This window comes from Schistocerca piceifrons, chromosome 6 (genome assembly GCF_021461385.2).
Source record: "Schistocerca piceifrons isolate TAMUIC-IGC-003096 chromosome 6, iqSchPice1.1, whole genome shotgun sequence".
In the NCBI taxonomy this organism is placed as follows: domain Eukaryota; kingdom Metazoa; phylum Arthropoda; class Insecta; order Orthoptera; family Acrididae; genus Schistocerca; species Schistocerca piceifrons.
This window is the reverse complement of record NC_060143.1, coordinates 5,928,080-6,000,168: the sequence shown is the minus strand read 5'-3', so window position 1 is coordinate 6,000,168 and position 72,089 is coordinate 5,928,080.

Sequence of the window (72,089 nt, the reverse complement as noted above, 5' to 3'; positions counted from 1 at the left end):
TTTGGATCTCACAAGAAAGCGTTACCTCCTTTGACAACTGTACTTTCTAGTAGTATCATCAGTATGCACCCAGAACCTATTTGATAATTTCCGTTCATGTTCTCTTCTTCTATTCCTCCCAGGTATTCGTACGGTACATCTGATAAGCGAAGTATCCCGTTGTGAAGTAACAGTTCATTTCAACTATCTACGAAATTAGTTTTCCTATCCTCAGATCCAAGTACTAAATATTTCATGAGTGAGCAGCTTTCCGGTTAGGAAAGGTAAGCACGACATCAGCATGAATGGGTTTCTACCTGTTAGAGTACTCGCCTGACAAGCACTTGACATGTGACGCAGTGATCAGTAGACCCCCATGAAACTACGAGCACGTGTCACTGAAAAAAGAAAAGGAGATTCGTACTCAACGTCTCATCGACAACGAAACACTGTACCATTAAGAATGGGGCAAGGGTGGTGAAGAATGAGGAAACGGTTTCGTAATTATTTTAAAACATATGTAAGAAAAATGGGTGAGGTTGCGTTACTTCTCTGACAATAATTGAAATCTGATTCAGAACAAAAGGAAAACAGAAATCTGAACAGAAAATTAATTACTCCTCCCTCGAAATATAAAGAATCCATTCTCAACCATTTGACTGCAAGCTGTAAATACCTTATGACGTCTCCCAACAACTGTTGTGCAACGCTCCTGTATGCAGCAGACAACTTAGCTCGTCTTGCTGCTACAACTGTGTGATCAGCAACATGCTAAAATATTTCAAAGAAGCAATCCTGCGATACATGCAAAGTGCAATGCACGGACTAATTGCAAAAATTATTTCCATACTTTTATACATAGATAATGAATGATAAAGATGGATTTGGTCAACTAACCTTAAACAACTAAAGAAAAAATGAAAGAATCCAATAAAAACTTTAAATTTACTATATTCATAAAATTGATGATTCGAACGCTGACAAACTTTACAAGACTTTTAATTATTTCACATTGTCCATACTCAATAAACACGTTCCTGGCCACAACAAAGATACGAATATGACTCGGAATGTATGCATACATATATCTGACAAAATCCCTCCAGTGCGCAAGCAACCAACAACTTCGTGCAGCGAAGAAGGTCAACTACTAAAAAATTCTCAATTAATACCAAAATCTCCGGCGCTACCAGCACGTTCACGGCAGGCAGCGACCTCCCATGTCGCGCGACTTCTCCCCACCGCACCCAGCGTACGACCACTTCTGAATCCCCTCGACAAATACTTATTCGCTAATACTCACGATTATAATATCTCAGACTCAGAGTTTGTGTATGCACACAGCAGAATCATAGACGTCCAACTTTCAATGTGTGCTGTGTCCTTTCCCTAAGTAAGCATCCGGTCATCCCCCTCAAATGGTTGACAGGAACCATGTAAAACTTCAATGCCCTTGTTTAAAGGAAATCACTGATACGAAGCCTTCACTAAACGAACGGTCAAGCACCTACACCAGAAACGAAGAATATAATGATGCATGGACACTGTGCTTAAAAATTTTGCTTACGAGTACCATATTACTGTAAAAGTATGTATAAGCCTATCTGAATATTTATTTACGGAATGAAGTTCCGTAAATACTGGATCGATACTGGAATCATATTCATATTCGTCAAAGCATATTCATATTCGTCAAAGCATACTTGTCACAATGATAGATGATGCAAGTTATCGACAGAAGAGACTAAGACGCAGAAGAAATATGCATGGTAAACAGTAACCTTTGAATAGTCATAATTTGAAATTTCTTGTAAGGTTAAAATTGTGCTCTTGATCGGAACTCGAACGCTGGATACTTTGGAATTCGTGGGAAAATGCTGTGACGACTGAGGCACCCTCACGCCTTTACTTCCAACAGCACCTGTGAAAGTCGGAAGTAGGAAGGTGGAAGACAGTTGCACGAAGGGAAAAGTATCCTCGCTCTAGTTCTGATCCGGCGCACAGTTTTAATCTGTCAGACAGGCTGAAATCGGCGCACACTCCACTGCCGGGTAAAAATTGGATCTGGGGGTATGTTTCGCTTTTTAACTGAACTGTGTCCTTCTTACCGGTAATCGGCAGTAGTTGAAATGACAGTTTCAATTACATGGTAATTGACAAACTCTGCAAACTTTGCAGAAAAGGAACTTGAAAATTCTTAGGGATGTAGATCACCACTAATGGCGAAGTATTTCGCCTCCATTTCGAATTAAACCTCGGGAAAGCGTGAGGCCTTGCAAAGTGTTGGCACTCACTAGGTATCATCGCCTGGAAGGGATTTGATTTAATACTTAATGCAGAATGCAGCACGCGAGCTCAAATACAATTCCGCTGTATGGACAAAGATTGGACCCTTGCGGCGGTGTTTCATGAATGATAAATTCCTCGCTTCTCTCCAAATGAAAACACGTCTTTTGTCACTTCTAAAATAACCTATAATTCATCCAACAGAGAAAAGTCATCTGTTCTTAGCGTTATACGGTAAACGTTATAAATTAAATTGTAAACGAGTCCTGGTATACTCAACGGCAGATAAACATGTTGGTAGCTGCCTCTTGAAATAGCCATCTTCAGCAAGTTACGAGACACAAAATGAACATTCTTTTGACTTTCGCCGTTCTACGACGAAACCTGGGCTGTTTCTGAGCGTACTGTATAACTTATTTGAATAACGAACGACGAACATTTAAATACATTGAAAGGGTATTACTTTTCCCCTTTCACTTTCGCCCCCAACAGGTCGTGATTTGAGCACATAATTTCATTGTATCTCGATACTGTGTTACCAAAGTACCACAGAAAAGGAATGGACGAACTATGTTCTTTTATTTCTCAGTGCACATCGCTGGCTAATCCTCAAGTGATCTCGTTGTCTCAGAAATTATATTTCTCAGTTTTGTTTTCTTTTGGTGGTTGATTTCGTTGTTGAGTGGCTTGGGATGGGTGATCTGCTCAGGTGATGGAGGAAGCTTTCATAGGTGCTGCCTGTACAGTGCCAAGTTTTATCCCAAGGATAGCAAGTTTAGATTGAGGGGTCAAGGATGTGTACGGTTTGCAGGTGTGGTCGGCAATGGTTGGTAGGAAGTGCTCCCCACCCCTCTCCCTATCTATTCCCGCCACTCACCGGAAGCGGGATTGGTCGCTGCTGACGCCATGTTGGCATTAGGACGCTGCGCCGATGACGGCCGTTGACTCTAGTATGTGCTCCGCTGATTTTCCTGATGACAAGGGTATTGCGTGTAGAATATTTAAGCTGAGTTACACACTAGTCCCTTCGTCTTCAGGAAATATTATGAGCAACTGTGAGGACGACTTTTTTCATTTACTTGCGTAGGAGAACTGAGTAGGAACGACTTAATCAACCAGGTGCCTTCGTCTAATAGAAACAGCGTGCTTCGAAGACAGGCTTGCTACTGATTCCTGCGTGTGCTAGTCTTAAGTTGAGATTATTTGCATATGGAACGCAGAATTAGGATGAGCTTGGTTGCGTTTGATCTCTTTTGAACGAGCAAGCACGAATATATGGTGAGTACTTTGAAAATCCATTGTCTCCAGCGGACTTCTTGGTCACTGCTTGAACAGAGAATGTCGACAGTGCATGCTTGATCCGATTTCATATGAAGCTTGAGAGTGTAGATAATAAGTTGAAATAAATGAGTGTAGAATTAAGCTGAGTTTACTCGTGTGTGATATCGTTTGTACGTACAAGTGCGGTATACAGTGACTACTTTGAATTATCAGTTTCTTTGGCGGACCTCGTGGCAACTGAGTGCACAGACAATAATTATGGAGAGAGCATGCTTCATCCGAATCCAGTCGAGTTTCGCGAGTGCGAGTTTAACTGATATTTCACAGCATGTGGCTTGATTAATTAGTCATGAATTTTTATTTAGGAGGGGAAATCTATTGCTAAACAGCTAATTTAATTTTATGTAGATCTTGACCGTGTATGTGAAAGAAATTGACCTGTTAGGGGACTGTGAAAAGTAGCGATATTGTCACAGTTTGATTTACGGCCTGTGTAAACTGCCAAATTAGGGAATAGCGCGCTTGAATATTACGAGTGGCCACAGTCCTGTTCTGCTTTTGCTGTCTACCTTAAACTGTCAGGAGTGTAGAAGACCTATGTGAGGTAATATGTGCAAATGTTTAATTGAGGAAATAACTTTTCTCCGTTCCTAGTACAGAAAAACATCATCTTAGAGGTCGTCTGTTACATGGAGACAGTGAATGAACTCATTGTTTTCCGCCAAGAGCGGTATTTGCTAAAGTAACAATCACCAGTTTACGATGTAAATAGGAGACCAGTAGTTTTAGTAGCCAAAAAAATTAGAGAATCTCTACAACCCTCCAAGAAGGGCTTTCCCGAGTAAATAAATTTTGAAAATGTTCAAAGAACATGGAGGGATTTCCATTTTCCTTTGCAAACATAATTTTGATCGATTTGCAGCATTTTGTACCCCCTTTTTGTACCCCCATGACCACCATTATCTACAAGCCAAGACCGGCACACGGCATGAGGACGAATAAGAGGGACGTGGACAATCCAATAATGCAGTGAGTGGGTCACTTTGCGTAACTTTCGTTGATGTAAGTTCACTTAGTTTTTGAACCTAAATAGTAAATGGTAATGAATTCACTTTGGGGCAGTATGTGTGCAATCTATCCTTGTTTCAAGTTCCGTGTTGGGTACGCACTAGACGTTAATATTCGATGTTGTCTCGGGCATGTCTGCAAACCACGCCGAACTTGTCTACGTCTCCCATCTAAGACAGTTTTTAATACACAAAGGGAAGATATTCGTTGTTAAGATTCATAATAAAACTTTGTCTAGTTAAAATAGAGTCCCAGATGAGGTAAAGGCATTCCAACAGCCCACTGTCATCAGGGCTACATATGTCTAAGTTTTGCTAATACTGAGTGATCTTATAGATAGGCAATTTCATTAAACTCGAGTTCTGCCACATCTTGCAACGTTGTAGTGTTGATTTTCTTGGTGCATGTTATTCTCTTCAGTTTACCAACAACCTGTCGAGAATGGATGAGCCGATCTGTTCATTTATTTTCCTCACACATAGATTTTCCAGTTCCCTAGTAACCATAAGTGAGTGAATGTGTTTGTATCTGGAACTCGAATGTTTCTGCGGCCAACCAGAGTTGGCATGCTTAGTGTTTAACCCTTGCAAACTTAACAATGTGGGAAAGTTTAGCAAAAACGAAGGTTGAGAGCGAAGTCCCAGATTGACCTTAGGAATGGACTTCGTCGTCTTGTACAGACACAACGAGACTCTTCTTCCCTCCATCTGTCTTGAAAGTGGAGATACCTTGTTGCAGGGGCCTCACTCTGTCAGCACCTGGGTACGTGAGCGGTCATGCTCTTGCGAGCTACCTTTTTCGGTGGAGGATACTGAAATGTCGGCAGAAGTGCCAACATCGTGTTGTTTGAGGAAGCCGAAATGCACGCTATAAGCTCACGCAGGATGGCGTGAGGTCTGAAACAGGATACTTAATGAATGCTATAAAGAAAAGTACGTAGCTTCTGGAATACTTAACTTTAATCCACAATTGGTGAACATTGGTCTTGTTACTGTACATGCTTCATTAGATACATAGCAAAGGATAAATGGCGCCTTGCTAGGTCGTAGCAATTGACTTAGCTGAGGGCTATGCTAACTATCGTCACGGCAAATGAGAGCGTAATTCTCAGTGAACCGTTCCTAGCAACGTCGGCTGTACAACTGGGGCGAGTGCTAGTAAGTCTCTCGAGACCTGCCGTGTGGTGGCGCTCGGTCTGCTATCACTGACAGTGGCGACACGCGGGTCCGACATGTACTACTGGACCGCGGTCGATTTAAAGCTACCACCTAGCAAGTGTGGTGTCTGGCGGTGACACCACAGATACCGTCATTTGAATGTAGCAATTTAGTGATAGAAGTGTTTAATCTATTCTAATTCATCCTCATTTATGATCGGAAATGCTTCCTCATTTGATTTCATTCACTAGAGTAGTTTGAATTGCACTGCTTCGTTCAAACTATAAACCACCACACCGTGATTTTAGCACTGTCTTCTGTTAAGTCACGTATCACGTTATCAGTTTTGCGTATGGTTCAATAATATTGTCATGGGTTTATTTTGCCCCGATATCGTGATCTCTGCCAGCTATAATCCCATGTGTTCAGTAGTTCATAGCTGTTGAACAACGTTGCTGTGTGTTTTGTACTGTTTGAAACTCTGTCCCTAACAAATACCTATTGGATCAGGTAATTTCTACCCGATAACGATGTTTCAGATTTTTGACAAAATGTTTTCGACCAGGTGCCTTTGATGCAGCGATATCCACAGCCCATTTCGTTTGTGCTGTGCTTGTCTTAGTCGTGCCGCGTGAGGTGGCGGAATGGTTAGCACATGTTACTCACATTTCGCAAGATCGCGGTTCAAATCCACTTCTGACCGTACTGACTTAGGTTTCCATGGTTTCCCTAAACTGCTTCTGGCAAATGTGAGGATGGTTCCTTTGAAAGTGCGCGGCTGATTTCCCTTACCAGTCCTTGAAGCATTAATTGTGCACTGTGTCTAATGACCTTGTGTCGACAGGTCGTTAAACCTTAGTCTTCTTTCCTCTGTCCTTGCTAGTATGGAGGATAGAGTAAGTCGTTACACATTTCTTTTTTAAAGAACAAATGGGCGAAAATTACGTGATTTCATTCCCTACGATGGAACTCTGACGTCACTGATCAGTGGCTGAGTTCAACCCCGATGTTCCATGCTGTCATATTGCCCAACCATGATATGCTGAGGGACGCGAATTCACTAATCGGCAATGAACCTGTGCCCCTTTTAGTACCACCAGGTATGCTTCATAATTGTACTTCAAGATGTCGTTAGAAGTAAGTCAGTTCTTTCGCTTGAATAAACCGTCACCTTCTACAATAAAAGAACTCCACCAACTTCACGGTTAATTTTTCTACTATCCGTACCATTACCCATCAGTCCACATATTTCTTCTCAGAAAAAAAAAGCATGCTCTATTAAAACAGATTTTAAGAAGACAATAACAAAAATGGTAGAGGTACAATACGATAAAGACTAGTATGATTTCTGTTGCCTTATTTTCTCTGACATGCTTATTTAGACTTACATTATCCATTGTGCAAACTCGTAGATTTATTCATTTGGGCCAAATCCGTTGTACCCCAATATTTTGATGATACAAGAATACAAACTAACGAATGCAGCATAACCGGAGGTGGACGCGTTCGTCAATTTTTATTGAAGAAGTCACAAGTTATTTCATCCTCCCTTTAAGAAGCGATCTTCCAAAGGATTTATTCATTAATTATAATCAATTTCTTGGACCACTTTATATGTGGCGACTCAGTTCAGGTGCTAATCTTCTTTGTTTCCTATACCCTCCTCTTATGTGGCAAGTCGTGCTATTGATCTACTCAAATCCGAGGATATTCCGAGAAAAAGATAATAGTTTATCAACCACAAGTTTTTTCAGCATTTACGCAATTCTGCTTGTGTTGGTCCAGCATAGATTATAATCGTTATCAACGTTTTCATAGAACATTTATTTGTTTTCTTTTCGATGAATTTTATTAGTGTTTGCGCATACAGGCGAACATTTTTATTAGAAAGTTTTCATTAAAAAAAATTAATATTTTGTAACATTATAACTTTGCCCAAAAGATGAATTCGTATACAGTATAAAAACAGATTCCACGAAAGCAATGAGAAAAACGGTAGAGGTACAACATGATAAAGAATAGTACCATTTCCGTTGCTGCTTAACCTTATCTGACATGCTTGTTTAGACTTACTTATCCGTTGTCGAATTCATTCATTTGGCTCATATCCATTGTGCCACAAGCCATTTAATGATACAAGTATGCTATCGAGCAGATGCGACTTAACGGCACGCGCACGTATTTGTTAATATGATAAAAGCAATCACTATTTTTCGCAGCTCCTTATCATGCAGCGACCGTTTCAAGAAATTGTATATTATTTGTAATCAATTTCTCGGACCCTTTCATGTGGCAGCTCAGTAGGTACTAACATTCGTAACTTCCCAAGGCCTCCTTTAAACACCGCCAGCTTTACTTCAATTTTTAACTGAATGTACACGTAATCTGCTGCTTAAGATGAAGATTCCATCGAGCTATGTTCGTATATGTGACGGTAAGCTAAAACTAGGAGTCTTACGAAAATACACTGCCAGAGACAAATTAGTACACCCTCTTAGAGGTTTCCAGCTCACTCACGATGCATTGTTGAAACAGTGCGTGTGGGGTACTCGAAATGATTGCATTTGCAGATCAACAGCACAAGTAGTGTTGTGGTACCAGGTATCACTCCACGCTAAAACACCCGTATTAGTAGATGGTGTAGCCTCCCTGGGCGGCAACGCGCCATCTGACCCTGGCATCCAGTCGATTGTGCAGATGACGAGTACTGTCCTGGGATACGTTATGCCCCGTCTGCTCGACCTGTTCACGTAGTTCTGTAAGACTGTAGGTAGACGAGTCGCATGAGCCTGTTCACACCCCGTAGGTGCTCGACTGGAGACAAGTACGGAGACCGTGCTAGCCAGGGAAGTTGCTGCACGTCTTTCAGAGTACGTTGAGTTTCATGGGCAGTGTGTGGGCGAGCATTAGCCTTTTGGAAGAACACACCACCTTCCTGTTGCAAGAACGGCAAAAGAATGGGTCTAGCAACATTCTGCATTTACCGAGCGCTGGTTAGCGTTCCCTCCAGAAACACCAAAGGAAGTTCACTGAGGGTTTTTGCAGATGATGCTGTGGTGTATCGAGAGGTTGTAACAATGGAAAATTGTACTGAACTGCAGGAAGATCTGCAGCGAATTGACGCATGGTGCAGGGAATGGCAATTGAATCTCAATGTAGACAAGTGTAATGTGCTGCGAATACATAGAAAGATAGATCCTTTATCATTTAGCTACAAAATAGCAGGTCAGCAACTGGAAGCAGTTAATTCCATAAATTACCTGGGAGTACGCATTAGGAGTGATTTAGAATAGAATGATCATATAAAGTTGATCGTCGGTAAAGCAGATGCCAGACTGAGATTCATTGGAAGAATCCTAAGGAAATGCAATCCGAAAACAAAGGAAGAAGGTTAGAGTACGCTTGTTCGCCCACTGCTTGAAAACTGCTCAGCAGTGTGGGATCCGTACCAGATAGGGTTGATAGAAGAGATAGAGAAAATCCAACGGAGAGCAGCGCGCTTCGTTACAGGATCATTTAGCAATCGCGAAAGCGTTACGGAGATGATAGATAAACTCCAGTGGAAGACTCTGCAGGAGAGACGCTCAGTAGCTCGGTCCGGACGTTTGTTAAAGTTTCGAGAACATACCTTCACCGAAGAGTCAAGCAGTATATTGCTCCCTCCTACGTATATCTCGCGAAGAGACCATGAGGATAAAATCAGAGAGATTAGAGCCCACACATAGGCATACCGACAATCCTTCTTTCCATGAACAATACGAGACTGGAATAGAAGGGAGAACCGATAGCAGTACTCTAGGTACCCTCCGCCACACACCATCAGGTGGCTTTCGGAGTATGGATGTAGATGTAGAAAGGTGAACGAGGGTTGCAGCTTATCGCGCCCCAGACTATAAGGCCAGGCAAACGGCCAGTTTTTCTTGGACGAATGCTCTCTACGAGGCAGCGCTCACCGTGTCTATGTTGTACGTGCAGACAACCATCGCTGGTTGCAGGCAGAATCTGCTCCCGTCGCTGAAGACAAAGGCGCGCCATTTCATCTTCCAAATGATCCTCTATGGCACCAGTCGAGTTGTGCACGCCGATGCTGCGGCCTGACTGGAAGATGGACTAGGGGTATGCGCACCGTATTCTCACTGCCAATATCCTGTTTGCCACAATTCGTGTTGGTACGCCTGGGCTCACACGCTCACGTAATTGTGCCGTGGTTAGCTGTATGATCTGCCGCTGCTGACCTTATAATAAGGCGATCAAGGCGGGCGTCTGCGCGGTGTGGAACGTCCAGAAACGAGTATGTGGGTGTGAGAATGCTCACGTGACCTCTGATACCAGCGTCGTTGCACAGTTGACGCCTCACGTCCGAATTGTGTGGCAGTCCTCCGAAAGGACCACCCCGCCACTCGGAAGGCAACAATTTGACCCTCTTCAAAGCTCTTTCAGCTGATTGTAGCGAACATTAGTGCATTTCCGTGGCATGGTTCCCTGCTTGTCTCGCACTTTTGCACCACACTGTGACTTCCGGCAGTGAACATTCGCTATTAAAGGGAAGAAACAAATGCTGTATCTATACCACTACGCTATCTTTTTCCCGAGGACGTTGAAACCATTATGAGAATATATTTTATCCCCTAGGTGATATATGCCGTCAGCGGATCAAAGACGACTCCCGTTCACCATATTCACCAATTTTTTTCCGACAGTATATGTTGAAACGTCCCCTTAGAACAATTATACATGACTGTGTTTAAACTGACACACAATATTTTTTAGCGCAACGCAGTCTGACTTTCAATAATCCCTACAAAAGAATGGCCCTGACTAACATTAACCTATACCTTTCGCAAATCACTTACCTCACAAAAATCTTCGTTACTCGAACTACTGCAATACAGCGAGCGCCACTACTGCCAGCTAAATAAAAGATTCAAACTACGGAAAGCACTAACTACTGATAGACATAGTTAGCAAATGAAAGATTTTAATAGAGAACAAACAATGTATTTACCTTAATAGCGTTGAAAAATCATAATATACTTAGCAGTTCATGAGATCCAGTCTTACAAATTTCAAAACTCCGCCATTTCTCTCCCCACATCCACCACTGCTGGCGGCTCACCTCCAACTGCGCAACGCTACGCGCTGTTAACAGCCGACAGCCCAACACTACAATAGCAAATAATACAACAATGCCACCCAGCCACGGACTGCACACAGCACAGCCTTTGATTTTCATACAGAGCGCTACGTAACGTTGCCAATATAAAAACCTAAACAGCCTACTTACATAGCCCCCATGCTACCCACAAAAAATTTTACAAATTGTTTTGGGCAGTGGCCAATAATGATTTGATAAAATTTTTCATAATTACAATAACAAAGATATCAAATGCACACACTTATTGATACAATGTTGGTCAAAAGATAAAATTTTCTCACAGTCCATAAAGACAGTCCTGATCGTTCATCACAGCCAAATAGCAGTGTTTTTCTCAAAGTCTGAACAGTAAAAGATAATGCACACAGAAGTAGTGGATTTTCATGCAGTCTTGAAGAAGTAGTGTTGTCCTTCCAACGGAAAGACAGTGCTGACTCTGGACACACAGACAGGTAATGGGCCACAACAGAGCAAACCCACAGCAGAGTCATTCGACGTTTTGAAGAATATTGGTAGGTAGGTCATCACAGAGCAGACCCAGTATAGTCTTGGTAGAGAGTATGGTATTGGTGGGCCACCAAAGGTGCAGACCCACTGCAGTCCTTGTAGAAATAATGGTATTGATGGATCATCAATGGTGTAGGCCCACTGTAGTCCTTGTAGAGATGACCAGCAGCCATCTGCTGCGACTGTGCAGGTGCACAATCACCATCAAAGAGTCTTGTGGACAATATAGCAAGTCCATAACCACCACTTGTGCACTCACAAAGTTTTTGGAATTGTCCTTAGAACCAACAATGCTGTTGTCCAGTCCCTTGCTGAATTATTAACACACATGCAAACACTAACAGTCCCTACTTCCACATATTGTCCATATACTATGACCAACAGAAACATGTGCAGTGAAATGTAACTTACAAGTTACTTAATTTGATGAACTGGTGTCAATTACAATTTTATAACATAAGAATACAATAACAAAGGTACAAAATACATCATTAAAGAACATAACAATACAGATAACATTTGTGGTAATGCAGGCTTTACAGAAGAATCGAAATAACATATACATCAGTGATACAGGAATTATGACATAAGTAAATACATAAGAGATCAGAATAACTTTTGAAACATCAACTTCACACGTTAGCATTAAAACAAAATAATGTCTAAACATCTTTACATAGTAAATAACATAGTATTTGAAAAATTCTACAACATAAATCTTATTAGCTAAACGCTTAAAGACAGGAAAAAGACAAATACACAAGAGTACATAAACACATAGCGGAATAATACAAAAGGAAAGACAGGGTTCGTTTTCAGTGTGACATTTGGTACTGCAGTCCAACCCAAAACTTTGTTCTGTAGATCTTTCCCCTTATTTCAACATTTGTTTCCACCAAAAAAAAAAAATCCTATTCAAGCATGCTTTCTGTATTCTGTTCACATCCTCTTTCAAAATGGAAATTGGCAAAGCAAGCTACAGTAAATCTAAATTACCAAGCAAATGCAACATTACAACTAATATGAGCCAATGTGCAGCAACAAGAAAAAAATCAGTAGTAAAACTGGCTTAACAGAGTAATACAAAGTGAAATTTAGTAGCACTATGCCTGGCAAACAGCAGCAGCAAATGCAATAACCTGTATCTAAACATGACAAAGCACAAGCAGAAAAATATTACAGTAAAGACAACAATGCAGAAAGGGAAATGTCTATTCACATCTTAATGTCTATGTCATTAAAGTGGTGCACCACAAAAACTTATTCTATGAAATAAATTACCAAGTACTTGAACAGAAAATTATGTATACAGTTCCTGTGAAGGGAAGTGTCTTTTTGTGCTCCCTCATTTTTCTGGAAGTTATTACAAAATTATTATTTACTGGATCTGTAGACAGAAAATATTTATATTAGTACATTTATAAAATTTTATTTTAACCAATGCTGTAGTGCAGCTAGAAACTAGATGTTAAACAATATAGGCAAAGCAAGGCGTGAAACGTCATTCACTAGCCATATGGCATTTCATAACGCAGTAAACAATCTTTCAACTAGCAAGACAATAGATGTGAAATGTTTCTCATCATTTCATTTCAGTAAATATCATAAGAACTCTACAGTGTAATCATGTTTTCAAGTTTGAGTGTGTCATATTTGCGATGCTTTCTACAAAGAAAATTCAATAGCGAGGATAATGGCCTCTTTCTTCTCCACCTAATGGCTTTTTCTCAAGGCGGCTGGTACACCTGGCCGCTCACAACGCATTACGTCACTTACCTTTCTTACCGAAATATTTACGACACTTGTTTGCACTACACTGACAGTCTCACATAAAAATTTCACAGGTCGATAATTTGCGTTTCAAAACTATAGAAACAAACTCTTGTAAATATAACAGTGTCCAAAAACTTTTTGCCAGCATTGTGATACATTATGCATATACACACATTTCATAACTCTTAAAGTACGATTCTTGGTTTCCAACATCCTTTTTCACAAACCGGAGTCCCTAACCACTACTCATTGTTCCTTACCTTATGACACATATACATATTCGTAGACACTTCTTCAATATTTCATCATAATAAAGACATAGCATAATCAAATTCCTCATATAGCATCAGCTTATTGATCATAAACATACCTCAACAGCATAATACACATTGTCATCATAATAATATCATAAAAACTCAGTCAAATCTCAAAAACGTAGTAGCTTTCTGCAAAAATTTCTAAACCCAAAAAAAGTTCTCTGCTCATTTCTATAGTGTCATCTACCTCAAACGTACTTTACAAAATCGTGATCCCATACCAAATACATCATTCAAAGCTCTCATAGTATAACAATGGTTCAGAAAAAATATGAACAGTTCACAAAGTACAGACAAAATACAATTTCATAAGTGTGAAGTTGTCCAACTGTGTAATTGCGTATACATCTGACACTGATGTAGTAAAATAAATATTTGTCTCTCTCAGTTAAATGATCAGATACCTGTGTAATTCTGTGTTAGAGAAATATGGTACCGATGTGTAAAGTTGTATAAGCAAATACCATATTAGCTAGGGCTCCTTGTGCTTGCCACACATATGGGACACAAAGTAGGCGTGTACCCCCTGAGGATAATGTAATTATACCCTCAGATATTACAGATTACAGCAATGGAATGAAATGTATCAAGGAAAACTTTCTTTGTAATTGAAAAATCTTGAAAAACAAATAGTTTAAGTACGAAATTAATCACTCAGATGCATGTCCTGTAGCGCTAAATGTGCATCTTGCTGTAAGACAATTCTGTGGAAGTGTCGTAGTTATCGTCCTCTGTAAGCAAAGTTCTGCTGAAGCCAATGTACTTACCTCATCATAAACGAAAGTGAAATGCTTTGCGTATAGATATTGTAGTTATTACGTACCTTACCGTGATCAAGAAAGTACTATAATGTATGTATTGTTGTGCTACGAAAAAGGCTGTCTCATTGTAGCTATACCACAAAAGTTACTACTAAAACATGTTTTACTTTCCAGACTATTTCAAAAAAACGATGCAGATATAAAACAGAAACACCGCAAAAGGAACAATGTAAATTGTCACTCATTAGTAGCGTCGTGATAAAATCGTGTAGCTGTCACATAAACTAACCACTGTGTCATCTGGTATCTCACAGAAAGTATTTTAAATCCAGAATGTATTTTCAACTAAACCAAAATGTTGCATTAAAATCTCATTAGCAGTACTGGTAAATGTTCTATGTATGTGAGCCTTATAGTCGTTATGTAATCGTGCAACTAACAAGCAAGAATGTACACACACAATAACACTGTGTCATCTGTTCACAATAACAATGCATTCGTAATTTCTGTTTAAATAAGTTCTCTTGGTTCTTGACTGGATATTTAACTTCAAACATTGTTGCATGGTAACAGTTTCTAAGTCTGACAATGCATACTAGAAATGTGAAGTGAAAAGTTTTATGTCAAAGACAAAGTTAAAAAGCAGATTATCTTTCAATAAACGGTTTTACATGTGAAATGTGGTGTAAACTTTTACTATTCCTAGTACGCAGAGTTTCAGCTTCAGTGGAATTATCATGTGGTATATGGTACATCGGTAAAGAATGCTAAAATTTTTCTCAAGGTTAGCGTCTATGTAATTTTTCCCTGAGCCAGCCGGCGCTCGTGGCTGCTTGTGGTGCGAGTCATTGTCTGTCTCTTTGTTGGCGTGCGTCGTTATTGGGATTAGGAGACCTAACTTCTACAAATTCACCTTGTCGAGAGTGCCCTGCTCTGTTTGAATCCCGCCAGTTCTGATGGAATTCAGGTCTGTCGTTTTGTCGGTAGTTTACATAGTTTCTTAATTGTCGGTCATGTGGTGGAGAATTTCTCCCGAAATCGTAACTGCATGTTGAACTGTCACACCTGAAGTTATTCTGTCTCCCTTGATAATAATTATTTTGTTCCCATATTATCTCTTTAATGGTAATCTCTGTCATATTTATTACTACGGAAATGCGATCTTTCTCTGTAATTATTATTACTCTGCCAACGGTTGTCATACAGGTGGTGTTTGTTTTGGTCACGATTTGTGTTGTGAGAATAGCCTTGTCGTGCCCAGTTATTATTTCATTCATCGCAGAATTGCGACGAATGTGACCTGTAATTGTTGTGCTCCTGTTTTCGCGTTCCGCGATTGTCAGTGTCAATTTCCAGTTCTTGTAACAGTCCCTGAAAAGCTTCAATGTCGTCTTTGCAAATAATATGTCGCAAATATTCAGGTAATTTGATTAAGCAAATGCGGATGAGTTCTGAGGGGCTGTATGGGTTTGACAGGTACTGATTCTTGTGCAACATGTCTTCAAAATGTTTCACAAGACTGGAAAATTCAGATTGTTCGAAATGTTTCATCATTATGATGCTATGTTTTACTGGGTCTTGTGTAGTTTGAGACCAATATGCTGAGAGGAAGGCATGATAAAATTCTTCTTCACCGTGGCAATCGTGAATGACCGATCGCATTCTTACAGCTGGTTCATTCTCTAAGTAGCCACACATAAATTCTAATCTGTGCTCTAATGACCAGTTGGGAGGAAAACAATGAGAGAATTGAGAGAACCCCACTTGTGGATGAATGTCATTGCCAGAATTCTTAAATGTTTTGAATTTACGTTAGTAATGAACAGCTTATAGTCAAAATCATCATGTCGGCGAGTCGCATATCGGTCATTGTTACGTCGTTTTGGCGGTTCCATTTCAAAATTCAATGCGCCTTGCAAATTTCTTTCATAATTTCCGAAGTGTCCTGTGTTATTATTTTGTGGTTGCTCAGTATTTTTATGTCCCTCTTCCCATACTGGAGCGCGAGTGTCCTCTGAAATACGTAATTCTTGTATTACTTGTGCCAACTAATCTTGTACTTCCCGGATATCTCTTTTTTACTGTGTATTGATTTGATTTTGATTTTGTTTGAATTTTCTAGTTTTTTCATACACTTCAGTGTCCGTGAAGGCTACAGGTCTTGTGTCATTCAGATCATCATCTACCTTTGTAGATAAGTTAGTGAACTGATCTGAAAGTTCGGCTACTTTATCTGTTAGTGAAATTATTTCCTCTGTGTGTTTTTCTGAACCAAGTTTGAGTGTCCATTTCTGTTGAAATCGTATCTACTGTGTCCTTTAAGTTTTCCTGAGTTTTTGCAAGTTGTGTAACCGAATCGGTAGATGCAACTGAGTCAATTTTAGCTTGCAAGGTGTCGTGATTTTCATGAACAATAGTTTGCAGTTCTTTTATGGCTGCTTCGTGATTCTGTAATGCATTTTCATGACGCGAAAAGATAGGTTACAAATGCTCACAAATTTGTGTTTTTACGTCATTACAGACTTTTTGACATTTCGATTCAATGTTATGTAACTCAGTAGTTAAATGTTCACGTGTTTGTTAAAGTGTGGTGTCTAACTTCGAAGATTTTGTTCCATTGTGTCTAACTGCTGCTGTGTTTGCCTCTGGTGTTGTTCCATTGTGTCTAACTTTTGAAGCTTTTGCTGTGTTTGTCTCCGATTTTGTTCCATTTGTCGCATTAATTGCAATAATAATGTATTAGTGTCTGGAATGTGTTTCTCTATGCTTTTTGGCACTGCATTTTCACTGGCAACATTCAAGTTTTGACAAGCAGAAAATGTGTCTTGACTCAGTTGAGAAAATGGTGAGGACCCAAAACCTGAGTCTACAGTATTTGCAATATTGTGTTCTGTCATTTCGGATTCCTGAGGCGAGCTGTTGCCGACCGATCGATCGATAATGCTACCCTGTTCACTAATCGGTTCACTGCCTACACCATTATTTGCAGCCCGCTCCGTTTCCCTATGCACAATTACCAAGTTACTACTTTGAACATTAATTAATTCATTACTCTGCGGCGCTAACACACTGCTTTCGTCTTCACTGCCATTTCTCAGTTTACTTTGAAGCCTAGTATTACGTTTTTCACATGCCATTATTGTCACAATAATTCACACGACAACACAGAAAGGCACAATTTGAAGAGCAAAATAACAAAACACATTAACATAGCATTGAAAATAATATCTAGTTAATTGCAAGCGCAGCTGCGAAATACTTGGTGCAAATCTACATGCATGCCACAACTGTGTAAAACAATGAAAAACTACAACTACAAAGGAAATTCTCTCTATAATTACGCGCTAGCAATAAACAAAAGCTACACTAATTACACAAACTACAAGAAAAAATCAGAAGATTCCAGTGAGGTATCCTCGGGTAAGGGTCGACATATGAAACGTCCCCTTAGAACAATTATACATGACTGTGTTTAAACTGACACACAATATTTTTAGCGCAACGCAATCTGACTTTCAATAATCCCTACAAAAGATTGGCCCTGACTAACATTAACCTATACCTTTCACAAATCACTTACCTCACAAAAATCTTCGTTACTCGAACTACTGCAATACAGCGAGCGCCACTACTGCCAGCTAAATAAAAGATTCAAACTACGGAAGGCACTAACTACTGATAGGCATAGTTAGCAAATGAAAGTTTTTGATAGAGAACACACAATATATTTACCTTAATAGTGTTGAAAAATCATAATATACATAGCAGTTCATGAGATCCAGTCTTACAATTTTCAAAACTCCGCCATTTCTCTCCCCACATCCACCACTGCTGGCGGCTCACCCTCAACTGCGCAGCGCTACGCGCTGTTACCAGCCGACAGCCAAACACTACAATAGCGAATATTACAACAATGCCACCCAGCCACAGACTAAACACAGCACAGCCAGTGATTATCATACAGAGCGCTACGTAACGTTGCCAATATAAAAACCTAAACAGCCTACTTTCAATGTTAGTGTGTCATTTGTCTTATCACTAAGAGATACGACACGAGCTAAATCTGTACTGATATAATTAAATTGCCTGCCCTCTATTGCAATTGTTTGTTACGTGTAAATCGTGTACAGAGTCACAAATCTCCATCCACATCTTCTCCCTCGTAACACTCCGCTTTATAGCCAGTGCGCTCTGAACTACCTCCACGTGCAGCCATGGTCTAAATCTCCTTTGTGTTAAGGAACACAATCCCGGGAAGTATCCCTCGGCAGCCCTCTACGAGCTCCACAGATCGGTGTCCACGATGACCATGAAAGGCACATTTCACTTCACGTCTTCTGGCGCTGTCCGAGCTGGCCGTGTAGAGCTGTTGCGGTGGCAAGCATCCTTATTTCCTGCCGCCGTCACACTTCGTTGTCATCATGTTGCACGAACACATAAAAAAGTAATTTTGAGGTCGATGAAGCCAGCTCGTTAAGTGTCGGAAATGTCCAGGTGCAGTCGCTTTTTTAACGCTCGTGCATCATTTTTATCTTAAATTATGTCTTGATGAGCCGGCCGCGGTGGTCTCGCGGTTCTAGGCGCGCAGTCCGAACCGTGCGACTGCTAAGGTCGCAGGTTCGAATCCTGCATCGGGCATGGATGTGTGTGATGTCCTTAGGTTAGTTAGGTTTAAGTAGTTCTAAGTTCTAGGGGACTGATGACCACAGCAGTTGAGTCCCATAGTGCTCAGAGCCATTTGAACCATTTTTTGTCTTGATGACATTGGATCCAGCGTGCTGTCCAAGCTTTTGAAGCTGTATCTCTCTCCCTCTCTCTCTCTCTCTCTCTCTCTCTCTCTCTCTCTTATTCTCTCTCTCTCTCAGTGTGTTGACTCTGCTGGCGTCAAAATATGTTACTCTTATGTTATGGCTTGTAACACACAGTACTGTCCTTCATACCAGCCCTTCAGTGAATAGAGGTTAAATCCTTTTATCGCCCGTAACTCCGTAACTCGTTGTGCCTGCGCTTGGCGCGTTAACGCGACTGGAAAATGGTCTTGGCTTGCTTTCCGCTACCTTGCCTTCTGCACTCTCTCATGAACTTACTACAAGTAGTGCATGTCTCGGTTTTCCGACCGGTGTAATGAAGTGTAAGAAGAGGCACTTACTTCTTACAAAGGACACCACTATCCTTCGATCTGTCAGACCGTTCCTCGATCTAGGGGGTTTTAAGTCGATATAGTGACTGATTTTATCGTGTGACGTGGTTGGATGTAAGACTCAAAAAGTAAGTTCAGCCGACTAATTCTAAATGTTTTTGTTTCCTTAGCTCACAATGGCCCCTTTCCTTAGGTCTGTTTGTCACTTATGCGTCATGTGTACCTGTAGGGTGTACGTGACAGTAATCGACGTGTGTAGTGAGGCAACGTGTTAGTGTTGTGTGCCGGTCGCGGTGGCCGAGCGGTTCTAGGCTCTTCAGTCAGCAACCGCGTGACTGCCGCGGTCGCAGGTTCGAATCCTGCATCGGTCACGGATGTGTGCGATGTCATTAGGTTAGTTGGGTTTCAGTAGTTCTAAGTTGTAGGGGACTGATGACCTCAGATGGTCCATAGTGCTCAGAGCCATTTGAACCATTTTTTGTTAGTGTTGTGTGATGATAAGGAAAGAGAGGGAGTGAAATGCATACGTAACAACTCGTTTCGGATAGCTCATAGGGATAGCAGACCATATCGTCACAACCCGAAAAACCGGATCACCATCTGCAGTTGTGGAACTTAATCCAGGACCCTGGCGCAGATTCTGGTGATCGGCAATTTTACGCCACTACCTCTCATTCCCTTGCCGACCAAAAGCTGGTGGTGAAAATGTCTCCCAGTACCAGGATCCGAATCGGCTGATCTCCGAATCGAGTGCCATCACACATCGCTGTATCAGCGACATCGGCTTTGCAGGCGGGTAATTTTTATTTGTGGCGTCGTCCGAAGAGGGAGCTCCGGAGCAAGGTTGGTACCTCGTAACGCGATCGCATGAAGAAATAGTCGTGGCAAGCCGCACTGGCGAATGAGCGACTCCGGAGTAGCCACGCCCACCAGTGTTTTACTATACCGCCGTATCCAGTCGTCTACACAGCACCGCTCTGCACAGTGCTCGATCATCGAATAAGATGACAGCATCGTCTTCTAGAGTTAGCAATGTCTTCGACAGAAATATAATTGAAGTCGTGTCAGCTCAACTTCAATTGAAGAGATTTATATTTTGTGAGCATCAGGTGATACGTTAACGTTCAGAGACAGTTGTAGACACATATGGCATTCCTGGGAAGATAATTGTAAAAATTAAGTAGTGTTATCAGTATATTGTATGTTATAATATCCACTCGGTCTTATTGCAGTGCCAACCAAAAACCTAGCATTGTATGCGCGAGTGTATTTTCGTCCAATAAAACGTTATGTATATCTCTCGCAGCATTTATATCGCGATCTAGGTCAAGAAGATGCAGCAGTTATTATCTAGCATTGGCACAATGCTACAGCAAAGATACAAGTGACAAAGTCAAGAGGTAGATAATGAAACAGGGAAGAAATTTATGTTTTGTTTAAAATTGTCAATCAACCACATAGACCAATTGACCAACTTTTGTTAGTCTATATTCGTGTCCCCCCCCCCCCCCAAAAAAAAAAAAGAACAGGGTAACATTTATATCAACGAAAATGAACTTTATTTCTAACTAACAATAACTTACACGGAGCAGCAATAACAGTGAGAAACCAGAATTAAATGCAATGCAATGGGCTTCTAGTTCACGTTGTTACTAGACACCTCCAGTGCAAACAATAACGAACAGCAACATCTATATAACTGCTAAATGGGCTGTAAGTTTCGACGTGATGGTATTGTAATTTGTGGTACATAATAATTCACCATGAACTGACTGTGGTGGATGTATCATTCGGGGTGGTGCGCTGCTTTTTAATGTGCTCCGTGTCGAGGAGATTCTGGTAATTATTACGAAGTCCCAATTAAAACGTTCCACATGCAAGAACCTCATTTATCCCTTTGTCGCTCGCATTTCCCGCCCGGTAGCTGCCAAAGAAGTGCGTGTGCGGGTCAATGATATTCTACCGCTTCATGTGGCGTATTTCGGCAACAAAGCAAACGAGTTCGGGCTATATGGTTTTCCGATGTAGCGATATAACTTTGAATTTTGAAATTTGGCTATCAGACAAAATGTAATCCTACAAAGTGGTGCATATGACAGATGGATGACGGTGTTCGGGAATAATTTTAGCATCGTGTGTGACTGACGACTTGGTTCAGCATTTCGCTGCATCAATTTTCCAACGAGAAGAATAAAGCAAATTTTAAAATTCTCTTTTCATTTTTCATTAGCGTTCAATAATTAATATTATCGAGAGCATTATGATACTGAAATACTGTCATTGACAAGCAGACACACTGCTCAATTATTTCATATGAATTAATTTAATAACATACTAGTCGCAACGAAACGATAACGAACTTACTTTTTCTCAATGCAACTGAGAGAAACATTATCTTAGTTGGAGGACGTTAAGTAATAAATTTCCTTACCACTGAGTGAACATAAAAGCGCTATCGAACGATTCTCGTTACTCTACTCGCAAACGTGGAAGACAGAAGAAAACAAGTGTAGTGCTCTTGGCTTCCGAGATGTGTATAGTTTAATAATGAAAATTAAAAATTTTACCGTGACAACATACTGCCAAAAAAAGGTCTGCAAAAAATGTTTAATTACATACAAATAATGATTTGTAACTTTTTCTGAACTCACAGAATTACCGATATTGCATTACATTTTTTGATCATAAACCCTGCCCAATAAGTCAATCGTATATGATTAAACATAGCTACTTTGTTTACTTGCAGAGATTATTACAAAAGATGGATGAAAATACAGGCTGAAACGGAACTTGCTGACTTCATAGGGATGCCATAAGGAAAGTGTGCTGACGTAGGGGGTACTGTCATTCGGAGCGGTGGTTCCCGGAGTTTGTTAACAATGAGTCCAATCGTCAGTAGGTGTACTTTCCTAATGGCTGGTCGACCGCCTCCGAGAAGCATAAGTTAAGCGAACTCTTCAATATTCCCGCCCCAAGTCATATTCAACAATTGCTTCTTGTGTGAGCACATTCAGGGCACATACAAATGTGCAACAAAGAGATGTGGAGGAACTCCGGTCTGTAAGATTGAAAGGGCTCTGCTACGTGAGTCTGACTGAGTAATAGTGGAAAATTAGATTTTTATGTAATATTTTAGTGTTGGCTTAAGTCGCTACTAATTAATGTATCTTAGCAGAGACAGAGCTTTCCAAGAATCGTAAACAGTTAATCTCTCGCGTTTACTCTAGTTTCGGTGTTGCACAAACATGTCAGTTTACCTATAAGACAAATGGCTGTCGGGGGAAGGGCAATGTGTGACTATTGGTTAAGCAGGACTTACGGGAAGCAGGTGGATAAAGGGCCCCCCGGTACTCCCTGGTGGTGACGATCCTAGGGGCACTTGTATCAGGGACGCTGCCGGCGGCTGGAGTATACGGGGTGATTTGACGCTTTCCCAAGAGAGCGAGAATAACTTTATCTCGCTTTGGTCGCCGGCCGGTGTGGCCAAGCGGTTCTAGGCGCTACAGTCTGGAACCGAGCGACCGCTACGGACGCAGGTTCGAATCCTGCCTCGGGCATGGATGTGTGCCGGCACGGTAGCTCAGCGTGTTCGGTCAGCGGGTTAGCTGCCCTCTGTAATAAAAAAGAGTTAATCGATCAACAATGAGCTCAAACGGATGTCTTACGACGTCCGCCCCGAGCAGATGCAACGAACGAAAGCGAACAAAATGAGATTCAAAAAAAAAAGATGTGTGTGATGTCCTTAGGTTAGTTAGGTTTAAGTAGTTCTAAGTTCTAGGGGACTGATGACCTCAGCTGTTAAGTCCCATAGTGCTCATAGCCATTTCGCTTTTGCCATTGTATATATCCTCTTAGTTTGACTATTCAGATCCATCATACAATTTAAATCACGAAATTCATAGGTTCCTTTGGAGTCCACGTTTAAGTTTCATTATCCCCTTTCTCGTTCATTTCATAAATGTTTTGCCCTGGGATATTTTATGTGTTTCCGTACCTACAATAGTTCTTAAATTAGCATGTAAAAATATTGGTTTGGGTTTTCTCGCCATGTTCCTTTATAAGAATTCAAAAGGAGCTTCGTGTTCGCTTCTCGGTAGCATATTTCGAAGCTGTTTGGGAACTTGTTACGTTGAAACGTGTCGTGCCCTGGTAACTTCCTGGAGAGGACGTTCGTGGTAAATTCGAGATTTTGCGAGACACCTGAGGGCTACTGAGACCCAAGTACTGTCTTATCAGGTAGTGATTAACGAAGCCGGAATCTTTGCGGCTTTACGGGATAAGAATGTATTCTCACATGATATCGGAAGTTAGATTTATCTGAACCATCTATGAGATGTTTATATTTTAAGGGTGGAAAATCAATGCTTACGATGCGTGTATGTGTAGAATGGTACGGTGTCTGAAGAATTGCCTTATTATTACATTATATATTGTTGAGTTTCTCTTGTTGACTCAATATTTGAGTACACAATCTTTGCGCAAATTGACTCACAAAGAGACGGCGTGACCGTGGGTTTGGGGATTTGTCCGAAATTTTGTGTGGTGAAAGAGGACCACTAACACCTCACGTGGTTAAAATATTAGGACACACTACTCGGAAGATTCCGAGAAAAACCGATCCAAAGTTTCTTAGGTGCCTTGTGAGTATAAAATGTTTAGTCCATTGCCGAGCTGTCGTCTGTCCTAGATGGTTGCCGGCACGGTAGCTCAGCGTGTTCGGTCAGAGGGCTTAACTGCTCTCTGTAATAAAAAACTGAGTTAATCGATTAACAACGAACTTAAACGGATGTCTTAAGACGTCCGCCCCGAGCAGATGCAGCGAACAAGATGCAGCAAAAAATGGTTAAGGCTCGGACTCTTACGCCAGAGGTCTCGGGTTCGAATCCTCCTTCGGCACTTTTCTTTTCTTCTGGTTCATTTCCTTTTGTTATTCCACCAATTATTCAAAATGTTTCTCAAACCTCAATTATTTTTAAAACATTATTTTAGTTCAAGAACTTAAAGTTTTTTATTCACTGAAAAATATTCGTGCTCGTTGTTCTATTTCGTTTTATGGGGTTTCAAGGTTTAAAGGGGCTTTGCAAGGGTCCCCTTGCGATTGTAACGGTCATCAGCGCATAGGACTGTGCGCGAGCCGTGAGAAGTAAACGGCAGTTTGTTTTTCGATTTCCTGGTGAACAGACGTGCCTGTTTCAAATTTCAATGTGTTATTCCGATCCGATGTTAAACATGTCGACTGAGGAAGTTGCTGGCTCCTGGAATAGGAGAAAAAAATTCCTGAAGATTCCTTTCATAGTGATCAGTGGTGTATTATGAAAAGCTGTTGACGGAAAATTATTTAATTGCATCGATACCTTTGGAAGAAATCTCTCGCGATGCTATGTTATTGGTCGGAGAACTTTATAATAATACACTGGAACTTTTGGGTGAAAAAACATTCGTAACTGAAGAGGAAGTAATTCACGCTAATGAGGATTGCGAAGAATGTGAGGAGAACGACGAACAGTTCGAAGTGGCACAAAGTGATTCGTCTCCAGACGAATATAAACCGTCACCGAAAAGATTTAAAAGCGACATGATTCCCATTGCCTACAAAGTCAAAGTCGTGAATATTGCTAAAGCGCAGCCCACATGGTCCTTGGCGACATTGGAAAAAAAAAGGAATCCGCCAATTGAAGAGAAAAGAATATCATTCAGAATGGGAGAAAGATATTAAAAGTGGTGGTACGCGAATGGATAAATTTGAGGCGATAGATTCGTGGACCTACGACCGTTTTGTGGAAGCAAGACAGCAATATCAGCATGTCACGACAAGAAATTTACAGCGATGGGCATTGGCTGCGGCTGCACAATTCGTCGATTTCAAATTCAAGGCATTTGAACAGAAGCACAGAATTTCACAACGCAAGATCACGAAACTGGTTTCGAAAAAAGAAGCGGCGTCAATGGAGGACATCCAGGGGTCTGCAGAGACCTTTCGTCGGCAGCCGTGCCATTTAATCCCTCAATACCATGACGATTATGTGATAAATACTGACCAAACAGGTAAATACATGTTTCCTGCGTACAAAATGTTTTTACCGATGTAAAACATATCAATTCAAATTTCAGTACAGAAAAAGATATTTACATAAACATTCGAATGTTGTTTAATATTAAAAATACTGTTGTTTCAGGACGCCAATATCAATCTGTTTTCAACAGGACTTTCACTGAAAAAGGGAGTAAAATAGTTTTCGTGGAAAAGTCGGATTTGAATAAAGTGACGCATTCGTACACCGCACAATATTCAATAACATTACCCGGAAAACTGCTCCCACATGTCTTCATATGCTTACAAGAAGCGACCGGTCATTTCGGACCTCGTATTCACAAATTAATAGATGGATATGCCAATACTTATACGAACGCCATCGTAACACCATCGAAGTCCGGAAAATTAACAGCAGTCTTATAGATGGATTTTCGCCGGAAATGTTTAAAATCTTACGTCGGGGAGAGTAATTATTTGCTTCTCATTGACTCTTGGGAAGGTCAAACGAATCCGGAGATATTTGATGCAAATTTTGAAGATGACGAAAATATGCCAACTTGGTCTGTAAAAGTCATACCTCCAAAATGTACTTCTTTGGTGCAATGTTGTGATGCTTACTTTTACAAGCAAGTTAAAAATTTCATAAAGCGCTTGCAAAATTGAGGGGCCTTGTTACAGGAGAATCGTGAAATTAATTACCGGGAATATTGTATAAAAATTCATTCTATAATTCACCATCAATTATCGTCACCAATATTCCGAGACATGATTCAATATGCCTGTTTTGCCTCATAATTATCAGAAACTCGAAACATTTTCGTAAATGTTAATGGGGCATATTTTCGTACAGATTTATTGCAAACGCCCTGTGATTGTGAAAAATCCGCTTTTATATGTTGCGCAAAATGTCGCAAAAATTATTGTTTTGTTTGTTTTTATGAAAATTGCCACTGCGGTAATGAGGAAGTATTGAATAGGATTGGGGAGAAGAGGAGTTTGTGGCACAACTTGACAAGAAGAAGGGATCGGTTGGTAGGACATGTTCTGAGGCATCAAGGGATCACCAATCTAGTATTGAAGGGCAGCGTGGAGGGTAAAAATCGTAGAGGGAGACCAAGAGATGAATACACTAAACAGATTCAGAAGGATGTAGGCTGCAGTACGTATTGGGAGATGAAGAAGCTTGCACAGGATAGAGTAGCATGGAGAGCTGCATGAAACCAGTCTCAGGACTGAAGACCGCAACAAAAACAACCACTGCGGTTTTTGTTTATAATTATTATATGTATAAAAATTGAATGTTTCCCAGTCGACTTTGTTATTCTGATTAAAAACCCAATGTTTCTCCTCATATACTTTACAGTGAAAAATGGAAAACCCGCCGTCATGAATTGTGTTGTTGGACAAAAAGAAAATAATATTTATTCAATAATGTGACTAAATTGTTAAAGATAATGTAGGTCTGGGAAACTTTCTGAATAATTGGTGGAATAACAGAAGAAAATGAAACAGAAGAAAAACAAAAAGTGCCGGAGGAGGAATCGAACCCGAGCCCTAACCATCTAGGCCAGACGCCGGCTCGGCAGTGGACTAACATTTTATACTGATAAGGCAGCTAAGGAAGTTTGGATCGATTTTTCTCGGGATCTTCCGAGTAGTGCGCCATAATATTTTAACCACGTGAGGTGATAGGGGTCCTCTTTCATCACACAAAATTTTGACAAATCCCCGACCCCACGGTCGTGCCGTCACCTTGTCAGTGACTTTCTCTTGTTCCTGCCTTTTTAGTTCTGTGGTGAAAGGTGTGGAGATGTCATTGTAATGTAAGCAAATGATAAATTTGACTGCATGCGATTAACGAGCCTGTATTCTCCTCTTGTTGTGTTTTATTAACCAACATTAAGTAATCGTTTTGTAGCTGTTCATAAAGTTCCACGTGTGTCCGCGGCGTCCATTCCTCTTAACTGTATCTGACTTCATATCTGAATATTGAGCGTATGTGGCCAGATAGTAGAAGGTAATTTAAACCAGAATACGTGAAAGTTTTGTTAACCACACGGCAAGGACCAAGTTAGTCCATTGATCGAATACTGGCTACAGGGAATGGAACAGCACAACTTCAAATGGTTCAAATTGCTCTAAGCACTATAGGACCTAACATGAGAGGTCATTAGACCCCTATACTCAGAACTACTCAAACCTAACTAACCTAAGGACATCACACACATCCATGCCCGAAGTAGGATTCGAACCTGCGACCATAGCAGCCGCGTGGTTCCAAACTGAAGCGCCTAGAACTGCTCGGTCACAGCTATCGGCAGAACAGCTTCCCTTCAGCTCTAAGGCGCGGTAAGAAACACGCTGCGATCAATTGTTCGCTGACTTCACAGACTTTAATGAATGTTTAAAGAGTGGCTGGAAACAGACAAATAGAGAATACGGTATGGTTGTCATTAATTCAATTATAAACGTTATCTGCGCATTAACATCTGTAAATTGTAGAAAGTCATTAACAGAAAATTAATTGTGTTGTGATTAAGTATTCATTAAAGTCAGGCATGTATTGATTATGAATCCTCTGTGCTTGTACATTTATATTAGTCTGTTGTGTTTGCGCACTCGACATTATCCATTTGTGCTTAAACAATCAAGCTTAGATTCGCTTCTGTAGCCAGTATCAGTCAATTGTGTTTCAGTATTCGACATTAGTCATATGTGGGTTAATGTCAGTCCTAGTAAATTACGAACTGAATTCGATAAGACTTTCAAGGTCACAAAACACCGGAGCAATTCGGATATTTTTGTGGTTGTCATGGCGTTGACGTGCAACAGTAGAGCTCGCCTTCGAAGTTCTAATTGTTTCATGTGGCGAATCCTTGATGAGAACCTCCGTCTGCACCTATACGAGCTGGTTGTGGTGTAAAGAAAGCAGTGCTGTTCTGCTACTCGGAAAAATGCCGATGAAGAATTTCTTTAAAATGTGCCTCAAGACACTCTGGGGGTTAGTGATAGAAATTGCAGAGGTCTCCAATCGGACATTCTCACATTTTGGTAAGCCTCAATGATGGAACCATTTTAACCACTTTAGGATGTTAGTTTTATTATTCTAATGCACTACGCACGTAAATCACATTACTGGCAAGTTTCTGCCTTAGTCCATCTGCATTCATCATTAGTTCCATCATTTGAAAATGGTCTAAGGCCAAAACTGACCAGTAATGTAATTTATATGTTTGGTGCCTTAGAGGAATAAAACTGACAGCCTACTGTGGTTAAACTGGTGCCACCATTTAGACAATAAATTGACGCTGTGGACCCGTATCGCCATATTTGGGAAGTTTTTTTGCTGAGGCTTCAACAAACTGATGCTGGGGATGTGTGGATTCAGCAAGATCGCACCATGGCACACACATAACGAACTGCATTGCGCACTTAGTGGAAATCTCCTCATGACGGATCACTATGAAGGGCGATCTACCACGATCAACGAATTTTCAAGATTCAGTTTCTTGTGACCTTTATTTTCTTCTTCTCATTCTTCTGCTGCTGCTTATCCATAAATGGATGTTGGTGACCACAAGCTGTATCTTTCTTCTGTGAAACGCAGTATGTAATAGCTGGTCTACACTCAGTAGTCCTGTCCACTGCTTTATATTGTCCAACCAGGATGTTCTTCTTCGCCCTTGTCTTCTATTTACTTCAATCATTCCTTCTATTCGTAACTGCAGAAGCATGTATTGGGTGTTCCATACTATGTGTCCTAGGTATGCAGTTTTTATTCTATTAAGCACTGTCAACATTTCTCGCTTCGGTGTTGGTTATTCTTGTAGTCCACGGTATTTTAAGAATTCTGCGGCAAATTCATATTTCAAAAGCCTCTAACTTCTTCGTTGTTGTCATATTTACTGTCCATCCTTCAGATCCATATAGAAGCACGGATCAGATGTAGCATTTTACAAATCGGACTCTAAGGTTTCGGTCTAGGTCAGCGATTGAAAGAATATTCTTAAATTTTATGAAGGCGCTTCGGGCGTTGTCTATGCTGTGCCACTGCCGCATCGATCAGGACATCATCTTAAGTATACTTTACGCGTGAGTGAAGCACTTATTGGGCGGAGCGGATACAAGAAAGGATCATGATAATGTGTGAGACCTGAATCTATACTTACGCAAAATAATTCTTTGATTATTTAATAGCGCGCGCCTTGTTAATATAGTATTGCGTGAGGCGCTTTTAGAATTTATTAAACTGATGTCTACGTGATGCGTCTATACCAAAAAGAAAAACAACGTAAACATTAACTCAGGGACTGTGTCTCGTGTCAGCATACTAAAATATTGCTGAATTATGTCTTTGCTGTAGTGAAAATTAAGTTAACTTAACCCTGTAATGAAAGAAAGTATTTCCTCTTTTTTTCGCATAAGGTAATATTTTTCGTCTTGTCGAGAAGCGGCCAATATCTGATCTGAACGTAATGTTCTTAGTTTTTATTTTAAATACAACATAAATTTGAATATTCACTTTCCTTATCTTGATAATTAAGAACAAGTCTTTCATAGGCGTCCGTTGATGATGGAACGCAATGAAATTCTAATGCAATTCCTTCTATACAAGATGTTTGCCAACAATGGGCAACTGTTCGACCTTTCTTCTCGTTTATCTAGCGTGCTGAAAATCTTGCAAATGTTATTTTTATTTCTGCATGAAGGTCACTAGGCATACGATAGAAGAAATGCACAGTCAGCATAAACTAGCATGTATTATCTAAAAATTTACACTTAGAATGTTAAATGGACTCAGTACCGGGTCTTAGCTTCGAGACTGTAACAGAGAGTGAATAATAACGCTGGTCTTTTTCGTTTCTTTCGTCAGCGAGTTAAAGAGTAATTAATGCAGAGTTCCTATATATTTATCTTATAGAGTCTGTTTGTACCAATATTATTTCATTTTATTATAAATTACCATTACGAGAGCAATAGCACGCCCATTTTCAGTTTTTACTATTTTCATTTTGCTTTGTTTTGTGTCTGACATTTCGTCTCACGTTTTAATATTTTGTACAGTATTTCAGTACAAGGGCCCCCTGGTATCCAACAGGCCAAAAACACTTGAGGTTTGCGAGCAGTCATACCAACTTTATTATAAAACATGTTCCTTCTCACACGTGTGTTTTTTTGACACATATCACTTTACGTCCCATTTGTTTTTTACACATATGCGTGTATATACAGTCTATATCACTTTACAATGTTTGATAATTTACAATTAATTTTTTACAAAGAACATTTTCCTTTTTTACGGGGCTTCATTTATTTCCACTATGAGCATCGCTCTACCTTTTGCCCGTACACTACGCGACGGGTGAGAACAGCTTGGTATGATCGAACAATCCCGGTAAGCAATAACTTTACTCCCCTAATTAGGTTACGGGCGACGGGAAAAAACCTGGAGTCTTCAGACTTTTCACACTCCCATTAGAATCAATGATTAACTGTGAATGGTATCATCATTTGATTACATTGAACTAGGGACGACCATTTTTACGGAAAACAATTGTACACGATATTTACAAGTTACATATGTGATTTATGTCATCAGGAATACTATATGAAAATATGCTGTTGATGGTTAATTTTCCTAAGTTCGTTCACTTTTTTAGTGCATCAGCTTTCAATGTACGTCCACTTTACATAGGTACCATAGTTTTTAGGAGATACATACAGCACAAAAACCTTTTCATTCATGTCTCTCGCAGTCAATATTGTGGAATATATCAATAATTTGGAGTTTCAAAACTGTACAAGTGTTTTGAGTTAGTTCACAATTACTCAGCTACACGTGTCACTGTCTTGTTTTTCGTGTGTGTACATTGTTTGCAACATCACTAGTCGAGCGCAAAACAGCGCCTGGTTTTAGGCTTCTACTATCTCACCGTTTAATGAAATGCACAGCTCAGAGCTTGGCAACACCCCCGTCTCACCCGCACTGCATTTTCACTTCCTTGTACGTTCATAAAGTCGTCGTGTTCCGTTAGGGTTTTTTGTTGCATGTTGGTCCATCTATCACTTCAAGCGTTCAGATGTCCCGAGTTTTCATGTTACTCACTGCCGTATGCGGATTCCACAGTTTGACAGTCCATCTAACACTTTTATTCATATGATATTTCAACAGTTTTGTACACTGCATATAACTATTTTGTACGTGAAACTTCGCATTAATACTTCAACATTTCCACAAGCTACGGATTTTGGCCGTAAATTTACGTACTATTTACACATTCACAGTCTTTTCTGTGTATCACAATTACTCCTTGCTGTGGTTGCGCTCACCGCTTTTTGCACCTACGGAGTTCGTGGATTTGTCGTTTGTTTATTTAAAAGATTTAACCTTTCGCTGTCGCTGCTTTAGCGTCCAGATTGTTCGACACTTAAAATGCACTTTCCGAACACAGTTTTTACATCGTACGTGTCAAGAGTCCATTATAAGCACTTTAATTTTTACGTAAGGTGGGACACATTGCACATATTTTACAATAAAAATCTTTATATTTCGGTAGCGTTCATGTAGCCAGTGTCCCCTCACGCAGAAAGTTCGCACAATTGGTCATCTGGACTATTCAGTTCAGTTTATTAAACCATCGTATCTGCTCGTAACACCAATTCATTCTCTGGTGTTTACTTTGCTTTCTGACAACACGATCCGAGCACATTACTCAAAAGTATTTAACGTGTGAAGGATTTATACTTCCACCGTGATAGAAAAAAAATGGTTCAAATGGCTCTGAGCACTATGAGACTCAACTTCTGAGGTCATTAGTCCCCTAGAACGTAGAACTAGTTAAACCTAACTAACCTAAGAACATCACACACATCCAAGCCCGAGGCAGGATTCGAACCTGCGACCGTAGCGGTCTCGCGGTCCCAGACTGCAGCGCCTAGAACCGCACGGCCACTTCGGCCGGCCCGTGATAGAAGTTTAATATCAATACTAATGTTTGACAAGTCTGTCATTATGGTTATTCTAACATTCTTTAATATTGGTCTATGCTTTACTTGCGCACATTAGTTACCTAGGGACTATGCAAATTGTCTACATTTCCTTACTGACATTCTGATTTTATTAAATTTCCTCTACCTACTTTCTGTCCTCATTAGTAATTCACTTTTTGTTGCCATTGTTCAAATGCTGTTTCATTTGTTCATGCAGACATCCTGCTTTAACTTACGTGTACATAAACAATTAGACTCATATTTACGATACATACACAAGAAAAATACAAGAATGAACCTAAAACTAATGAAACTACCTTACACTACTGTAGCTACTTTTGTTTCATGATCTTCATTTTACGATGTATAGTCTTATTCATTCCTTTGACACAAATCTTTATGTGGGTAAACGTCATGCACCTTTTGTGTCTCAGGATTTGCCAAAACACAACATCCCTCACGTGGTATCTTAATAATCCTATGTGGACCTGTATACAACAGTTGCCATTTTTTGTTAACCTTTTTTATACTTAAGGCTTTTGGGTGTGTCCTCAGTAATACTAGATCTGCCACGTGGTACTGGTGTGTACCCTGTTTGTTGTGTTTCTTAGGTCAGCTTGTTTTTTCAGTGCCACCCAGACTTGTTGTAATCTTTCCTCCCGCGACACATCTCTGGGTATTCTAGGTAGTGGTTTTACCCATTCATCTAGCATACCCGTTGATGCCATGATTTCGGCCAATGTATACCCAGTTATCCGAGAACAAAGTCACAGGTTTTCCCACAAGCGGAATATAGTCGGTGACTAGTTTTCTTACTATGGTGGCCGTTGTGGAGTTTCTTGTCAGACACATTTTTACATATTCTGAAAATATGTCGTAGACAGCTATGATGTACCTGGCTCCACCTCTACTCGCCGGTAAGGGTCCTGTGACATCGACCGATCTTATTTGGAATGGTTTTTTTTGGGATGATTGAGTGTAACTCGTTACGAGTGCTCATATTTATAGGCTTTGCCTTGTGACAAATTACACACGACCATACCAGTTTTCTGAGGCGTCGGCTCAAGTTCAGGAAGTAGCAATATGTTGCAATTTTCTCTGGACTTTTCCAATCCCAAAATGACCCCAACATTGGTGCGTATATAAAATTACTTTGTCGACTGCATCTGACGGAATACATATGCTTCATTGTTCTGATCGCTCTCGTTTTCTATGAAACAGGAGTCCCTTATGTACTTTATAATTTTTGTGTAAGCTCCCGGTCGGATTTTCTGCAAGTGAAGTCATTATTCCATTCCATACAGGGTCTGCCCGCTACTGGATTCGCACATTATTGCACACGCGTAAGAACGCCTGTCTACCGCTTGTGTCTTTTATCAGCAAGATCTTATACTCTACTGATCATTCCACCAATTCTGTGAATTCTGGCAAACCTTTTGGCAACCGGGATAATGCATCCACAATTACGTTGTCTTTACCTTTGATATGCCTAATTTGGAAATCTTAGTCTTGTAATGCAAGCACCCACCAAGTTCAATGTGTATGAAACAATCGGCATGTAAGTAGGTACATTAGAGCTTGGTGGTCACAGAATACAACCACCCTCTTTCCATAAACATGGTAGTGATACTTCCTTAGTGCCCACACTACAGCCGGAGCCTCTAACTCAGTCGCTGAGTATGCTCACTCACATTCAGCTCATGAAATCAATTATTCTCACTTCAGGTTGTTCCTCATTTTGTCCTAGCTGGAATAAGCATGCTCCGAGCCCACAAAAGGAAGCATCTGTTGCCATACAGATATACTTTGACATCTCTGAGTGTTGAAGTATTCCTGATTCCAACAGGGCATTTCTTAACGTTGTAAAAGGCCTTTCTGCACTCCTCTGCGAACACTCACGGTTTATTTTTACGTAACAACCGTAGCAGAGCCTCATTATTAAGCAGCTGCGAGGGAGCAAATTGCCACCCCAAAAAAGCCTTCAATAGTTTCTTCATAGTGGGGTACGGCAAATGTTGGACAGCTTCCAACGTGCCTGGGTCTGGCATTATACATATTGGTGACACTGTATGTCCTAAAACCTTGCCTCCAACTGGTCAAATTTTGATTTCTTTCACTTGGCAGTAACTCCTATTTCTGCGAACTTAGCTAAAAGCCAGTCTAACAATTCTAGAAGTTCCTCTACATATCTACGTGTAAGGTTACCTTTTCTAGTAAGTCCGGTCCGAGTACGGTGTCAAGCGCTTCAGTAAAGACTCTCGCACTAACGTTAAGCCCAAACGGCAACACTCGAAATTAGTAACTACGACCAGCAAATATAAAGGCTCTATATTTTCACAAGTGCCTCTGTTAGCAACACGTGCCAATAGGATGCTTTAAGGTGAAGACTAGTGAGGAATTTAACTCCTTGGAACTTTTGAATGTGTTCTTTGAGGTTTTCAAGAATGGTTAAAATGGGGACTATGGGACTTAACATCTGAGATCATCAATCCCCTAGACTTACAACAGCTTAAACCTAACTACCCTAAGGACCTCACACACATCCATGCCCGAGGCAGGATTCAAACCAACGACTGTAGCAGCCGCGTGGTTCCAGTCTGAAGCGCCTAGAACCACTCGGCCACTGTGGCCGGCTTCGATGTTTTCAGGTTGGGTTCTTACAGGTATGATGATTTTGTTAATGTCTCGGGCATCCAGCACTAACTGCATACTTCCATCTGCTTTCGCGACTGCGAGCAGAGGGCTGCTGTATGGCGACAATGAATGTTCTGTTATTTGCCATTTAAGCAGTTGTTGAATCTCTCTAGCTACGGCTTGCTTTTAGTCCATGGCACGGAGTATATGGCATGGCAAAATGTATCATGCGATTTAATTTTCATGTTGTAGGTGTATCCACTTATAATACCAGGTTCCTCGGAGGATACCTGTCTACATTTATTTAGAGGGTGAGTCAGTTGGTTCTTTTGGCTACGGTCGAGGTAACTCGATTCTGACACCTTTACATTAATACCTTGTCTGATTTCTTTTGTTTCAGAGTCCATATCAAGGACTATCTTATTTTAAGTCCCTCTGTAGCAGTCATTTTCTACGTGCAGTCCCTTTTGGTCGGAGACATCCACCTGAAACTGGCTACAATAATTGTTATATGTGGCAGCAGTCTTTATCATTGCCAGTTCAATAACCTTGTTATGCTTATATGGATATGGTGTCTGTTCTTCTGGACATGTCCGAAAGAACAGACACCATTGATGACCTGCAGCTGTCTAGAACTAAATTAGAATTATGTTAATACCTTCAGCTGCTGAGGCTGTTGATATGTATCAACGAGGACAGGTGACAATGTGTGCCCTGACTGGAACCCGAACCCGGGATCTCATGCTTACATGGCAGACGCTGTATCCATCTGAGCCACCGAGGCCACAGGGGATAGTGCGACTGCAGGGACGGTCTCGTGCACGCCTCCCGCAAGATCCACATTCTCACCTTGTATGTCCACACACTACAATCGTAGTGTCCCACCCCAACACAGTCATTACTTGTGGAAGTCATTCTTACCAAGTCCGAAAGAACAGACGCCATATCCATATAAGTATATAGTTCTGGCAATACCGGCCATGACCTTCTTCTTCTGTGCATATGCACACATATTCCCCAAACTCGTATGGGACTTGGTAAGAATGTCTTCCACAAGTAATGACTGTGTTGGGGTGGGACACTACGATTGTAGTGTGTGGACATACAAGGTGAGAGTGTGGAGGCGTGCACGAGATCGTCCCTGCTGTCGCACTATCGTCTGTGCCCTCGGTGGCTCAGATGGATAGCGCGTCTGCCATGTAAGTAGGAGATCCCGGGTTCGGGTTCCGGTCGGGGCAAACATTTTCGCCTGTCCCCGTTGAAATACAACAAAGCCCATCAGCAGCTGAAGGTATTAATATAGTTCTAACCTCGTTATGGTTTTTCAAGATGCATGTCACACGAGAAAGGTCTGTCTTTGCGCTTCAATCACGAAACTTATCCAGATACAGGATAATGCTAAGTTCCCAACGACCAAGAACAAGCATTTCATCGCTTCTTTTTCTATGTCTAGGACGGCCTGTACCTGATTTTTAAAGAACTGCACCCGGCCAAGTATAGCCCCGTAATTTTAAAGTTTTGCAGTGGTAAAATTGGCAGTCTCTTGACCTTGTCTACGCATTTATAAAATTCATAATCCATAACTGAAGCACTTGCCCCTGTATCAATAATGACAGTTACTGGTATTCCGTTCATATGAGCCTTAAAAGCAGCTTGTACTAACTCAACCATTTGCTGCTATGTTTGCCTCGATTCAGCAATTAATTCCTCCATGAGGTTTTCACCTTCATTGTATCTCAATATGAATGGTTGCACGCTTTGCCCTGTGCCACACCGACCCTTTGTGGAAGGCTTACATAGGTTGGTTGGAGCTTACCACCCCGAACATCCACGTTGCGGCTCTTCAACCACTTCCACAATACGTATTGATTCATTTTGTTTGTGTTGTTGCTGTTTTTGGACGTATTGCGGTTATGGTGTCCAATGCTGCTGCGTAGTGGGAGGCGGCATTGGTATAACATTTATGTTATTCCCTGGCACGTTCCGGTCCTCGGAAGCGTGCTGTGTCTGCCAGTTTGCAGGGCCAGATTTGTGCCACTGCTCATTTGCAGTTCGCATATGTTTGTTGGCGAAGGAAGTGTTAAAACTTCCTTCGTTCCTCCGTTTCCTATTTAAATTTCCATATCAGTTTTTATTCAGGAAACGGTTACTACTCCCTTGTATTGGTAGCCAGCCAAACCACTGTCAGTATTTTGTTTGTTATTAACATTGAACGGCGTGGTAATCACTTTCTCTATTCTGTTCACCTTTTATGGGAATTTTTCCATTCAGATTTCTTTACTTATTGTTACTACTGTTCGATCCTGGTACACCATTGCCACATTCGTTTTGTCTGGCGTCTACCTGTATCAAATCAAATGAATCTAAAGTGGCCATAAATTGTTCGAGGTCAGTATCAGGCACATGCACAAGCTTTACCCTGATTGAAATTAGTAACTTGGCCTTCAATATACGCAATACATCTCTGGGAAGCATGGGTTTGTCGCAGTATCGTGTCTTGTTTAATATTTTTCGAAGAAGTTTGGAAGATTGCCTTGCCGTGGATTAAAAGGCTCAGGGTTATGCACCTGCTTCCTGAGTCATTCTTGTGTACAGGACAATCATAAACGAGCTAGAAACATCTTCTCAAAGTCTGAGTATAACTGATAAATCTCTGCAGCTTCCATTGCCCAGAGAGCTGCTTCTCCGCTTATAAGAGAAATCACGAATTGCATTTTCTGTTTCTCTCTGTCAACGGAAGACGTTAAACATTTCTAAAACTCTTGATAAATATTACTGGGTGGATTAACTTTCGTGAGTCAGTGAATATTTGCCACTACCTGTGTTTAATAAGCGACTCCTCATGTTTTACCAGTGCGACAGTTGGCACTGCACCCACACCTGTCGCACCAACGATACTCCCATAACTGCACGGGCTATTCGGCATGGCGTTATTGCAGGCCAAATGCTCACCGTTTGACATATTCACAGGTACATTTCCATACCGAGTACTAATGTGTGGTGGGCTATTATGTTCCCTACGACCACTTTTCCTTTCTAGACCCGAAGTGCGTTGCTGCATCTCATTTAGTTCAGGGTTTAAGTCCGTGTTCGAGGCCTTGTTCTCACATTCAAGACTCATATTTAATGCCTGCAAGGCATTTGTTACTTCTTGTTCTGTTTTTGTTTCTGCACTGTCAGCTATTTGATCTATATTTTTTGCTAGCGATTTCACCTGACCCTCCAGTGCTTGTTGTCCTCTGTCGAGTTCGGTTACCTACTCGTCACGTTTCTGGACTTCCGTTGGAATACCTTTGCGTGTTACCGATCCGGAAACTTGTTCCCGCAGACGCTCTATATCTCCCTTAAGCTGTGCTACGATCACTTTATCTCGTTCATCTAAAATCTAGTTTAATCTACTGACTAAACGTTCGTCACGTTTCTCTTCCTTCCTTTGCCTTCCCAAGCGTTCTCCGTTTCCTCTTTCCTCCCTCTCTAAGCCATTTGCGGTAACCATAGTTTTAACTTGGATAATTATGGATTTTTCCTTTTCCGCACGCTCTACTTCTAATATACTCTTCGCTTGAACTATTAGAGCCTTTTCTCTTTCGAAACGCTCCGCATTTTTGCGTATCTAATCGTTCCTCTTTTTCGCGTTTCTCTCTTTCTAATCGTTTCTCATTTTCACGTTTCCCTCTTTCCTTTTCTCTCAACTCAAGATTTGCCAGCAACACGGCCTGAAAATCATTCGTGGGTGCTGGCTTTGGCAGCACTGCGCTTACAACTGATGTTGTTTTTCTTAAAAGACATCATAGTCACCGTTGACTGTACGAAATACTTATTACTACGATTCCAATTTCGGCCATAGGGCCATTCTCAAGTGACACTGCAAAAGTTACATTCTGTCAGAATATAAAACTATCTGACATGAGTGCATGTCGTCGTCATGTCAGATTGTCTTATATTCTGACAGAACGTAACTTTTGCAGTGTCACTTGAGAATGGCCCTATGGCCGAAATTGCAGTCCTAATAATAAATATTTCATACGGTCAAAGGCGACTATGATGTCTTATAAGAAATATTATATGACTGTGAATCCAAACATGAGAAGTTAGTCTGATGTTCTGTTTGAGTCGTCAGCTGAGCTAACGCCTGAAGCTGTTCCAGCTGTTGACCGCTAGCAGCAGGCAATTATCCTCTGCATTGCGCTCTTCGGTTTCTAAATTGTGGATTGCCGAAACAGATTCGTCATCGACTACAGTTGTTTCGTCCATGCCTAGTTTTCTTTCTCTGCGTGTTTTAACCCTGCTTGTATTAACACTGTTACCCCCAAAAGACACAAAAAACACGAGAGTACACCACTTAGTCTAATACAAAGAAATACACCGTACACAGAATAATACACTATATCACAACCAACTCACACTGAAAAACCCATTCACAGCAACTTGGCAAACAAATTAAAACTGCGCTTGAATGGAACATTTAAATGATCTGTAGCACACAGCTGATTGTGTAGCTTCTCTCACAAAATGTCAATTGAATGAATGTGGCTACACTTGAAATTTAACCCTGCCGTCAAACAAACACCTTGTTTAAGCTGATGTAGCCGGTTGCACTAATCAAAGTACTGAATGTCACACTTTATTTAATCAGTAAGCACCCTGCATGGTCTCCAGTTACCTAATGATTCTAATATTGAACTTGGGAGCTCATTCAGTCGTATCCATACCTTGGTAAGCACGTCTATTTTGTCCAACTTATTTGGCGGAGGGGATAAAAGAAAGAATCATGATAATATGTGGGACCTGAATCTGTACTTTTGTATAACAATTCTTTGATTATTTAATAGCACTCGACGTACCACCTTGTTAATATAGTATTGCGTGAGGTGCTTTTAGAATTTATTAAACTGATGTCTACGTGAACGGTTTATACCAAAAAGAAAGAAAACGTAAACACAATCTCAGGGATTGTACCTCTTGTCAGCATATTAAAATATTGCTGCATGATATCTTTGCTGTAATGAAAATTACATAAACTAATGTTTGTAATGAAAGATAGTATATCCTCTTTTTTTAACGTAACATTCTTCGTCTTGCCCAGAAGCGGCCAATAGCTGATCTGAACGTAATGTTCTTAGTTTCTATTTTAAATGCAACATAAATTTGAATATTCACATTTCTTCTCTCCATAATTAAGTGCAAGTCGTTTAAAGGCGTCCGTTGATGACGGAATGCAGTGAGATTCTAATGAAATTCCTTTTATGTAAGATGTCTGCCAAGAATGGGCGATTGTTCGGCCATTCTTGTCGTTTATCTAGCGTGCTGAAAATCTTGCAAATGATATTTTTATTTCTGCATGAAGGTCACTAGGAATATGCAAGAAAAAAATGCACAATCAGCATAGACTAACACATATTATTTAAAAATTGTGTTAGCTTCGAGACTATAAAAGAGAGTGGGTAACAACGCAGCTCTTTATCGTTTCTTTCGTCAGGGAGTAAAAGACTAATTAATACAGAGATCCTATACCGTTTTCTTATTGAGTCTGTTTGTACCATTATTATTTTATTTTATCATAAATTACCATTATGAGAGGTAATTGCATGCTCATTTTAAGAGGTATTTACTATTGTCATTTTACTTTGTTTGGTATACGACTTTTCGTCACACGTTTTAGTATTTTGTACAGTATATCGGTACAATGCGACATTTTATTTCCACGTCTGTTCGCCAGTCTTCACAAATCCAGGCTCTGAGGTATTTAAACTTGTTTACTCTTTGTATTACAGAGCCTTGAAATCGTAGACTTGCATCTTTAAATGAGTTGGACTCTCTTGTGACAGTCATATAATTAGTCTTATTGATGTTAATATTCAGACCTAGAATACTGCTGTAATCTCCTACTATGTTGACGAGTTGAAGGTCATCTACATTATCAGCTATCAATACCGTGTCATTAGCATTGCTAATGTTGTTGATATACTCTCTGTTAACCTTTGTGCCTTTTTCTACATCATCAAGGGCCTCCTGAAAAATACTCTCAGAATATGAGCATGCATCCTTATCCGCCTCCTCTACATATATTGACCAAATCTGTGACCTCTTTATCAAATTTAATCTGCGATGTCTGATTGCAACATAAATTCTCTATACAACGGATATCTTTCTCATCTATATCAATTCTTTTGAGAATTTCCAAGAGTTTATGATCTTGTACTCAATCGAATGCTTTTTCGTGGTCCATAAAACAGAGGCCTACATTTTACCCTGATGTTAGCACTTTTCGTATTAGAACTTGTAGTGCGTCTATTGCTTCTCTTGTACCTAAGCCTTTCCTAAATCCAAACTGTGTCTCGCTAATATATTTATCACATTTTCCGTACAGCCTTTGATGGATGACTCTCATAAATACTTTCAGAGAATGGGTCATAAGAGTAATGAGACTGTGATCTTCACATCTCGCATTCCTCTTCTTTGGTAAGGGAATGAAAGTTGATAGTAGCTATTCGGCAGGGTAATGGCCAGTGTCGTCAGTTTTGTTCAACAGTTTGTGTAGGACCTTGATACCTTCTTCACCAAGGAGTTTAATAAGTTCGACTGGAATTTCATCAGGTCCTGTGGCTTTATTGGATTTTGAGTTTTTGATGGCTTTCTCGATTTCTTCTTCAGTGATTGGAGGTCCTGTTAAACTGTTGTTCGTAGAAGTCTCAACATTTGGTCTATCATCTGAAAAGAGGTTCGTTGGTGTACTCTTCCCATATCTCTTTCTTCTCAATGATATGTAGAACTATTTTATTATTTTTGATGCTTAATAAGGAGATGTTTTTTCTTCTATATATCCCAGCAGTTTCTGTTGATTTTTATGTAAGTTAAAATCGTCATATGAAGCTAGCAAGCTTTCAATTTCTTCACGTTCATGTTGTAGCCAATAATTTTTTGCAGCTCTAATCTTTGATCTTATGAGTTTCTGGATATTATTGTACTTAGTTTGTTCTAACTGGGCTTTATATATGCGCCGTTCATCCATCAACGAAAGAAATTCATCAGTCTTCCATTTCTGTTTTCGATCTCTTGATATGTATCCTATTTTTTCTCGAGATGTGGTTAGCATAATGTTTTTCATCTTTTCCCATATCAGGCACTGTTTTCTTGGTCAATCAGAGGTTTCATTGTCACTATTTTATTGTTGATGTCCTTGCTAACCTCACTTCATAGTTCAGACTGTTTGAGTTTTTCATAAGCTATCTTCCTTTGTTGAGTCGGTTTTTTGTGTTTTACAAGTTTTGTTTTTAGAGCAGCTACTAGTAGTGTATGGTCAGATGTAACATTTGCTTCAGAATAAGTGGATGCTCTTGTAACTGAAGTTCCAAGACGCTTATTAATTAAAATATAGTGTATCTTGTTACGGACTATGTTATCTTTGTTGTCAGCTGGAGATTTTCATGTATGAAGTCATGGTGGTGATAATTTGAACCATGTATTAGTGACTTTCAAGTTTTCTTTTTGGCAGAACTGTAGCAGACGATCACCTCTCTCGTTTCATGTTCCTAAGCCAAAAGGAACTACGAGGTCCTCATGTCTGCCGTTTCCCAGTTCGGCACTGAAATCTCCCATTATTATATTAATTTTGTGAAGTATCCTAAGGGCAAGCACTTCTTTCACTTAGTCACAGAAAGAGTCCACTTCGCGTTCATCTGCATCTGCAGTTGGTGCATATAATTGAATAATATTGAGGTTAAGTGGCTTGACACTGAGTTTTAACAAGGCAACTCTATCGGAAAGTGTCAAAAAATCCATAACGCTCTTGGAATAGCGCTTGGAGTAACGCCCTCCCCTCTTCTATGATTTTGGGCCTGATTCCCAGATTAAAACAGTGTACATCCAGCTGTACAACACATTCCACTGGCAGGCCACCAAGTTTTTGCTATACCAAGTATATCAATACTTTGTCGTGTCATTACTTGGATAACATTTGTTAATTTTCATGCTTCATATATACTTCGAACGTTCCAGATTCCAATATTAATTTTCTTCCTTGTATTCATCTTTAACGTGGATCCATTCAGAACTGTTCCCCCGCAGATCCGTCTGCGGAGCTATTTAAAACTCCCTAACATTTAGAAATGAATAGAAATGAATTTATCCATCCATGTGCTTTTTACGGATATAAAATCCATTGTTTACGTCGATAGTCCGCGGTTGCACAGCTGAATGTGAAGATTCAGTAAGCAATGGTCCAAATTTCCATCGCTATGCTCGAAACACTATAGAGGAACATAAGAATTGGAGTATATGAGAGCACTGACTATATTAGACTTGATTTTACAAAAACGCATATTTTTCGAAATCCATTTTTGCTGTGGTTGTTGTTGTTGTTGTCTTCATTCGATGGACTGGTGTAAGGCAATTCTGCAAAGTAGTCCACCCTGCACTAGCCTCCACTTCTCTGCAAATCTACTGTAACCCACGTTAACTTCAGTATGATACTATATTCAAGCCTTGCTGTCCCATTACACCCACTCCTCCCTCCGTTACCAAATTGGCGTTGCGTGATGCCTTAAAATGTATTCTATCAAATCTACCTATTCTTACAGTCAAGTAGTACCATAAATCTATTTTCATCACAGTGCGATTCGGTACCAATTTACTAGATATACTATGTCTGAATCTAAAAATCAGTATGCCTCTGAAGTATCAAATTTCAAAAACTTCCTCTCTTCTCCTATCTCAATTGTTTATCCTCCAACGTTTCACATACATACGTGGCCACACTCCAGACACATAACAATTATTCTATCTTGGCCGTCGTTAGACATATTGATGCCCAAATAGAGAAATAATCAACTAATTCTAGTCTATCATCTTCTTATCTAATTCCTTTAACATGGCGTGATTTAATTCGATTACATTAAGTTTCCTGTGTTTTACTTGTTCCACTACTGACCTCTTTCCGAAATACTACACCTTCCTCTTAACTAATCTTCCACGTGACTATCCGACAGGATTGTACCGTCATCGGCAAACAACAAAGTCAACTTTAATTGTATATGAAGGTAGTATCTGTTCCCGAAAGAACAGATACCATTGTTGATCGTGCAGCTTCTCTAGAATGAAATGATAATTAAGTCGACAACCTAGCCGCAAACAGGGGTTGATATACATAATTGGGGACATGTTGAAAATGTGTGCCCCGACCTGGACTCGAACCCGGGATCTCCTGCTTACATGGCAGACGCTCTATCCATCTGAGCCCCCGAGGGAACAGAGGGTAGTGCGCCTGAGGGACTTATCCCTCCCACGCTCCCCGTGAGACCCACATTCCCATCATGTCCACACCACCACATACGTAGTGCGCGTAATAGATGTTTGCCCAACACTTTCATTGCATGTCCAAATCTCTCTTTAGTTTCCTTCAGAGCTTGATAAATGTACAGACTGAATAACATCGGAGATAGACTGCATCTCCGTCTCACTCCCTTCTCAACTATGGCTTCCGTTTCACGTCGTTCGACTCCTATGTTCAAATGTGTGAGAAGTCTTATGGGACTTAACTCCTAAGGTCATCAGTCCCTTAGCTTACACACTACTTAACCTAAACTATCCTACGGACAAACACACATACCCATGCCCGAGGGAGGACTCGAACCTCCATCGGGACCAGCCGTCGACTCGTATAAAAGTAGTGTAGTTGTAAACAACATTCATGACATTAGATTTTCAGAGTGTAATACAGCCTACAGTGTACACAGCTTTCTCTTACTCTACAAGTGTCTCCCTTTAGTTTATTTTCCAAGATAAGCCTCAATCCAAACTGGTCTTCACCGATGACTTATTAAACGAATGATTCTGCAACAGTCTACCAACTGCCCTGTTTAGAATTCGAACTATTACCTCCGTCTGAGACTATTTTGCCTATCAGTTACATCTCGCATACCTTGTAAATTGCTTCTGTCATAATATGTTTCCCAAAGATCTTGAAAATTCACAGGGGCTTTATTTACTGCAAGCACTTCGACTTCGGTCTTCGAAAATCTACTCGCTTTGTAATATCTCCCATTTGATCAGCATCATCATCTACTTCTTTTCTCATTTGTATAATGTTGTCTTCGTTTCCCGTGGACAGTACTGCTATTTATTTATCTTACCTTTCAGCCTTCCCGTCTTCGCTTAGGATACGGCTTTTCATTTGAGCTCTTCATATTAAAATTAGTGCTTCCTTTTCCTCCGTAGGCTAACTTTCTCGTGATCATGTAAGCCAGTAGAACATTTCATTTATCCTCGAGCCATTCCTATTTTGCCATTCTGCATCTTCTATCAGTCTTATTTTCTAGACATCTGCATTCCCTTTTGCCTTTCTACTAAGCCTTGTGTTTTTGCTCACTACAAAATCTCTCAAATGTATCCAATCATCGTAAGGTATTGCTTTGGCCTGTCAATCGTTGCCTCGATCTCCCTTTGAAACTCTCAGTGCCTACTGGTTCCTTCCATTTATCCAAGTCCCTTCTCCTTAATTTTCTACCTTTCTCTCAGTTTCTTCAGTTTCTGTCTTCAGTTCATAAGCAATAAATTATGGTCAGAGCCCAAGTCCTGGAAATGCCATACAGGTTAAAATCAGGTTTATAGATGAGTCTTCCCATTACGTAATCAATCAGAACCTTCCAGTGACTGCAGGTAGCTTCCATGCATAAATATACTTTCATGATTCTTAAACCAAGTGTTAGCAGTGATTGAAATAGGTTCTGTACAAAATTCTATCTGGCATCTTCCTCTGATTCTTCTTTCCTCCAGTCCACATTCTCTTATTATTTCCTCTTCTTTTCCTACTCCTGAATTTCACTCTCACACCACAGTTAAGTTTTCCCACTGGAAAATTTCATTTATACCGTCATACATTCTTCGAATCTCCACAACATGTGCTGAGTCAGTTGGCATATGATGTTGTACTTCTAAAGTGGGTTTTGGCTTTGTAACTATCTTGGCTACTATAATACGTTATTTACGCTGTTCATCACCAGACAAGTTGCACCGCTAATAGGAGTATTGTCCCTCCCTCAATACATATTAGGGAGGCAACAACTCGTCTTTTCTCCGCCTTTATTTGTATTTAAATTATTACTTTGTGCTTTTTGGTATTGTGTGTGTGTGACATTTCTCAGTAGAAATTAAACATTTTGGTGATATTACGAGAGACACGTGTGTCATAATTCAGATTCATTTCAATATATTTTCTGCGAGTCAGATCTAAAATAGAGCAGTGTTATGCCTACCCCAAAAAATATAAATTTAGATTCAGTCTTAATTAAGGTTTAGAACATAGCTGAGCTTCAGCAACTTTGCATGCAAAAGCTTCAGTGGATTGGAAATAACAGCCAACCAGTTGCCAAATATAGGTTTAGTAAAACTTCATTATGAATTTGACAGTTTTAAAACTGTTTTCTCAGAGGGAATTGTCCCTATTAACAACTATTAGGACACTGTTATCAGAACAGACAGGGTATCATTACAATAAACCAAATTAACGGACATCTTCGCAAACAATTTTAGTGATGCATGCTCACAGGGAATGGCATATTTTCTCTATCAAATGTGGGAGTCGTTGGCTTTGTCTAGTACACTTGTGTGTCATCCGCTTAAGCACCACTTAAAATATATGTTTTAAAAGTAGTAGCTCCCTTCCGTAAAGTTTTGTCTTAAAACTTTTTGAAACATCACACATTTGCCGATGGATTCAACGATGTATAGTTTGCCACTTGAAAGATTTGTAAACACACATGAGATTTAAAAATACAAAACGTGGCACAGGATCCTACAGAGCATACGTATACCGCGTACAGAGCTAGTGACATGGGCCGACTGGCCGAGAAGTAGAGGTACTAGCCCTATGTCGCCTCTGGTAGATGGTGCTCTTGTGCGTTGTGTATGAGCGTAGCTGCAATGAGCAGCCTGTATGATTTCACAAGTACATACTTAGAAAATAATCACCTCCACAACGTAACAAATCGACATATGGTAAAGAATATAATAATGAATTCATTTCCATCTCGTTTTAGGCAGTGTGAGCTATGAGATTAAACGCCTCATTGTGAGTAAAAATAAGTGCAAGGTAAATTTTTCTACTAACAACGGCCTATAGAAACATCTTGTGCACATTATCGTAAAGGCAGAGGATCCGTTCCCAAATTCGGGCATTTACAAAATGATCTGCTGCAGTTGTCCCGGTTACTACGTTGGACAAACTGGTAGAGCGATAAAGGTGAGATATATGGAACATCTATTGGGATAGAAAGGTTGTATCGTACAGAGTTCCACTTTGCAGAACATTCATTTACTCCTGGTCATACTTCGAAGGATTTAGAGGAAACTGTAATCTTACACAAAGAACTAAAAGGCGTAGATTAGATTTATTGCAAGGTCTCGAAATTTTCAGACACATAGAGAAAAACTATGGCTACATTTTAAATGATTAGCTTCAAATTGCAAGTAGACAAATTTCAGGAGGGTTTGATGGTAAGTTCGTATGGTACGTTCCTATGGGACAAGATTGCTGAGGTTATCGGTCCCTAGGCTTACACTTTACTTAATCTAACTTAAACTAACTTACGCTAAGGACAACACCCATGCCCGAAGAACGACTCGAACCTCCGACGGGGGGAGCCGCGAGAACCGTGGCAAGGCGTCCCAAATCGCGCGGCTACAACGCACGGATGGGAGGCTGGAAGTTTCTGTTTGCGGCCGAGTAACGAAGTTCAGTTGTCGATGGTGCCTCCACGCGGTGTTTGTTTTCCTGGAAATTCTATGTTCAGTACAAGTATGTCGTTTATTTCGTTATTTTACAGCGTACACAACGTCATCCACAGTTAAGCTGCTATTTAATATTTTAGTAATGAACCACCTTAGACCCAGTTCCTTTTGTAACACCTCCGATATTTTACTTATCCCGACCCGATCGGATCTGATAGCAGCCCAAATAATATTTAATTAATGTGACCGTGTACCTAATGGGGCTGGCAATCGGATTTGACTGCTACGGAGTTGTTACATTCCATTTTGTCCTTCTCAAATGCTGTAATAATGAAATGTCCGGTGACAAGAAGAAACGCCAACACAGCTTCACTAATCAAGACCTATATTCGTCTCAAAAACACAAGAAAAAGGAGACAGCCACTGCCTTCGTCATACACAATTAATTACCGCTAATCTCAGCACAGGCCTCTTCGTTACTCATTATTGTCACACGCAAATTCAATCACTGCAATCCAACACTGCAATCCAACACTGCAATCCAAATGATGCCGGCGCGGTAGACGCGAAACCACAAATATCGGCACAGAAATATCACTGATCACTATCGTAATTATACTTCTTTCACTTTCCCGTATTATTCTAACACAAAAGGGGTTAAAAAGCGGCGATGGCCACTCCCTCTGTCGGTAAGCCTTGCATTACAGCAACCGGCCCCCGCACGGCTCGGCCCGCAACCTGGGAACTGAACTCAACTCTACACTCGCATTCGCAACACGACACTATCGATTGTTTGCCCTATCGTCCTGTGCCGAGTGCAAACTGCAAGGTGATAGTAAGGGCCTACGGACCCCTTACACTTTCTAATTTTATCGTGTTTTATTCTGCCTATAAAATCGTGATTTCTAGGCATATATTGTACATATGTTGGTGTGGCATCGTTTATTCACTATTTTATGGGTATTTAATGACATCCCCTTCACCCGTTAGTGTATGTTTATTCACATAACATGCTCTATCTGTGCGACCACTTCTTTAAGCACGATGCTCCACAAATTATGATGTACCCTCTTTCTCCCCCCCCCCCCCCCCCCTTCTCTTTCACCATGTTGCATCAGACTTTTAATATTTGCAGTTCCTCTGTCACAGTGTGTACTTCAACAGTATTACAAAGGGAGTCAAAAAAGTTTTGCACAGTCGTCTCAATTTTTTTTATTTTTCGCAGGAGGAGAATGAAAATTTTTGCGAACATACTTGGATCATTTAGCTATAAGGTGGTATATAAAACTACTTTCTTTTATTTAGAGGTGAGCCATAATGGACCGTGAAGTAGATGTCAGGTTGCGACAACGGTCGGTGATGGAGTTTATCTTCAAGATCGGCGATCACTTTGCCACATCGATTCACAGGAAGTTGCTCCCTGTTAACGCGGAGGACACAGTGGATCGAAGCAGTATCTATTGAATGTTTTAAAGAAGGTGATATCTCTCTACTGGACAATCCACAATGCGGTAGACCATCGACGGCAGTGAGTGATGTGAATAAAGAGACCATTGATCAAATCATCCAAAATGACAGATGTGTGACGACACGACAGCTTGCTGAAATGATTCGTTTGTCATTGGGTAGTGTGGTATCATTGGTACAGTCACTAGTGTACACAAAAAACTGTGCACGTTGTGTGCCTAGATTATTGACAAGATAAATGAAAACCACGAGGACGAATGTGTGTGAGGGTCTCATGTAGACCTTTACTCAAGAGTGGAAACAGTGCTTTGACAGCGTAATTACCTAGGATGAAACACAGTTGTCTTTGTACGAACCTGAGAGCAAAACCCAATCCGCTTGGGAGAAGAAATCACGACTTTCACGAATGGCTGGCCTATAGGTGATGGCCTCCTTCTTCTGGGATCAGTGTGGCGCCATTTTCATTGAATTTTTGAAACCTGGCTCTACAATTAACCGGAACATTTACTGTTTGTAATTGGGCAAGCTGCGACATGTCATTAAGACCCACAGACCATAGCTTCAGGGTCAGCTCATCAGACTACACCATGACAATGCCAAATCCCATACAGCCCTTACGATGCAGGAGAAAATCAGGAAAATTCGTCGAAAAATGGCTCATCAACCTCCCTACAGTCCGGACTTGGCTCCATCTGATTTTTATCTATTTGGTCGTCTGAAGGCCCAACTGTGAGGTAAAACATTTGATAGTGAGAAAGACCTTATTTCCTGTATCAAGCGATGGTGTGAAAGTCAATCCCCAGAATTTTACAAAAGGTGTATTTACATCATGGAAAGAGCATGGGGCCAGATGCATCGCAGCTGGTGGAGGCTACATTGAGTAGGCTCAACGTATAGCTAAATGTTCCAAGTACGTTCACAAAAAATTTCATTCACGTGCTGCAAAAAATAAAAAAATTAGAGACGAGTGTGTAAAACTTTTCGAACGCCCTTTCTACTACATGTGACGAGCCAATACGTCAAGTATTATCTTATACACTGACAATATTTCCTTGAAGCGTTTTCGCTTTGACACTCATGATAATTACAGTTGCGTATTCACGCACAGGCACTTCTCGGGCTTTTTTGTGATACTGCAGGATGAGCTATGTTTACCAGAGCCTGTGGGCTCTTTATAAGCCATATGACTTTAATGGCATTGTAATGGCTGATGACACCAAATCTAGTGGATGGGCGCCAGGAGGTGCCATATTAAAACTCAGCGAGAACTTTCCAAGTGATGTATTTGTTTCCACTACAGCGGCCTGTTCACCTCGGTCCACGTCACAGGGTCCCGCAATGCTGAGGCCACCGCCCCAGCGACCCAGTGCAATGCGTTGCGTGATGGCCTTGTACACCAGCGGGGTGCGGTGTCGTCAGGATGCCAGAAGATGGCTCAGCTGTCTGCGTCCCTGCCGGCTCACCGCTGTTCGGTGTGAGCCACGGGCGGCCAACTGCTGCTTCTTCTCGCCGGCGTGGCTGAGAACGCGGCGACAGCAAGCGCCCGTACTCTAGCATCTGAATCTGAGGCCCTCGCCTCGGAATGTCTCCGGCATGTGTTGGGAGCCGAGACGACTGCCCGTCCAGGACAGCTGCCACTCTTGAACGAATCTCGTTAGGAAGCGACACCTGTTTATACTCGGCTGTGTGCCTCTGTTTTGCTAACGCGACACTCTGAGTGATGTACTCGGTTGCGCCAGTGCGTCCCTTCTGCATGTAGCTTGCGCCATGCATACTGCTATGTTTACTCTTTTCAGCGGTTCGACAGCCCTTTGGCGTCCAGTCTACTTTGCAAGCTATCCTAAATGGTGGTGCCACTACAGCATATTTCTTACTCCCCTCGCCTTCCTCCTTACATGTTTTTAGTTTATATATTAATTCTAGTAATAAATACGTACTTGTGAAATTGCACACGCTGCTCATTGCAACAACATGCGAACACGACGCACCGGGGCGTCACCTAACAGAACTATCAAAACTAGTGCCTCCAATCTCCAACCAGTCGGTGCGTATCACCAGCTCTGTGCATGGGTACTTACACTCTGTAGGATCTGCTGTCCGTTTTATGATTTTAAATGCCATTTGTATACAAGTCTTTTAACTGGCACACAACATGTTGTTGAATCCATTATCAAATGTGTGATATATTAGAAAGCTCTAAGATGAAGTTCTACTTTCAAATGATGTATTTTAAATGGTGAATAGGTAATGACACGCACATGTACTAAACAGTTAACAACTTCCACATCTGATATAGATAATAGCTGAAACTTCCTGGCAGATTAAAACTGTGTGCCCGACCGAGACTCGAACTCGGGACCTTATCCTTTCTTTCAGAAGTGCTAGATCTGCAAGTTTCGCAGGACAGCTTCTGTAAAGTTTGGAAGGTAGGAGACGAGATATTGGCAGAAGTAACGCTGTGAGTACCGGGCGTGAGTCGTGCTTCGGTAGCTCAGTTGGTAGAGCACTTGCCCGCGAAAGGCAAAGGTCCCGAGTTCGAGTCTCGGTCGGGTACACAGTTGTAATCTGCCAGGAAGTTTCATATCAGTGCACGCTCCACTGCAGAGTGAAAATCTCATTCTAGATAATATTTGATTCTACGTGAATATGTTTGACTAAATTTATATGGAAGATTTCCTGTAATTTTGTTTAATGTGGGGATCTCATGTATGTTCTACACACAGTGTCATATTTGATGATAGGTACACCACCTTCTGGAGAAGTTTTAAAACTGTCGAAACCATGGTCCAGATTTGATAAACTTGTGTTTTGCAACAGGTGGCTGCTATTTCCAATCCATTGAAGATTTTATCAGATATATTTATTGTTATTGACTACTGAAACTGGAATCTGACAAGAATTGGGGATGGCTCAAGGAAGCAACAGAGACTTGTCGACAAGCCGGGAGCCAACAACAGTGGTTAGACAAGAGTCAACAAGATGATAACGTCATATGCATGTACATCTACATACATACTCCGCAAGGCACCATATGGTGCACGGCGGAGGGTCCCGTGTACCACTGCTGCTCATTTCCTTTTCTGTTCCACTTCCAAATAAAGTGTGGGGTAAATGATCGTCTTTATGCCTTCATAGAAGCCCTAATCTCTCTGAACTTACCTTCATGGTTCTTACACGAAATGTACAGTGGCGGCAATAGAATAGTTCTGCAGTGAGCAACAAATGCTTGTTCTCTAATTTTCCTCGAAAGTGCTCCTCGAAAAGAACGTCGTCTTCCCTCCAGTCATTGCCATTCGAGTTCCCAAAGCATCTACGTAATACATACAATAAGAGGAGAACGGACAAAAGAGGCGGCACAGCAGATTAACAGTGTTCAGACGAGCAATCTAAAAGCGAACACCCGAGGTCCATCGAAGTCTGAGAACAAACCAGCGGTCTGATCAAGAACGATAAGAGAGAACAGAGAACACACAACTGAAGGGACAGCGACACAGCTGGCATTATAGTGCGGCTGCGAGCATTAACTGGCAGACCAAGATGGGCCTAAGGATCTACGAGGCTAATGCTGCTGAGTGGATGCTAGCACTAGCAGATGTAGCAGTCCCATCCAACGGAAATCAGCAAGTTCCGCGCATACTGCCTGGAACATATTGCGATACTACCTGCATGACACAGCAGGGCAGCAGAGATGCCAGGTATTACTCGCCTACATCAAAACCAGTCTCACCGCTAGGTAGATGGATCAGACATGCAAGAATGGGGGTTAGTACAGCATTTCCATCCATTTTTGAGCTTTAAATTTTCAGCTCTGCAAAAAAATGGTTCAAATGGCTCTGAGCACTATGGGACTCAACTGCTGTGGTCATAAGTCCCCTAGAACTTAGAACTACTTAAACCTAACTAACCTAAGGACATCACACACATCCATGCCCGAGGCCGGATTCGAACCTGCGACCGTAGCGGTCGTGCGGTTCCAAACTGTAGCGCCTTTAACCGCTCGGCCACTCCGGCCGGCTCAGCTCTGCAGCTCATCGGGAATTTGGTTTTGTAATCGATTGAAAAATTTGTACCGCACAGACAGAGGAGAAAGCGATTTAATAAAACGTATTAAACAGGACAATTATTCAGTGTAGTGTAACGACGTAAGTTTTGTGTAAATGATTTTCTTTTGACATATGATCATGTGCAAACTTCGTGACCTACGTCAGTTACAAAACACTTCAAAATAATTTAAATTCTTTTTAAATTTGTCTCTGAATGGTTCTTGAACGAAACTGTAATTAAAACAACATCATTTGAGTCGTATGCGCAGAATTACGTCACTCAGTCGAATTGGTTTGCGCAAACCTTTTTCCATTTAGATGTCATTTGTTTCTTCGCAGAAATTATATTAATGCAAGTTATCTGCTTTAATAAATATTAAAGCCACATGTAATAAACTTTTACGACTCAAACTCGCGATGAATGTTGTCAAAAATTAATAATCTTGTCAAATAAATCAGTAATACTTCTTCTTTAATATAAATCTTCATAAATAAATTCTCGGAACACGTATTTAAACTTGTAGTATACACTGGTTTATTATTTTCATATATACTACATATGGACGTGATCATGAGCCTTGACAAGATAGGACTGAACATTTACAACGTGATTAAACTTTCTATTACGTCATTGTTGTAGAAACATTACAAATTTTTTTTTCAGTTTTTAGAAGCACGACGCAACAACTCGGATTCAGGATCTTCTGTTGCTCTTTGGCTGTCGAGCCGCGACGTATAGTGGCCAGCAATTTTCTCTCTGGTCCCGGCAGTGAAGATGCTGTCTCCGTTCGTTGCGCCGCCCTCTCCGTACATGAAACATAAAAATAAATACAAAACTTTAGATACTTCAAAAACATTGCAAATATTACAAAATACGTAAACAAAACACTAAATTAAACTTATATTCATCTGCAAACTGGGCTGACACTGGTGGATGGGTGACGCTTCAATTTCGCGTCTCACTACATCAGTCACATCATAGCAGAAATTACAGTTACTTAGATTATCACGATTTACAGATATTCACACTTAATTCATCCTTCTAGAAGAAACAAAAGCTGAAGTTGTATAGAATGCGAGGATTCAGAACCATATTCCAACTGAAAGTGAGTGGAAAGTGATTAGACATGTAACAGAAACGGACCGATCAGAGGAGGAATCAGACGTGTATATACACACATCAAAAAAAGTTTAGCATCACCCTGGTTCCCAGAGCTCCTGAAGATAGATGTTGACTGAGGATATTGTATCACAGACACAGTACCTTTGACTGTTCAGAGATGTCACTAAAACCGCCCAAAGATGTAAACAACCATGCATGAACAGCGCCTATTAGACGGAGGGGGTCCGACAGTCGATCAGTTCGAGTCATTACACCAAGAAGGAGGTACACGGCTCAAGTAGTCTGTAGTTCAAACATGCCTAGACGGTCAATACCGCGGTTCAATTGCTTCCGCATTGTTACTTTATGCCAGGAAGGGCTCTCAACAACGGAAGTGTGTCGGCATCTCGGAGTGAACCAAAGCAATGTTGTTCGGACATGGAGGAGATACAGAGAGACAGGAACTGTCGATGACATACCTCGCTCAGGCCGCCCAAGGGCTACTACTGCAGTGGATGAGCGCTAAGTACGGATTATGGCTCGGAGGAACCCTGACAGCAACGCCACCATGCTTTTCGAGTAGCCACAGGACGTCGTGTTACGACTCAAAGCGTGAGCAGTGGGCTGCATAATGCGGAACTTCACTCCTGACGTCCAAGGCGAAGTCCATCTTTGCAACCACGACACCATGCAGCGCGGTACAGATGGGCCCAACAACATGCCGAATGGACCGCTCAGGATTGGCATCACGTTCTCTTCACCAATGAGTGTCGCATATGCCTTCAACCAGACAATCGTTGGAGACGTGTTTGGAGGCAACCCGGTCAGGCTGAACGCCTTAGACACACTGTCCAGCTAGTGCCGCAAGGTTGAGGTTCCCTGCTGCTTTGGGATGGCATTATGTGGGTCCGACGTACGCTGCTGGTGGTCATGGAAGGTGCCGTAACGGCTGTACGATACGTGAATGCCTTCCTCCGACCAATAGCGCAACCGTATTGGCATCATACTGGCGAGACATTCAAGGACGACAATTCGTGCCATCACCCTGCACATCTTGTGAATGACTTCGTTTAGGATAACGACATCGTTCGACTACAGTGGCCAGCATGTTCTCCAGACATGAACCCTATCGAACAAGCCTGGGATAGGGCTGTTTATGGACGAAGTGTCTCACCAACAAGTCTGAGGGATCCAAGCCGAACCGCCGTTGAAGAGTGGGACAATCTGGACCAACAGTGCCTTGATGAGCTTGTGAATAGTATGCCACGAAGAATGCTTATGTTCATCTCTACCCCAATTTTCTGTACAGGTTACGGAACTCTCGGAACCTAGGTGATGCAATTTTTTTTATGTGCGTATCATTTAATAATGAGGAATAAAGTAAATGTAATTAATTATTAAATTCATTGCCCAAGAAAATGAAGTTAACAGAAACATAGAAAGACGAGCAATTATTTAAGAATCATAGTTACGAGAAAGAGCGAAAGAAGCATCAGGTTGAAAGAGAAACAACTATCCTGTGGAACAAAGCAACGTATCATTAAATAGACACCTTAGTTCATGAAGTGAGATACGCAGACGGCATAGCACCTGTTAACAGAGAGCTATTTGTGCAAGTATTCGAATCTCTTTTCAAAGGTTGCTAAAGTGAGTGACATGAATCATAGAATTTTCAGTATCATCCATGTACAAAGATAAATGGGGATTAAAATATTGTAAGTAGTGCAGTTACTGTGTACCGAGGCGCCGGAAACGACGGGTACCTGATACGAAAATCATCCGAAATTTGTCGGTCATGTTCGTGTTCAACGTGTAAATTGAGAAAACGATAGAGCTGACACATTGCGCTCCTGTGTTCTGGCTGTCCTTTTGATGTCAAGGAACCGTTTTACAACGTTATCTTGGTAATGTGTCGGTTTAAGAGCAAAACCAGGCAAAACATTGTATAATAGCTTTTGTTGGTTGCAAGGCATCCTTTCTGAATCAGTCAGTAGTTTTTTCATATGACTTACTTTGTTGACATGTGTGTGTTGTGATCACTGCGGCACGATACAAATTTGATTCGCCGAACGTTTAAAGTACACCTCATTGTCGAAGATAACCGACAATGTCCTGTCCGAGAAAGAAAGTCCTTAATCCCAACTAAAGCCGTCCAATAAATAGGAACACTATACTAGCAGGCCTACCCAGCAAATGATATCGGCAGATAATGTAGTGTTACAGTTACACAGATACTGAATGATGAATAAATTGTCATTCGGAAACTAATACCAGATGAAGTACACACAGCCATTCGGCCCAAAATAATGAAGCGTCTGGCCCATATTGCCAAAATACGGTTTTAACGCAGCAGAGTTTTAACACGGGATGTCGTTTCGCGAATCAGTAATTCGGTTACGTGACGGTGTCGAGAGGCTGCACTGCGAAGCAAACTTTCAGCCGTCAAAGAGAGGCTCACTCGCCACATCGAGGCTACCGGCAAGTGTTTTCCGAGCAAATGGTCGATAATAGCTGGCGAAACATTATGTTTTCTGTTAAGTTGATTTTCGCACCGGGCTCCAAATGTATTCGCGATTTCTCGTTTCAGTGATCGTATGTCTGTGACAGTCTGGGTTGGATGTCTTTTCATGAAACGTGAAATGCCATACTACATAGACGGTGGGCTTTAGGATTCTCACTGAAATCAGTTTACGAATAAAGATTTGATACCATCTATCTGACAACCACATTCTGCGGGAGTGACCTGTTTCTAACAAGGCCAGTCTCCAGAGCATACGCGAGTGTGGTATTTTTTCACGTATAATGGATCGTGTGATTTGCATGTGTATGCTATGTTATAGCAGTGTGACGTGACATTATTTCCCCAGGGAAGCAGCTGTAGTTTTCTGTACTTTTAATTATCTAGTGCGGCGAGTAGAGCTAGTTGTTGTGGATGAGGACAGTTGTAGAGTCTTGGTACTCTTCGGCGAAGTACCAGATGAGCAGCTAATACAGAGACGCATTCCCACTTAGAAATAAATGGGAAGGGTTGACTAGTTCCAACACTTACCTTACATCGATGGAAACTCTCAGACATCTTAGTTGGAACTGTAGGATGAGAACAATTTTTATTCCTGGGACGACGACAAATGCAGTATATTTGTATTACATAAATGAAGTATTTTCGTTTGCCTTGTTTCGTAAAACACAACTGATTCGAAAGGTGGGAACCAAGCAAAGAGAAACGCATGTCAGCTTCTTAATCCAGTAATTCTGGACTTACACTACACACGGTATCTCTGGTTATTTTGATATAGTTACATTTGTGTAGCACAACCCTGCGACATTCATTAGGATAGGAACACAATATGTCACTGATCGCAGGTTAGAATCGGCTGGACTTTGGAAATACCGCCGCATGCAGTGGCATCAGTATACACAAGCAGCCCTCAGCGACAATCTTTAATTTTTAACTAGAAATGACACTAAAACTTTTACGTAGGATGTTTTATTATATGACGTGGCCTTTTTGGTGTTAAAATTGTATGACGTGAGCTGTTATGCTCAACTTTTTACGTATGTAATATAAATTCTGATGAAGACTCCCTTAGTTTAGGAGTCGAAACCATGGTCAATTTGACTATAAAATCCATTGCAACCAGTGGGCTGTCTGTACTATAATAAAAAATATTTTCACGGTTGCTGCACACAGCTATGTTTAAAGTTGTACAGCATTGTGTAGTAGTGAAACATGTACTGTAAGAAAACTGGAACAGAAGAGAATCGAAGCATTGCAGATGTGGTGCTACAGGCGAATGTTGAAAACTTGGCAGACTGATAGGGTAATGAATGAGGAGGTTTTGCTCAGAATCGGAGAGGAAAGGAATATGTGGAAAACACTGACAAGATGAAGGGACAGGATGATAGGACATCTGTTAAGACATCAGGGAATTACATCCATAGTACTAAATGGAATTGTAGAGTGCAGAAAATGTAGAGGAATAGGGAGCAGTAGAGGGCAAAAACTGTAAAGGAATACAGAAAATAATCGAGGCCGTAGGCTCCAAGTGCTACTCTGAGATGAAGAGGTTGGCGCAGGACAGGAATTCGTGGCGAGCGCATCAAACTAGTCAACACTGATGACCCATAAATTATCGATATTACTCCTGGCTTGATGGTATGGGGAGCCACTGGGCATGACTTCAAGTTGTCGATGGTTGTGATTGAGAGAACTCTGGCAGCGAAAAAGGTACGTCACAGAACTCGGCCTCCTCACGTGTTACCTCTCACGCCACAATGTAGTTGTGCCATTTTTGAACAGTATAGCGCGCATTCGCACGTGGCAAGTACAAACGGTAGCGTAATACTGTGCTCTCCCGTGAAGAGCAGGATCCCAGATCTGTCCACGGCAGAGTATACTGCGAATGGGAAGTGGGGAGGGGGGGGAGGGGACGGGAGGCAATTCTGACGCCATCTCCGTCCCAGTGCCAGGTTATTAAGGACCAGATACAGCAGCTGTGATACAGGAAGGAACACGATGGCTTTATGACGCCCCAACGGAATCAGTGTAGATTAATTGATCTGAGGGAAGGGAGAGAGGGGGTTGCCATGCCATAGTAACAAGTGGGCTCCTACTGTCAGGTACTTTGTAAATCTGACTTCTTTCTAATCACTGGAATAACAACTCATACCCTCTCAAAATCGTCACGTTTCTCTTCGTTTCCTTCTCCTGTTATGTGTGCTTCATTTCTTTTGATGGCTAATGTTTCATAATGGCGAGCCATCTTTACTCACTTTTTTCAGAAAGATACAATTACACTCAATTGTTAGACCAATTCTTCATGAATATGTTGCAGCATATGTTTTCATTTTTCTCTGTTTTCTTTTACTCAAATTTCTGCTCTGGACCGACCTACTCGTACAACGGAACTCTTGGGCTACCACTATCGTGTTCCAAGGTTTGCCAAGTGCTTTCACTGCTCCCGGTCCTGCAGTCCTGTTTGTTAACTTTACCACATAAGGGGAAAGTTGGCTCATCGTTAAAGGTAATGTTTTTAATTAAATGTCTTTATCAATTTGGTGTAACATTTCCCCACAAAAGACCTTATTAGCAATCCAATCAATTAGTTTCAGTTATCTGTGTAGTTACTTGTTTATTTTTGTAATTCATTACGTGTTTGTGTGCTTACTAGGCATAACCTTTTATTCTAATTACATTGTAGCATAGATTACTACCGTTGTTATCGACCTTGTATCGACCCTTGAAACGAGGTTGGTAGTTACTGAGAGAGCGCACATGATAAGGTTATGCCTGTGGATGGGCCCATAAACAGTTACTGTGAGTTGCGCAATCAAACACACAACTTTACGTTTCTAAGAACCACTCATTTACACACTGATTTGAAGGATCACAATTAAACAACATGGCTGAAGCTCTAGTTAAAGAACTTGAAAAGCGTTCTGGGCTGAAGTCCAAAAACCACACCAAAAACAAGAACGGCTGAAGGCCTGGCTTAGAAATCAAAAGCAATTAAAAATAGAAGGTAAATAAAAAAAACAACAATATGCAATTGGAAACAATTAATGGCTGAACGCCTACACTACACATCTGAAGGACAACTATAATTAAAACACATTAATAAACAATTTTCTACGACCAAGAAATTTCTTTTTAAACTTACAATAGAACAGTTGAAAGCCTAATTAAATAAATATTAACTTATTGCACGGCTGAAGGCCACAAACAAATTTGAAACAACGGCTGAAGTCATGAACAACAAGTCAGACAAATAATTTGAGATAAACCCCTTCCCTCTTATAAAAAATTTTCCTTTAAAGAATACACACAGCTGAAGGTCTTATTAACATAACCCATGGAACAAATAACAGCTTAGTGCCTGGATTATAAACAATTTCAGATAGAACCAGTTTTAAGGAATTTTTTTAAAATAAAATCAATCTTCAATATTTTAATTTAACACACCTGCCGCCCTATATGTAAAATTTAAAAAGAACTGAATTAATACACAGCTGAAGGTCTCGCACAATAATTCAAACCAAAATGAAAATCACAGTCTCAGAAGTGTTCCAAGCGTTGGCCTGAGAAGGTAGCTCAAACGTAACGTGAGCTGAGACAGGCAGCCAAGAGTTGAAGTTAAAGAATCGGATGGCAACCCAAACTAGGGAGAGCCCAAGGACCGACCAACAATTCAACCAATTCCCTTCCATCGAACCAATGGCACATCGATGTAAAATATTGGCCGAGGATGAGGATAAGAACAGCACTACTTTTTCAGAAACTGGCGTCTAAAAACAGCCAAGGGAACAACAGCCACTCTAAGCAAAATATGAACCGAGAAACTTAAAAGGCTGTCGAACTACACGCCGTGCCTGATAGCATCAACATGACAAGGAAAATCACACTGCCGGAAGACTACGCTAACGACCAGGACAGATAACTGTGCCGTTAACGGGCACAGGGCAGAAAATATCGCTGGTGCACTTCACTGGCAAGTAACAGTCAATTTAATAATTAATCACAATATAGGAAGATGGCTGCAAGATTTCGACGACTCCAACACATCACACATTGTTGCTAGCCCAAAAAGCTCAGGGAGCAATATCCCACAAAAGAACGAAGACATGTCACAATAGTTGATGTTTCATAACAGGTTAACTGATCACTCAACTTCAGCGTCCAGGTTCGGTGGGCAATGAACCTTGTCGCTCTCGTAGCTAGCGCCTCGTGATGTGACAGCGTGTGCATGCCGCCGGCGGTCCTGGCCAGGCCTCACGCTGTCAAGGCTTCCTCGCTGCTCCATCCAATAGGACTGACTACACGCAGCATACAGACAGCATTAAAATAGCTGCTCAGTTAAAACCACATAAGCTACACACAGTGGCACTAAAACCAGTGACTGTGGAACAACAAGGACGAATCACAAGTCGACACACACAAAGAACGCAGAAGTGGTCGGTGACCAAATACACCTCGTCCGATGAGACGTCCGACGATACGCCCATCAAGTCATGTGTGTTGGCAATGGTCAGGCGGGTCATGGCTGTCCAGACCCCACTGCTGCTCTGTCCCGACTCAACTCTCTACACTTGATGACCTGGAAATACTAGCGGTCGCTCCAAACATAGTAAGACAATGCTCTTATCGACAAGCGCTGCTGCTGCCACTCATGGGCAGGCAAGCCAGCAACTTAGTGACGCCAGTAAATCGAATAAGAAACGGGACGGCAGTACCGCAAAGACAAGATATGAAGCAATAAATGGCACGAACACGAACTGCGCACAGCTCATCCCTCCTATCGTACAGGCATTTGTTTGTTTTGGTTAGAACAGCTCCTTGTCTGTTAGGCCGTCAAGGAGAGTGGACTGCGAGTTCCTGCTACTAATAGGGCTAGTACACCATTTATTAGATGTTTTTACGAGCTTCAAACAGGAGCGACTTCAGTAATGGATGGGAACTGTGATTGTTGTGTACAGATGCGAGATGAGTTGGAGAACCTTAGCTCACAGCTACAGGATGTGCTGGCATCTGTCGCAGAACTTGAGGCTGCTGCCAAGGGGCATCACTTTAGGGTGGTTGGACGTGGGTATGCGAGGGATGTCGGGCACATTCACGTGTCCCCAGATCGGTCCACTGCTTTGGCTGCCTCGCGTACTGCCTGCACTGAGGCTGATCCCTCACCCGTGGTCGAGTGGGAGATCATTCCAAAGTCTGGCAGGCCATGAAACACTTTCCGAGGGGCCGATCGTAAGATCTCCCTCGTTCGTTTGACGAACAGGTTTCGGGCGTTATCTGCAGCTGACGAAATCTCTGAGCCGGATGCAGTCGTCCACCCTGTTCCAGAGGAAGCTTCTCGACCCACAAGGTCTGGGAATTTACAGAGTGTGGGTTTGCTGGTAGTTGGGAACTCCAACGTTAAGCACTTAATGGGCCCCTTAGGAACATGGAGGCCAAGAAGGGGAAGGAAGCCAGTGTGCACTCCGTGTACATACCGGTGGGAGTAATTCTATCTGTGGAAAGGGTGCTTCCAGATGCCATGAGGAGTACAGGGTGCAGCCAACTGCAGGTGGTGGCCCATATCGGTACCAATGACGTGTGTCGCTTTGGATCGGAGCTGATTCTGTCTGGTTTCGGGCGGCTAGCGGAAATGGTGAAGACTGGCAGTCTTGCATGTGAGTTTAAGGTGGAGCTCACTATCTGCAGAATCGTCGACTGAATCTACTGTGGTCCTTTGCTGCAGAGCCGAGTGGAAAGTCTGAATCAGAGGCTCAGGCGGTTTTGTAACCGTGTAGACTGCAGATTCCTTGACTTGGCGCCATCTGGTGGTGGGTTTCCAGGTTCCGCTTAATAGGTCAGGTGTCCACTATACACAGGAAGCGGCTACACGGGTAGCGGGGTCTGTGTGCAAGGGACTGGGCGGTTTTTTAGGTTAGAGAGTCTCAGGAAACTACAGAACGGGCGTCCGTCTGAAAAGGGGCAGGTAAAACACAGTAACGTAGTTGTAGGAACAACCAGTATTGTAGTTGTAAATTGTCGTAGCTGTGTTGGGAGAGAACCAGAGCTCTAAGCACTAATAGAAGGCACTGAAGTTCAAATAGTTATAGGTACAGAAAGCTGGCTAAAGCGGGAAATGCTCAGCTGAAATTTTTTCAAACGACATAACAGTGTTCAGAAAGGATAGTTCAAATGCAGTTGGTAATAGAGCATTTATTACTGTCAGAAGGAGTTTATCTTGTAGTGAAATCGAAGTAGATAGTTCCTGCGAAATAATATTAATTGGGTCGCTTTACCGACCATCCGACGCAGAAGATACAGTTGCTGAACAGTTCAAAGAAAACTAGTGTCTCATTCAAATAGGTACCACACTCATACAGTTACAGTCAGTGGTGACTTCAATCTACCCTCGATATCCTGGAAAGATTATACGTTTAAAGCCTACGACAGTTATGAAACGCCATCTAAAATTGTAGTGAAGGCTTTCTTAGAAAATCATTTTGAACAATTAGTTCATGAGCCCCTCCAAGCGTAAATGGTTGCGAAATTATACTTGAGCTCTTAGCGACAAATAATCCTGGACAGATAGGGAGTATCATGACGAATACATGGATTAGCGACCACAAGGCAGTTGCTGCTACGCGGAATACCGGAACACATACAACCATTAAAAAGTAACGCAAAGTACATCTATTTAAAAAGGCTGATAAAAATGCTATTAACGCTTTTTTAAGAGACAGTCTGCACTCCTTCCAATCTTATCACGTAAGCCTAGAAAGATGTGGAATGATTTCTAAGCGAGTGTATCGATGGGAATTGAGAGATATATACCACATAAATTAATAAGTGGTGGTACTGATCCCCCATGGTTCGCAAAACGGGTCAGATCGCTCTTGCAGAATCAACGAAAAAAGAATGCCAAATTTAAAAGAACGCATAACCCCAAGACTGGCCAAGTTTTGCAGAAGTTCGAAAGATAGAGCGTACTTCAGTGCCAGTTGCGTGTAATAAATTCCCCAACTGAACTCTGTCTTGAACTCTGGCAGAGAAACCAAAGAGATTCTGGTTATACACAAGTAACACCAGTGGCAAGATGCAATCAATACCTTCACTGTGCAATAACAACGGTGAAGTCACTGATGGCATTGTCACTAAAGCAGAGTTATTAAACACCGTTTTCCGAAACTCCTTCGCCAAAGAAGACGAAGTAAATATTACTGAATTCCAATCAAGAACAACTGCCAAGATGTGAAAAATAGAAGTATAAATCGTCGTCGTAGCAAAGCAGCTGAAATCACTTAACAAAGCCGAGGCCTCCGTTCCAGATTGTATACCAGTCAGATTCCTTTCGGAGTATGCTGATACAATATCTCCAAATTTAGCAATTATATACAACCGCTCGCTCACAGAAAGTTCCGTGCCTAAAGACTGGAAAATTGCCCAATTCACACCAATACCCAAAAAGGGAAATAGGAGTAATCCGTTGAATTACAGGCCCATATGACTAACGTCGATATGCAATAGGGTTTTGGAACATATACTGCGTTGGAATATTATGGAGTACCCCGAAGAAGCCGATTTATTGACACAGTCAGCACGGGTGCAGAAAACATTGTTCTTGTGAAACACAACTAGCTCTTTATACTCTTAAGTACTGAGTGCTATCGACATTGGATGTCGAATTGATTCCATATTTTTAGCTTTCCAGAAGACTTCCGATATCGTTCCTCACAATCGTCTTGTAACCTAACTCCGTGCCTACGGAATATCGCCTCAGTTGTGCTACTTCATTCATGATTTCCTATCCGAAAGGTCCCACTTCGTAGTAATAGACGGAAAGTCATCGAGTAAAACGGAAGTAATATCCGGCGTTCCCAAAGGGAATCTTATAGGCCACCTATTGTTCCTGATCTACATTAACGACATAGGAGACAATCTGAGTAGCCCTCTTCAACTGTTTGCAGAGAATGCTCTCATTTAACGTCTCGTAAAGTCATCAGATGCTGAAAACGAATTCAAAATGAAGCAGATAAGATATCTGTATGGTGCGAAAAGTGGCAATCGACGCTGAATAAAGAGAAGTGTGAAGCTATTCACATGAGTACTAAAATAAATTCGCTAAATTTCGATTTCGCGATAAGCCACAGAAAGCTGTATATTGAACTAAATACTTAGGAATTACAATAACAAATAACCTAAATTGGAACGACCACGTATATAATATTGTGGGTAGGCAAACCAAAGAGTGCGATTCATTGGCAGAACACCTGGAAGGTGCAGTGTTGAACACAATGGAGAAGTTATAAACAGTTTTACATGTAGCAGTTACGATGTCGATAAATAAGAACAATTTGCTGTTTAGGTAGCGAGTATTTCCTAAAATATTCGTATGTATTAGTTCGGTCTGGGTGTTTAATATGTGGCTTTGATAAAAGGAACTTCCAAGAGACAGCGCGGTGTTTATCGCCTCCTCATACAAATATGAATATTTGGCTGCGGTTGTACGCCGTTCAAAATAATGTTTAAATTATATCTTGCAAACTTCAGTCGTCGGAATTTACCTCGAAACAGTTAGAATGTAAACTCATTATTGATTCAGATGTTACAGATTTCTTTTTCATTTTTTTATACGGGGGTACTTTTGCTTTTGTGTGAAAAATCCAACCACAAAGTTGGAACGTATCCAAAAGCGATACGTTGACTCTTTGACTGAGTCGCAGAGAATATTTCATGACTTTTTTATTATATATTACTCACCAAATTCTGTTGCGAAATTTACAGAAGTGATTTGTGTGCAATTCAGTTACATTTTATTTCCAACGTTTGGTATTGTAATAGTGTGAAGGCAGTAATGTTGTTTTGAGGCAACCAAACTGTTATTTTGCCGATCGAGTACGTAGTTTGACCTTTCAGCATCTAATGTCCTGAATGAGATTTTCACTCTGCAGCGGAGTGTTCGCTGATATGAAACTTCCTGGCAGAGCAAGTGCTCTACCAACTGAGCTACCCAATCACGACTCACACCCCGTCCTCACAGCTTTACTTCCGCCAGTACCTCGTGTCCTACTTTCCAAACTTCACAGAAGCTCTAATGGGAAGCTTTCAGAACTAGCACTCCTGGAAGAAAGGATATTGCCGAGACATGGCTTAGCCTTTCTTCCAGGAGTGCTACTTCTGCAAGGTTCGCAGGAGAGCTTCATTGAAGTGTGGAAAGTAGGAGAAGAGGTACTGGAGGAAGTAAAGCTGTGAGGAGGGGGCGTGAGTCGTGCTTGGGTAGCTCAGTTGGTTCTACCAACGCACTTCCCCGCGAGAGGAAAAGGTCCCGAGTTCGAGTCTAGGTCCGGCACACAGTTTTAATCTGCCAGGAAGTTTCATCTAATACCCTGATGGAGAATTAAGGAAACGTAATGAATGAGGAATGAAATCAAACAGCAGTCACGACTCAATCGCCATTAACAGATAAAGAATCGTCCCTAAATCGATTGTGTGCGACTAAATGGTTGCTTAGAAAGAAGTCAAATTTAATGTGGAAAAGAAATGTAGCTCGGGTATTCAACATGTCTAATAACGCAGCTGCGTCTCACGCCATACCACGCATTTACAGAAGGGTTACACAAGAAACGTGTCCCTGTATCGGTACATAGAGATTGACGTGAGTCATTTTGATGCTGTCGCGTATTGCTCTTTCACTACTCAGCACGAGTAGCACTTATTTGAGAATAATGCATTATCCTCAGTAAAAACGTTAATTGTCGAACTTGACCGACTTCGTCGATGTTTTGATTAATGAAGAGAACAGAAACTTGTATTTCACCTAAGTTTTGTTCACGTATACGGTCTGAAGAAACGTTTAGCCTCCAACCTACACTAACTTCATACACCCTGTTCTAGGTAACATACTATTTATAGTTTACAATAGATGAAAGCATCCAAACCATAACAGTTGCCAAACAGGAACATCAGTGTACCTAGAATCTGTAGTGCCGGAGTAATGACTCTTAGAAACAGTGATCTCCTTCTACTAACACGCCAGCAGCACACGCTGTCGGTCTGCCATTGTTCCTCATTTAACATGGCTGCCCCCCTGTCCGCGTGTCCTCTGAAATCATCATCCTCTCGTCTGAGAAAAAAGCTCAAAGTGTCACTCGCGTCGCTCGTCTGTTGCCCTAGACCATATGAAGTGTGACCTTCCAGAGCGCGGCTTCACCCAAATGAAACACGTGAAAGGACTGGTCCATAGTTTTAAGTACACCTCATTCACCATTTGATAACTTTATTACCTTTTTAAAAATAACACTAAATATACACTACATTGTTAAACAGCAAGTCGAGAAAGGCTGGGGAGGGAGGGACAACAATTTGCTTACTACCGACGGGTATAAAAAGATACAAGGCCTATTATCAAATTATAACCCTTTCTAGACAAGCTCATAAGGCTGGAAACATCTTATGTCAAATTACGACCAAATGTTATTCCTTAAACCGCAGACAGTATACATTTTAACAAAGGGCACACATTGAGAGAACAGTAACAGGTGCAAATAATTCAAATACAATTTTCCGTAATCGTTCACAAGAACGTTACAAATGGGCCCCACTGAGCTGACTCAACATTTAAATAACCATAAAACTAAGGCTCAACGGCCTGAAATTTGTAATTAAAAAAAAGTAACAAATATGAAATGTCAGGACTAGGAGCTGTCTAAATGCCCAGCGAAAATTCAATGAGTGGAAAAAAATTCATGTTTGGCGCTGTGACCTTCTCTTTCAAAAAAAATTAAAGAAATTCAGTACCAATAAATTCTACCCCACACAAGACCGCTCACAACAATGCGCGGCCAAGATGTTCGGCAGAGATAAGTCCCTTAAGCACACGGTTGAAGACATGCACTGAAGATCATATGCTTTTCCTCTTACAAGATTTGACTGGTAATATCAAACACAACAATAGAAACTATCACGGCGATGACCTGAGAAATAACGAATAACCGAAAACAATCTGTTAGCATCTAGACACCGTGCCTACGAAATGCAGTGAACGGTGGCCAAACAAAGCTCGACGAAACCGAAGCCAGTGCCTTTTACAGCCTCCGACGTTAAAGGAAAGGGGGAGGGGGACTTCCACATTAAATAAATTACTAAATCAAAAGAATGAGCAGTTTAAGAAAGGTGTAGCTCTTCATACTAATTAAAAAACTTGACCAAGTTAAAAAACTTGTTACACTGTTAAGACAGGGGGTGCTAACTGACATAGAATGACTGCCGCTTAAACCGAGCGAGCCGGTGCAGTGGTTAACACACTGGACTGGTATTCGCGAAGGTGACGGATCAACCCCGCGTCCGGCCACCCTGAACAATGACACTCTCTTGAAGAAGTTCGATCTACGCTTGCAGACAAGAACTTGCGAGGTGCCGGGGCTAGCAGTGTATTTAACATTAAATTATTCTAGAATCTTCATATGGAAATGACGCTCTAAGCCCCCCTTTTCTAACTCCGACTTTTTCTGTTGCACATGGATTAAGAAGAAACGCGAACTGACTGTAATCGACCCTGCAAGTGGAGTAGAAAAGAGTTTGGCACGTGCAGTAACTTAATTTGATAGAAATTAATTTGATAAAAGAAAGTTTCATTAACGTATTGAGAAATTAAAGGGTTGCTCTACCGATCAACGGAATGAAAGTTCTGTCCAAAATGACAATTTGATTCATTGTGACTAAACTCAAAATAATAAACAAAACACATGAAACATTTACAATACGTCAAACTGGATACCCAAACAAATGGCGTGAAGGTGAAGTTGTCCATAAACTAGATAGTGACATTTATGACCAAGTGGCATGTGGAGCCAATTCCTTGCAACTTAAATATTAAGAGAAACACCCAGCCAACCCGACATTAATTGCTGCTACAGTAGTGAGAACTCAGACAATGAACACCCAAGACAGAACCACGTTAGAAAAGAGGGAACAGGGGCGCTCTGATTGTCGCATAGCAAAATTCCCTAATCTTCCGATGCAGTGGACATACATTTCCAAGCTGTGTTCTTAACTGCAAGGACACGATCTGGCATACCAGAGGCGATGGCTGGTTGCTTCGACGTCCCGTCGTGGTGATGGTAATGTCGCCAGTATAGCCCTCAACAAATTATCCTGATCTGGTTGTTCCAGACTAAAGACTTCCTAGCAACACAAATGCGTCTCTGAGGGAGACGAAGAAGGCTCACTACACAATCACTCAAGGTACAGTGATTGATTTTAACAAGCGAAGTCACACAGCAACTCAGATACAGTCAACTTTAGCCAAAACTGCTCAAGACAGACAACATAGGCCGCTTGTATGCAGAACGCTCAATGGCCAACTGTACTCGGAAATTTACGTTGAAGTCGAAACTTCAGCAACTTCGTCAAACAGTTACAACTAAATGAAAGTATATTAGACAGCCAACAGAAGGCAGGCTGTCCAGAGAAGCGAGAGCTCAGTCTTGTAACCTGCTTCGACCGAAAGGCGAGAGCCAACTCTCTCAAAAGCACCCGTACAAGCCGGACACAGAGCATTCCCGCCCCCACGACAGTGGCCGTGGTTAAACGTGCCAATCAGCAAATCGAAAACCGGCGGAAAATTCCACTCTATGGCCGAAGCATTACTATTCCACCAATGGAGATACTTGGCGCCAATTTCTGCCCCGATTTTGCTACGTCACGGAGCTATCCCCTGAGCAAGCCAATCACAGTTATGATTTTGCATAAAACTCGGGAATTTGCCAGCCAAGACTTCCTGGGAACACAAGTCATTCCCACGCCTCGCTGTTAGCCCGTCAGAAAGTGTTTTGACTAAGTTTCTGCGAAGTAACAGCTCCTTCAGGCCCCTGTGGGCGTGTCGCCCCCGCTCTTATGACAGTATCGGCGTCTGGACAGCATCCACTCGACTCCCTCACACCCGTCGGCATAACCCTTTCTAGATCAGCAGAGCCCACCTGTCACCAGACCACCCGGGTGACGAGAGACGCAGCGTGGGAAGCCCGCGTGTGAAGGAATAGCAATGTTTCACCGCATGCAATTCGAGAGGAAAATATTCACATCTTCTGAGTTCTCAATACTAGCCTCATAATGACCATACTCGGCTATACTTCCCCAAATCGAATTACGCAGAGTAAGATACACTCCTGGAAATGGAAAAAAGAACACATTGACACCGTTGTGTCAGACCCACCATACTTGCTCCGGACACTGCGAGAGGGCTGTACAAGCAATGATCACACGCACGGCACAGCGAACACACCAGGAACCGCGGTGTTGGCCGTCGAATGGCGCTAGCTGCGCAGCATTTGTGCACCGCCGCCGTCAGTGTCAGCCAGTTTGCCGTGGCATACGGAGCTCCATCGCAGTCTTTAACACTGGTAGCATGCCGCGACAGCGTGGACGTGAACCGTATGTGCAGTTGACGGACTTTGAGCGAGGGCGTATAGTGGGCATGCGGGAGGCCGGGTGGACGTACCGCCGAATTGCTCAACACGTGGGGCGTGAGGTCTCCACAGTACATCGATGTTGTCGCCAGTGGTCGGCGGAAGGTGCACGTGCCCGTCGACCTGGGACCGGACCGCAGCGACGCACGGATGCACGCCAAGACCGTAGGATCCTACGCAGTGCCGCACGGGACCGCACCGCCACTTCCCAGCAAATTAGGGACACTGTTGCTCCTGGGGTATCGGCGAGGACCATTCGCAACCGTCTCCATGAAGCTGGGCTACGGTCCCGCACACCGTTAGGCCGTCTTCCGCTCACGCCCCAACATCGTGCAGCCCGCCTCCAGTGGTGTCGCGACAGGCGTGAATGGAGGGACGAATGGAGACGTGTCGTCTTCAGCGATGAGAGTCGCTTCTGCCTTGGTGCCAATGATGGCCGTATGCGTGTTTGGCGCCGTGCAGGTGAGCGCCACAATCAGGACTGCATACGACCGAGGCACACAGGGCCAACACCCGGCATCATGGTGTGGGGAGCGATCTCCTACACTGGCCGTACACCACTGGTGATCGTCGAGGGGACACTGAATAGTGCACGGTACATCCAAACCGTCATCGAACCCATCGTTCTACCATTCCTAGACCGGCAAGGGAACTTGCTCTTCCAACAGGACAATGCACGTCCGCATGTATCCCGTGCCACCCAACGTGCTCTAGAAGGTGTAAGTCAACTACCCTGGCCAGCAAGATCTCCGGATCTGTCCCCCATTGAGCATGTTTGGGACTGGATGAAGCGTCGTCTCACGCGGTCTGCACGTCCAGCACGAACGCTGGTCCAACTGAGGCGCCAGGTGGAAATGGCATGGCAAGCCGTTCCACAGGACTACATCCAGCATCTCTACGATCGTCTCCATGGGAGAATAGCAGCCTGCATTGCTGCGAAAGGTGGATATACACTATACTAGTGCCGACATTGTGCATGCTCTGTTGCCTGTGTCTATGTGCCTGTGGTTCTGTCAGTGTGATCATGTGATGTATCTGACCCCAGGAATGTGTCAATAAAGTTTCCCCTTCCTGGGACAATGAATTCACGGTGTTCTTATTTCAATTTCCAGGAGTGTAGAAATATGAGAGGGGGCTCATGCCACTTCTCAAACTGGCTCTCTCGAAGTCAAAATTCAGTGGCTCGCTCGGAGCTAAAATTCACACTAACCGAAAGAGCAACAGTGGGGCTTAATTCTGCGGCCACGAATCAGCTACCATGCGCAACTAGATTACTACAGAGCAAATTAATCAATTCAGGAAGACTCGAGTGTCCTCTACAGGAAGGAAGGGCCATTGTACCGTACACACACACAAACTTCCCAATGCCCAAATTCTGTGTATATTGCCACAAATTCGAGCTACGTGAGCCTCTTGACACCAAGAGACGACGTCGCCGCTCCCAGCTCACTACTCACCGCGGCGAAGCCTTGCTTTCCCAGTCATAATACAACCGCCAGGCCCCGTACGTGAACAGCACACACTATAACGCAGCCGCGAACTTATGACCGCGCAATTTGTATAAGAAAAGCGAACCCGCACGGCTCACCATTAACGTTCAATTTTTCGCCTCAGTGTCCTAACGGATGCGTTAGTCGAACGTCACACATTGATATCTGCCCTTATTCCAAACAGTGTTGCTTGTCTGTTAGCACTGACAATTCTACGCAAACGCG